The 61,630-nt window shown below is 44.4% G+C and overlaps 5 protein-coding genes across 6 annotated transcripts; 2 read left to right on the top strand and 3 right to left on the bottom strand.

Moving 5' to 3' along the window:
- Positions 1-4,073: 4,073 nt before the first annotated feature.
- LOC120700989 (putative cyclin-dependent kinase F-2) lies at positions 4,074-7,016 on the bottom strand. The gene is made up of 2 exons (XM_039985167.1): positions 6,567-7,016; positions 4,074-5,000 (listed from the first exon to the last, which is right to left on the bottom strand). Exons 1-2 carry the CDS (start codon positions 7,014-7,016, stop codon positions 4,074-4,076), a joined length of 1,377 nt encoding a protein of 458 aa, XP_039841101.1.
- A 5,290-nt stretch (positions 7,017-12,306) lies between these two features.
- On the bottom strand, positions 12,307-13,328 carry LOC120700987 (extensin-like). The gene is made up of 2 exons (XM_039985166.1): positions 12,892-13,328; positions 12,307-12,331 (listed from the first exon to the last, which is right to left on the bottom strand). Exons 1-2 carry the CDS (start codon positions 13,326-13,328, stop codon positions 12,307-12,309), a joined length of 462 nt encoding a protein of 153 aa, XP_039841100.1.
- Positions 13,329-15,320: 1,992 nt separating this feature from the next.
- Positions 15,321-22,695, bottom strand: LOC120699407 (nuclear pore complex protein NUP1-like). Of its 2 annotated transcripts, XM_039983393.1 has the most exons (9): positions 22,254-22,695; positions 21,859-21,908; positions 21,340-21,464; positions 20,326-20,494; positions 19,780-20,049; positions 19,314-19,397; positions 17,556-18,307; positions 17,066-17,166; positions 15,321-16,894 (listed from the first exon to the last, which is right to left on the bottom strand). In XM_039983393.1, the coding sequence occupies exons 1-9, from the start codon at positions 22,591-22,593 to the stop codon at positions 15,687-15,689; spliced, it is 3,099 nt and encodes a 1,032-aa protein (XP_039839327.1). In that variant the 5' UTR covers positions 22,594-22,695; the 3' UTR covers positions 15,321-15,686. The 2 variants fall into 2 exon arrangements, with proteins under 2 accessions (XP_039839327.1, XP_039839326.1); XM_039983392.1 differs by having other exon boundaries at positions 15,356-17,166; positions 22,254-22,694.
- Positions 22,696-39,925: 17,230 nt separating this feature from the next.
- On the top strand, positions 39,926-41,381 carry LOC120700986. Its single transcript, XM_039985165.1, has 2 exons — positions 39,926-41,102; positions 41,335-41,381. The coding sequence occupies exons 1-2, from the start codon at positions 39,926-39,928 to the stop codon at positions 41,379-41,381; spliced, it is 1,224 nt and encodes a 407-aa protein (XP_039841099.1).
- Positions 41,382-42,434: 1,053 nt separating this feature from the next.
- On the top strand, positions 42,435-43,803 carry LOC120700985. Its single transcript, XM_039985164.1, has 4 exons — positions 42,435-42,444; positions 42,531-42,618; positions 42,730-43,541; positions 43,725-43,803. The coding sequence occupies exons 3-4, from the start codon at positions 42,898-42,900 to the stop codon at positions 43,801-43,803; spliced, it is 723 nt and encodes a 240-aa protein (XP_039841098.1). The 5' UTR covers positions 42,435-42,444; positions 42,531-42,618; positions 42,730-42,897.
- The last annotated feature ends 17,827 nt before the right edge of the window (positions 43,804-61,630 follow it).

The following is a 61,630-nucleotide window of genomic DNA, read 5'->3' as shown; positions in this document are numbered from 1 at the left end:
ATTGTTGGGCATTATTTTTTCGTCTTCATAACTTTCTAAAAGCTTAATCATCAACTCTGGTTGTCTGTCCTCTTTTAACACATTATCTATAATATTACCTTTATGAGTGTCTGGATCCCTTTTGGCTTTATGATTCTGCACATATTTTGGGTATGACTCATCTTCCCACTTCTTTATCACAACTGACGCTTTATATTTCTTATCATATAGCTCTCTTTCTTTAGATATCTTTTTTAAATAGGCTATCTTTCTAATGAAATAAATTTCTTTTTCTCTAATAGCAGACCACTCACATAACATAGAAGTATTATATTCATCAGGAATTTTACTTAGTTTAAACTCATACTGCTTAATTTCATTTTCTAAAGCTTCCATTTTAAACGCAACTGAGATATTCTACTGATTCTTGTACTCTAAAATATATCACAAATTCCCTTAAATTCAAATTTTAATAACCTCGGCTCTGATACCAGTACAAGGGAAAACGAACGCGGAGCAAGCGGGAAAATTTCGAAAATTCAAATTGCAAATTCAAAATCTCGAGTTACTATTCACGACACTATTCAAATTCAGCAGTTACTATTTAAATTCGTGGCACTATTCAAAATGTCAGGTACTATTCAAATTCCGAATATGAATAGCGCTCGAGCACTTCAACTGAGTGGCTCAGGCACCCAAATTCACTCACTATTCGATGCACTATGCGGAGCACTTCTTGTGATTATGCAAATTATATGGCACTTGATTATGATGAGTGGATGCAGTATGGGTGTGCGATGCTATTCAACGATAGCGACCTTCGTGGATGGTGGATGAGTGCGTGATTCTTATGCAGGTGATTAGCAGAGTAAAAATTCAAGGCTATTGAGGCAGCAGCTATTGGGTGATAGCGACGTATGCGGATAGTGCGTGATTAGTGATTGCAGAGTATGGGTAATGCGTGATTCTCAGGATCTTGGCAGGTTGACGAAACCAAAATTTCAGCCGGTGGAGTGTGTTATGCTTGTGTAAATCCTACTCGGTACTCACCGCATGCATCGCTGGCTTGCTTCAGAACCAGGCCTACCCGGTCTTCTCCCGAACTAACCCCGGCCACGCTTACACAGGACTCAGGCCCTACCGTCTCCCCAGGCAGTTCCACCCGAAGGGAACACTTCTCTGCGGACACAGGCTCTCTCAGACGTCTCTCCATGGGCTAAACAAGAGCAACTCAACGCAGAGGTTTCTCCTCTAGGGTCCCTAGCGTAAAGACATCACCCCGTGTGCACGAGCTCAAAGGAAAGCAGGGAAATTCACAGGAAAGCTTAATCCATTTCCACAAAGCAAACTTACATACGGCTTTCCCTTTCGGGAAACCCCAAGCACTTACACAACCGTGGATTACCTTACAGGCGAAGGGCGATTACAGCAGCTCCCTTATTTCTATATTACAATGGGAGTGAGATGGCTACTAATTAGGTGGAGTGGAGTGGCGGATGCGCTCTGAGTATTAGGCTCGGTGTCTTCTCTCCTCTTCTTCGTCCGGCGATGAATGCGTGCGTCTGGCTTCTCCTTTTATAGACGGGAGGAGCCTTCAGGCTTCAGGAAGCGCTCGACACCCGGCGTCTTCAATTATCCTTCTTTACTGTTGCCTGGACAGCTGGACGATAACGCTGCCTTCAATAATTGTACTGGCTACAATAGAACTTACTGTTGATATTACTGTTTATTCCTTTTGCCTTGTCCACTTCCTTCACGTGATATTCTCTGGATATATTCGAGAATATATTCGGTGTATAGTCTTCCACGCCCGAATGATTGATGTCGCAGACATCAAGCAAACACTTCTGGCATGCTTATCCTTTATATATATATATATATATATATATATATATATATATATATATATATATATATATATATATAGCTCTGCTGCATCAATTGGCCTAGCAGTCAACTGGCAATGCGTCTCGTCGACGCCCCCCCCCCCCCCCCCCCCCCCCGTTTCTCCAAACTTTTTTCTCGGTTCATCCACAATTGTTTCGAGTGGGTATGGAAGGCATCGGAAAAGGAAAAAAATTGGTGGAGACGGTACGCAAACCTTCTTCTCATGTGCATATTCGCGCTCGAATGAGGACACCTACGTGTTCCTCCAAGCAATCTGACGCCCGCTCTGAACTGATAATGTTTTGCTAGGCTCCGAGGTGGACAGCCGCAGCAAGGCTCCCAAGCGTGGTCCGTCGCGCAAGTGGGTTTGCAGCGTGGCGTCCCTACCCTCGATCTCACCGGCGCATGCGACGACGGTTCATCGCGGCCTTTGCCCAGCAGGCTAACAGCCCACGCGCCGCCGTCACCTGCGGTCTTCTTCCTCTTGTTCATCGTGGGCGGCGTCCAGACCCACATCAACAGTACATCTGCTGCTTTGCAATATGCAGATTGGAGATTGGCAGCCTGAATTGTCTCACTCTAAAACTTACTTATCTCTTAGAGCTCAATGGGTCGACGAAACAAACTGGTTTGTTTCCCTGGGTACTAGGATTGATTTGATTAAGGGAGGAAATTAAACGAGATGTGAAGAGGAATAAGTCCCGATCCACCAGGCAGCATCTCTAGCTTTGTAGAGGGCTCGAGGCCTTCGATGTCCATGACAGAGCAACCTTCTGCACCAGCTAGAACGGGTGCAGTTGCTGCTGCAGCTCCGGCAGCACTTCCGAAGCAGTAATCGCACCATCAAATGACAAGGTTTTTGCATGTCGAGCAGAGGAGTACTGGACACTAAGTGAGCTGCAGCTGTTCTTATGTCACAGGTTTAAATTCAGCAATGTGATATCTCCTCAATGTGAAAAAGATTGTACAGTTGCAGATACTCTGTTTCTCCCTAGAACAGAGTATACAGCACATGGTTTCCGTTCCCCATAACAATGTATAGAGATAAGGTTATAAATAAAAACAAAATTGGCAAGTGATAGGCTAGGGATCCCAAATTGAATCCAAGCAAACTATAAATCAATGGAAGCACTGAATCATACTATAAATCAATTGGACAAAAAAAAATTTAATCCAACATTTTAAAATCACAGTGAGGTCGTGGTCTTCAGAGACCTACGCTGCTCCACTCATTGAGTTAATCAGTTTGGGCGCGTGTGCGGGGCAGCTTGCCCTGTGGACTTGTGGTAGCAAGGCGGCGCTGGTGGGAGCCCGAGCTGGATGCGATAGCGGGTCGCCGCGAGGGCGCACCGGATTCCCTTGTGAGAGGAGCCGCTTGCTAAACTAGAAGAGCGGGTCGATCTGGCCCTGGACAGGGAACGGCAGCAGGAGGATGTGGAGGCTCTTGGGGTCGGAGCTCACCATGGCGTTTGAAATGCGATAGTATTGGTAACCTGATCGATGTTCTGAAGAAGATGAGAGTGAGGTACCCGGACCGTACCAAATTGTACAAGCTCGCGTGCTGCCTTTCATGCAGTTTGCAGAAAAATGTATTGCCGTTATGAAGCTCCCCTTTCTTCAGTGCTCGACGCCATTGCCCTATTCGGTTTCCAATTTTATCAGGAACGTACGAAAAGCAGCTAGCCATCTTTACACCTTCAGCAGAGGAAATTATTTCGACCTGCCGAATGCATGGTTAGGTGTAACTAGGAAAAAGTTTCTTTCTATCTACACAATTAGTTAAACTCTACAAAACAGATGGACGTTTTTCTTGAACGGGATAAGCTAAATTTCTGTTCGCCATGCTTTTCCTTATAAAAATGAGGGATGTCCTCCATACAAAAAATTGAATCTGAGGTTTCCAAAACCCCGCCTAAATTTGCAAGAAGCTCACTGAGATTCCCACATGCAAGAGGTTGGCACAACAAATGTAAATATAACCTGAAATTTAAAACATAGCCTTGCCTGAAACATTGGGGCATTGGGCTTGGTAGTTTCATGCCATTAAAAGAAAGTTATATACAAAGTTTCACACAAGTTTTCAGCCAAAAGTACAGCATGATATAGTTTAACTATCATAGTAGCAGTTTAGGGCATAGTATTAGTTTGTACATGCATGCATCATGCTATAGCTTGCAACAAGGGTCATGCCGTACGCTGTCTAGCATTTACATGGTCAGGTTCAACAAAGCCTTCGGCCTAAGCAATCCTAGCGCACGTCCAACACATGCCACGACCTGCGACCACACCGTCGTGGCCATGGCGGTGCCGGCCTTCCAAACACCAGGAGCAGCACCAGGGATGATAAGAGGACCATCGTCCACGTTGTCGGTGAACCACCGGCACCGGAGTGCGGCTGCCGCAGTCAGTCGCTTCTTGGGATCACAGGTCAGGAGCCCTCTCAGCACCTCGAATCCGTCCTTGGAAAGAACCTCCTCCGGGAAAAGGTCGCGGAGCCGGTTGCGGTGCCCCACCCGCCGCTGCCGCGCCCTCCACTGCTGCACCTTGTCGGCCAGCTCCGGGCTGGGCTTCAGCGACTGCCACGCCCTCTTGCCCGGCACGCCGAGCACGTCGAAGATCTGGTAGAGCTGGCCCGTCATGTCCATGTCCTCCCCTACCTCTAGGAACAGCTTGTCGTCGGCGAGGAGGTCCGCCATCACGCACCCAAGCGACCACGAGTCCACGAGCGTGTCGTGGTCCGGGTTCTCCAGCAGCGCCTCCAGCGCCATGTAAGTCATCGTCCCGATCACCAGGTACGGCGGGTCCTGCTCGCCCACGTACTTGGCCGCCCCGAAATCGCAGATCTTCAGGGCGCCGCCGTCGCCGACGAGGGTGTTCTCGGGCTTGATGTCCCGGTGCACGATCCCGCGCCGGTGCATCGCCTCGGCTCCGGCGAGCAGCTGCCGCATCACGCGGTGCACGTCGGCCTCCGGGAACGGCCCGTCCTGGCGCGGCCGCCGCCCGATGACATCGAGGAGGGTCGTCGGCCCGACGAAGTCCATGACGAGGGAGTAGTCCCCCGTGCCCGGTGCGCGCGCGATGCCGTGGAGGCCGACGTGCGAGGGCTCGCCCCGGCAGGCCGCCATGAAGCAGGCCTCCCGTGTTAGGTGGACTACGTGCTGCGCGCAAGAGTTTGTGCAGAGCATCGCCGGAGGTGGGACTTCATCGACGACCCCCCGCCGGTCCCCTGTTTTCGCGTCGCGGCGGTGAGCGGTGGATCTCCAACAATTGGTATCAAAGCCAGCGAGGTCCAGGCACCATGTCGTTGCCACCGGAGCGCTCGCTGTCGCCGCCCCATCGTCGCGGTCGCTCTCCGCCGCAGAGGGTGCGGACCCGTGACGTCGTGTTGGAGCGCGTCGTGGAGCGGGTCGCGACGTCGAGCTCCGTCAGCTATCCGGTGTTGGCGCCGTCGAGCTATACTGCATGGGCGATCATGGTGGAGGCGATCCTTGATGCGCAGGGGCTCTGGGAGGCGGTGGCACTGGCGGACGGCGAGGAGGTGGACGTGCACAAGAACAAGGCAGCACGGGCCCATCTCCTCTAAGCTCTGCCAGAGGATATTTTGATGCAGGTGTCGACCAAGCCGACGGCGAGAGAAGTGTGGGAGGCGCTCAAGACACAGTTCGTTGGTGCGGATCGCGTGCGGATGGCGCGCCTTGCCACGTTCAAGGGGGAGTTCGACTCCCTGATCATGGCGGACGGCGATGCGTTGGATGAGTTCGCGGGGAAGATCAGCGCCATGGCTGCGCGGTTCGCCAGCTTCGGGTCCACGCTGAACGATACGGGCATGGTCAAGAAGTTGCTCGACTCGGTGCCCGACCGGCTATACCCGGCGGTCGCGGGCATCGAGCAGTTCTGCGATGTCGCGGTCATGCCGTTCGAGGAGGCGCTTGGGCGGCTCAAGGCGTTCGACGAGCGGTCAAGGCGGCGCGCTCAGCTCTCCGGCGGACAAGGCTCGTCAGGCGGCCAAGTCGACGGCGGGCGGCTCCTGCTCACGTAGGAGGAGTGGAGTGCGCGGCACAAGGCAAAGTCGGGCATCGGCAAGTGCTTCAATTGCGGTGTTCGTGGGCATTTCGCCCGTGATTGCCGCAAGCCAAAGAAGGAGGTCGTCATGGCGGCCACGGCGGAGATCGACGACGAGCCGGCGTTGCTCTGAAATTCCCGGCGTCGGGGCGCTGGGTTTAGGGGGTGATTGTTAGGAATAAACCCATCGCCGTGACATGATCATGGCGACGGGGTGTGCGTGTGTTCGTGACTTGCAGCGTGTGTGCGCGCCAGGGCGTGGTGTGTGTGCGCCGAGCGCGTGGATTGTGCGCGCGGGCATCGTGTGTGTGCACGCAGTATGCGAAGGTGATCGTGAGCGCGATCAAAGCCATGATCGATCAGGAGGCGGAAGTCGTGGTGTGATCCGCGTTGGTCGCGCGAACGTTGAAGCCGTTGAAGCTCCGCATTGGGCGCGGCATCTCCGGGTGCGTGGCGAGTGCGCGTCAGAGCGCGTCCGCGCCCGTGGCGGAGCTCCGCCGGCCAAAATTCATCGTCTGCGTGAGCGATCCCGCGAGCTAGTCTAGCGTGTGAGTTTGCTAGCCTGATAGGGGGTTGCATCCTCACCATATAAACCATGCTTGCCCACCCACAACTCTCAATGTGGGACTATTTCCAACATCCCGCAGGAGGTCGCAGACGCCTTCGTCTTGGTCGTCATCGTCGCCGTCGCTGCTCTTTATTAGAGACTTCGCTGCGACGACCTGGCCTGTGGCGTGGTGGCGCGCCTTGGCGACGACGCTGAACTCGCCCTCGCCGAGCCGGCAGACCTCCTCGTACCGGCAGGCGCTGCCCATGCTGCGCTGTTTCCGCTGGCCTGTCCTCGTCGGCCTCCCGTCGGCACCCTCGGCAGCCGTCGCTGCGACGTCGTCGATCATTGCGGAGATGGCGGCAGCGTGCCTGGCGCTGATGGGTGTCCCCGCGTAGGGATGCTCCTCGGTCATGTCGCAGACGGCCGCGAGTCGGGCGCCGACGGTGCTCGTCTCCCTTGTTGCGGCGACACGCTCGGCGCCGGCGGCGCCGACTTCTTCCGCGGTGGCGGTGGACTTAGCGGGCACAACGGCGTACATGTTCGCAGCAGATGCTGGAGAACTGGAGCGCGTACGTCTTGGAGAAGATGGATCGATTGGAGAGGGATCTCGGACGTTTTATCGAAGGAAGACATAAGCTGGGTACTTGTTCAGTTCGGAGTCGGAAAACGCATAGGACTTCACCTCGGATGGCCTGCACGTGGATACTGTTAGAGAATGAAAATTGTAGGGACAAGAATGTAGTGAATGGAGCCAATTTTCTCATTGATCTCAAGGTCCCTTTATATAGGGAGATTACAACCTAGTTAAGACTAGGCATTTAGAACATCGGTTTCTCTTTCTAATGGCAGTCATAAAACTCATTCATAGCATAGCAATAAACCCAATTTATATCCTTAACCATGGCTGTTACCATGGTCTTGATAGCTGCTTTGATGAGATCAAATAAAGAGCTTTTGTAACACTCCCCCTTTTGATCGAGTCCACCTTTAAGATCAATGTTTTATCTTGAATCCTCCAAAAACCCTGTAGGGAAAAAAAAAGGAAGAAATATGTGTAGATATGCCATTAAAACTCCTTAAAACCCAGTGGGAAAAATAAGGATAAAATTGGTATGGCATATGTTGATTATTGTCTCATTGTAAACTCATATGGGAAAAAACCTTGGAAGGAAAACCCATGACAAAGTTTAGAGAACAATAAATATGATCTGAGGATCATAATTGTAATTATATGTCTTTGGTACCTCCTCAAAAACCCCTGTGGGGGGGAACAGGAGATATGACATAGGCTATGTCTTTAATATCCCAAACAAAAACCCCTGTGGGGAAAACAAGAGATATGACATATGAACTTGTATTGATATTGCCTCATTAAAAACCTTCTATGAGAAACCTATGTGAGGAAAAACTCATAGAGGAAAAGAGTGCAATATAATGTTTTGAACAGGTTATAGTCAGTGTTACATGGACACGGGTGTGAGTGCCAGTGTCTGACTCGGGTGCGGGTGTCCGAGTAACATAGGTTATAGTTTCAAGAGGAGTCTCCCCCTGAACCTTGCAAATCTCAAAGTCATCGCATACCAATCTCAACAACATATTGTGATATGTGGAAATTGGTAGGGGCTTTTGTGAATAAATCTCATGGAGTTATCACTTGATTTAGTTCGCAAGGTGTTTGTCTCCTCACTTTTGTGGGAATAAACATTTCTAGAAGTCAATATAGTGATATTGCTCTTATGTAACCTATTGACATCCAAGCAACACAAGTTGCATTATCTTAAATGTAATGGCTAGGGATTCGATGGAATCAAATGTGACCATTCGATGAAGTTATACATGTTCATGTAATACTTTAGAATGAGGAGTGGAAGTAGGCATTAGAGCCAAGTTTGATGACTCCTATGAGAACTTTACCACCATAACATCAGTATGTGATATGGCAATATAGGGGATTAAATAGCCAATATCTTGATACCCCACATGATCATATCTTAATTTAGATAATAATAAATCAAGATCCTTTGTGCCTATAGATATCTGTGGATATCTACTTTGACTGCCACCTTTCTGTGGTGTAGAAGTAGCACTATTTTGAGCTATAGTAAGTATCTGCAAATGCAATATCAGGCCTGTTGCGATATGCAAGATACATGCGCACATTGATGGCACTAAGGTTGCAATCCCAAGGGTCATCATGGATAGTGATCCATATTTAGGGATTGAATGGCCATATTGTTGGTAGTATGATTGTCCAATATCATTTGGATATTGGTATACAATATCAATGGAATATTGGAAGACTGATGTGTGCTTAAGTTATGGACTCAAGCATAATTTGGTTTTTCCTAAATATTTCATCTCAAATCCGTCTTATATGATGACTACCTGTTTTGATGTGTCATATGAGATGTATAAAATCCATGTGATTCTATTATGAGTACACAGGTGGAATCATCAATATGGGAGACATCCTTCTGTGGAAGGAACTCGCCTAGTCAGTTGTACCACAATCAACTTGACTATTTCAAGTCTTGGCGTGACTTGATTATACACAACGTATGTTGCGATTTATATTTTGATTCAGAATACAAAGTGCATTGGGACCTGTAATCCAAATCTATCCAAATCAAATTTGATCTGCCAATTATTGATATAGGAACATAACTTCCACACATACCAACGGATATGTTATGCTTGGTCTCTGCGTGAAACCATTTGCTACAAGCTTTCACGTCTTCACCACCTTATGGATTTAGGAATCCATAATGCTTCCATTGGGGAGCATTGTGAGGAGAAATCATTACGAAGTAAAGACTTTCCACTTTTTAGTGAAAGCAATTCTCCTTAATTGCCACCTTTGTTTGACCCAATGTGAGTGTTAAGACACTCTGCCTAGGACTTGTGGTCTGGATCCAGATAAGGTGCAAGGCATTTTGAGGAGTATGCCGGCAATTTGTAGTCTTTGTGTGATTGATTCATTAAGCATGTGGAAATGTTTACCCTTTGAACTCTATGTTATTTCCCACAATAACAGACTTAGGGTGTTCCAATGACCCAGCGTCTAAATTTGTGCACATTGTGCTGGGTTTTTGAATGTTGAACATCCATAGGCTTTGGATAGTAAATATCCATAGTGTCTATCAACTTGATGTTGATATGCATGTATTGACTTGGAGGATTTCTCCCCCTAATCCAAGAATGCTTGCAAAAAGCTGTCTCCCCATGTGGCCATACTTCTCCCCCTCTTGTTCAGATTCGGGAGATGAGTGGTTTTGTTAGGTACCTCCACTCTTTCTGGCACATTAAACGGGAATAGGATTTGGTGACAAGTAAATGCATTTGGCAGACAATTTGCAATATATTGCAAATATTAGATGGTCTGAACTGTTGGTTCAGAATCTTTGGTACGTGGGTATGAGGATCGAACATCAATGATGACATTCTCCTTTTCTGATTCCTGGCATTCGATGTGTGGTAAGTATCTCCCCCTAATGCCTGGAATCTTCCTCAAAGTTGTGTTCAACATACGGGCAATGAATGAATCCCCTATTTGCGATCTGAGATATTATTGAATGACGGATAATGATACCTCATGTCGATCTCAAAAATGCTCTTGGATGTATGTTGCGGTGGTGATATTGGTACGTGCAAAACATTACCAATTCGCAGATGGGAAATGATTTGGTTGTAACCAAATTTCCACGTACTGACTGCAACGGAGGGAGTCGTATGATTGTAGTTTGATAGATTTGGATCTATGTTGCGTTGTGTAAATTCGCATACAACCAACTGAATGTTGGTAAATTGCAATTCTATTTTGATCATCAAACAATTTGATTCTCTCGACAAGAGATATAGTTTTGCCATTGTGTGTGTGCACACAAGATACTTTATGATGAAGTCCAAAAAGCCAAACAGTTCCATGTTAATGGATTTAATCTCGTGTCCAGGATCATTTGCTCTAAATTGAAAATTTGAGCAACGAGTTTAGCAAATTTGTGATACTTTATGAGTAAAGCACACATTTAGGACAGCAATGAATATGCATTGAATAGTATCTTTATGTTCCATAAAGTAGCAAATAGAGTCACATAAATGTTCTTGAATTTCTTCTAGAAATTTAATGACTCATATTTATGTAGTGACTTAATAGAATTGATAATAATTTTCTCATCATTCTAGATGTAAAATGGTCAAGGCAGATATGCCCAATCTTGATGCGATCAAGAGAGAAAATTATTTGTATGCTACATGTAAAGGGATTGATGTATGTATAATACACCCCAGATGATGGAAGGATTTTGCACAATTATGTAGTTTTCAAATGTGTTGCACTAATGTGAGTGAGATTTTCATCATCACTCCATAGTATTCGGTTTCCATGAAAAACCATGCAACTTGATAACATGAAAACATCATATGGTTTTTCTAGAATCAGGATACTTGATGCATCCATGATTTATTGAATACCATAGAGAGCATGATCTCTCACAATTGTGTTAGTAGTATAGTGGTACACTATACATGTTTAATTTCCATCTGGTTGAATCCCATATATAAGCAAGGCAAAAGAATATGTATATCATGTCTGAGGTACATGATATTTTTGTAATGGACAACATACCACATGTGGTAGTATGAATTTAGGCTAATATTATTTCTGATGGAAATATGGACTTTTTCAAGCGTTGCTTGTTGAAGTGAACTTCAAAATATTCCAAAGAACTCGCTTGTCTCCAATGAATTGGAGGTATAGTTGAGCCAAATGTTTGATTTGGCGTTTCTGTGTTCATGAATTTGTACAATCACACTTTTGTTAAAATGTGATATTTGTCACACTTGATCATTTTCCGATGGAAAATGATAGCCACATTCAAGAGCATCCATTCTGATATAAATTGCCATAGAACGAAGATCCTTGATAAATGAATGAGTGAACAATCATTTATGATTTTGGCAATATCACATCCTTTGTTGAAATCCTGATGAGGGACTTGCAAAAGGTAGATGGATGTCTTTTCCTCAGATTTGTAAAATCCAAGTGTTGGAGTTGCATAAAAGACGCAAAGCACAAGTGTGGCAATATCCAGAATGGAGTGAGCATTTTTTTTTGGCATTGAGCAATAATAGCAGTGATGCCATATGCCTGAATGATATCGTTGGTATCTTAATGCTCATGATAGGAAAATAAATTTCATTCAACGCGACTTTGGAAAAATTCAAAAATAGAAATATTAGCCATGTCCTACATAATTTGATCATGTATGAATTTACTTGTTAGTAAATTATATAGCAATGAAGGCAAAATTTTGGGTTCAAGTTGATACTTGATTAGTGTTACCAATATGTTGGATCCATTCCTGTGGGAATAGGTGATGTAAAATCGTTGCCAAAACATAGGCTATGTGTAACCTCCAAAATAATGTACCATGTATTGCTATTTATTTAAGCAAATGATACTTAAATAACTTCATATTCAAGATGTGTCTTGAATTGGAATATGCAAATATTGTAAAAATCAAGATGAGTCTTGAATCACATATAGTGTTTACCTCATATTGGATAAGTGATTGAAAATCACCATGAATAGTAAATATTACCAAGACCAATCCGAAGGATGGATTATGATAATCATCCGAAGGTGTAGACCATTTTACTATTCAATTCAAATTGGATATGCACACTGAGGATGAAATCCCATGGTATAATGTGGTACACCTTGTGTATGACCAATTTTGTGTATGAATAATTTAAATTTGCATAATACTTGTAAAATAAATATCATGGAAATGCATAAAGTGCTGAAAATAAATGAAAAATAGAGAAATTTACATGATGGTGAAAGCATAAAGTCTGATTATTTGCGGAATTTAAATAGTTCGTAGTACAAAACTCGAATTTAAATTCATGCTGAAATTGAAATACTGAAAATAGTAAATCTTATTGGGCGGTGGGCCGAGACAATCTCGATTTCGGCCCACCGCCGATTTGGGTCCAGGGGAGGGCAGGGCCAGCGCGCAGGCCGGCACGGCCTATCGGGCCGATCAGGCCGGCCCAGCAGCCAGTGGCCTAAAGGCCGGCTTGGGCTAGGGTTGGGGGAAACCCCCACCCCCGCCACCGCAGCTGCCAGGCGGCCGCCGCCGCTGTGCCTATCGCCCGCCACCGCCGCGCCTGGAGGCCGCCGTCGCCGTGCCTGGAGGGCGCCGCTGCCGCGCCTGGGAGGCGCGCTGATGCGTCGCCGCCAGGGCAGGCCGCCTCGCCGTCGCGCTGATGCGCCGCCGCCCCGTCGCGCCGTCCTCCGCCTCCCGCCCTTTTCTTGCTCGGGTCTTGCCGGCCTAGGCCTCCCCCTCGCCGGAGCGAGGTGGGCGCCCCTCGAGGTCGCCCCGGCTGGGACATGGCTGGTCGGGATGAACCTGCGCAGCCCTGGGCGGCGGTTCGCCGCCGCTGTCGCGTTGCGACATGCCGGGACAGGGGGTGGAGGCGGGATTGGGAGCGGAGGCGCCATGGCCGGCTCGACGATGCCGAGCTCGTCGACAGCCGCCGGCGCCTGAGGTGGGGGTGGAGGGGCGAGCTCTGGCTCATCGAAGACGACCTCGTCGGCGACGTAGGAGCTCTCCCCCTCGTCGTAGAACGGGAGGGCGCCCCGGCGCGCGGCCCTGGTGCGCGGGAGCTCGAAGCCTGGCTGCTCCAGGGGCGTTGGGGTGTACTGCGGCGTCGCCGGCGAGTGCGTGGGTGAAGCCGAGCGGACCGGCGTGTGGATCGGCGAGTACACCGGCGTGGCGAGGCGACGCCATGAGTGGCTGACGCTGCCGGCGACCCTCCGTGCTCCACCCGTACCCTGGCTGTCCATCCATGGGACAGACAGTGGCGCGGGGAGCTCACGAGGATGCGCCCCTCGGCGGTGCAGTGATCAGGCGGCACCTGGGGGGCCTGGCAAGCCGCGAGGTCGTCGACGCGGCGAGCTCCATCGGCAGGAGCTATGCCACGGCGACCACGACGGCGAGAACGGCGCATTGGAGCAAGCAGAGCCTCAACGAGCTACTCACGGAGAAGACGACGGAGTTGAAGCATTTTCGGTGAGCGCTTCGGCATCTTACACTTGCTAATGTCGTCGATCTCCTCCTTCTCTCAGTTTGCTCAGTGTAGAGCAGGGTGCTGATAACGTGTTAGAGAATGAAAATTGTAGGGACAAGAATGTAGTGAATGGAGCCAATTTTCTCATTGATCTCAAGGTCCCTTTATATAGGGAGATTACAACCTAGTTAAGACTAGGCATTTAGAACATCGGTTTCTCTTTCTAATGGCAGTCATAAAACTCATTCATAGCATAGCAATAAACCCAATTTATATCCTTAACTATGGCTGTTACCATGGTCTTGATAGCTGCTTTGATGAGATCAAATAAAGAGCTTTTGTAACAGATACCACACGCATAAAGGGACGTCGGGGCGCGGCTCCAGGCTTGAGAGCGAGGGCGGCTGGGTGCCTCAGTGGGCTTGTCTTCCAGGCTCAGCCTCCATCATTTGTCGCTTTTCTTAAATGTTGATCCGATGATTCATATTTAAGTTTTCATATTTGGGCAGCTTGCATGAGTGCATGATAAAAATACCAATCCTAGTTTTATATCGAAGGAAGATCCTCCCTGCTGCTGACATAAGCTGCATACTTGTTCAGTTCGGAGTCGGAAAACCGTATCGGACTTGGCGTCAATTTCCGTTTGACATCGCCGACTTTTTTATTTAGAAATAGAGATAGGGAAAAATTTCAATTGCTCCCTATCAAATTTGACATCCCACCACTTTCGATAGCTCAAATTTAAGCCTATCATAAATTTATAGGGTGGGAGATGAAAATTGATTCTACGCACCATCGCATCAAGATGTATTTTTACTCCGCTACTTATAACATGCTCTTTAGCTTACTTCTCTATAGTAGAAATATAACACATTAGTATGTCCCTCATATGGCTAACAATAGCGTACAACTATATCATATTGTAAGTCATCTTGCAAAATCTAATGTTAAAAATCCACTTGTACGCATAGAAATAAAAAAGAGAAATTTCAGTAGGGGTAGATTAGACCAGTTGAAATAGTTCGGGAAAGTGAATGGAGCCAAAATTTTATCCAGGGAGTTGAGCGGACAAAGTGAATTGGTGAGGGGAGTGAAATAGATCTTTTCTTTTTCCTTTTAGGACCTGTTTGGAACAGATGAATGCAAAATACAGGAATGGGGAAAAAAAGGCAGGAAAGGAATATAATTGTGAAGGTAAAAAAGGCAGGAAAGGAATATAATTGTGAAGGTAAAACGGAGGAACGGAGGATAGGAAAAACGCAGGAAATATGGACAAGAAGGTGTTTGGAATGCATGAAATGATGATAACAAACACTTGTTTGCACTTCCTTGCCTCTGTTTTCCAATTCCTTTATTTTCTTTAAAAATTCCTCCGATCCAAGCAGACCCTTAACTTACACCTCAATTTATGCGTAAAGAAACAAAAATGATAAATCTTATGATGGGAACAAACAAAATGCCCCTAGAGAGAGATGCCCTGAGTCGCACACAAGTATCTTCTCATGACACCATAGTCAAGAACAAATGAATGATGCAGATCACTGCATTGACATCCTGAGCTGGCATGAGCAACACGAAATATGTCCATTTTCTAAGGTCTCAATAATCTTTGAAACACAGCTATATTTGAACCACCAAATTCAGGACCATACCTGATCCGCTGAGGTAACGGAGCTATAAAGAGCAGGGCACACTGGGCAAAAAATAAATAAAAAAAAACAAAAAGGAAAGAAAACAAAACTATACACAGGCCAAATAGGGAGAGTGAGAACTTAGAAGGAAATGGCGACTTTGCAGAGCATATGAATCATGTTCTGCAAAAAAAAAAATGGATGAATTGATAGCTGAACAGATCTAATACAAGTTTTACATCGACAAATGAATTTCACCATAGTGATGAAGGGTACAACAATATCAGTTCAGTGACCTCCACTGTTGTTACTGTGCCAAAATTGCGATCAACAAAGGAAAGCAGTGGCTCTCATTGGCTCATGCTATCTCAACAAAACAAAGAGAATCAGAAAAAGCCTTCCATGCCAACGCCTCAGCCCTGAAAACCAGCACAATTTGCAATGCAGGATGGGTGGCCACAGCCAAAGTTGCAAGTTCTCATGCACTTATAAGTATTGCCATCTCATTTCCTTTTCTTAACTCTGATAATTCTTCTGCCAGATTTGTCATTGCCACCACCCATGCCCATTGAGAAACCACCTGAAGAAGCTTCACTCTGCTGACCAAATCCGAAAATTCCAGGAGAGGACGATGTATTGGAAGCGAACTGGGTTGCAGGAGTACTGAAAGCTGGAGTTAACGGCGAGGTGCTTGGCGAGCCAAAAGGCGAAGTTGTCAGGAAAGGGGACCCACTCCTGTCCGCAGCTATGTTCCCTCCATTAATCTGTAAAGTAGGGCCACCAAATGGTGTGGTGGGTGATGGATTTGGTATTGAAGGAGTTGATGAAGTGAATGAGAATACGGCGCTTGGGGTTGGGCTGAAAAGTGAAGTAGCAGGGCCAGTATTTGGCAAGCCAAATGAAGATGGAACAGATGTAGTCAATTGGCTGCCAAATATTGGTGATGTTGACGATGCTGAACTGGACACAAAACCTGAGCTTGTAGCAGAATATGGCAGAGCAGTCGCAGCCACAGAAGTAAAACCAGAACCAGGGGCCCAAGGAAACACAGAGCTTGCATTGAAAGGACTAGAACACAAAGGTGCCGAATCAATCTGTGAATCTGCAAAACTTTGCGAGCTACCATTGTTTGACATCTGTGAAGACTTGAAGCTCAAATTATTCACTGAACTCTGCATGAACAGTGAACTACTATTTCCCGAATGGCCATTCTGATTCCCAAAATGAACTGTTGGTACAGCAGAGACAGACTTGGATATATCCTGAGCAGTTGAAGAACTCGCCATGCCATACTGCTGGGAGAAGCCAAAAGGGGTACTGCTGTCTACTGCTTTGGATTTGTCCTGAGCTGTAGAACTTGCAATGCCAAACTGCTGGGAGGAACTAAAGGGGGTACTACTGCTTACTGTCTTGGATTTGTCCTGGGTTGATGGAGAACTCGCAGTTTCAAACTTCTGGGAGAAATTAAAAGGGGTGCTGCTGCTTACTGCTTTAGATTTGTCCAGAGCATCTGATGAACTAGCAGTCCCAAAGAGTGGAGAGAAACAAAAAGGGGCACTGGAGTTTCCTGTACCAGATGATGCCAATGATGGTGGCACAACAGATTGAGACGTTGTGCTCACAGAGACATTTGAGGCAGCCGAACTACCCACACCAGTATTAGAGAAAGTAAAACAGCCTCCACTTGAACTACTCTGTGTAGACTTCGAAGCTGTGGTGGAGATGGTAGAACCAGCAAATTGAAACGAAGCTGAGTTAGTTGATCCATTAGAAGCTTGTATAGCTGAGACATTAGAGTTCGACATACACCCAGGGACATTGCTTAAGGATGTAGGCTTCGAATTGACAACATTAAATATAGGGTTACTTGTGAAAGATGCACATTGCCTAGAATTCTTAGAAGGCACTGGTTTATTATCTGCATTTAGTTTGTCATCAACTTTATGCAACATTGATCCTTCTTCTTTAAGAGATTGCGAAATCCTGAAAAGACAGACATCAGTGTTAGAAATCTACTGCTTCATTATGCTTAAATATATTACTAGACAAGCAGCCAAAAGTAGCATACTCCAACCTAGTCCCTCTGTCCCAAAAAAACAAGTCATTCTAGGATTCAAAGTCTCCCAAAAAACAAGTTGGTTTACCCCATTTAGTATGTGGATGTGCATGCAACAATCAATCGGTGCCAAATATGGCTCATAAATAGGGGCAAGCGAGGTCATTTTACCTCCTTATAAATCTGTCAGAATTTCTAGAATACAATTTTTTTTGGGTACATGATAACAAGGGTGGGTCATTGCTAGAAAGTAACGCTGAGTGTGATATAAAGCTTTCGAACTGTAAACATTGCACAAACCATGTGAGAATCTAACCTGGGATGACTTTCCATGGAAGTAGTAGCACTTAATACTGCTGAAAATTGCTGCTTCTCAACAGGTAGTATAGGTGGAGATGCCAGTGTAGGTGTTGGAGGGGCCAGAGAGTGGGCACCAAGGCCAGCCTGAATGGGGAAGGTAAAGCCATTTGATGGAATTGACATTTTGTTTCGGTTATTTTCACTCAATACCAGATTAGGAGGATGGTTTCTCAGTGAAGATGTTGGAGCCTTTTCACACCCAGACTTGTTTGATGTAGCATCAGCAGTCTTTTCAGTCACTGCAGCCGGTGTATCCATAACAGATGGAGGTCCCAACTGAATGTCCTGTTCTGATGCTTCTTTTTCTGGAGAAATATGATTCCCGAAATCTATAGCATTCCCACGTTTCTGCATCAGTTCTGACACGTTTTCCTTCTGTGTAGGAACTAATGTGTCAATCTGCTTCAGTATCTTAGCAGCCATCTCAGCTGACTGCACTGGAGCCTCACCAAAACTGTTCGCATGAGCTTTGTTGTCTAAGCTGCCAAGAGTTGCATCACCAACTTTATCCAGGCAACGACGCTTCTGAGTTCGTGCCAATTGCTCAGAACCTTCATCAAGTTTGTTTCCATGGCCCCCAAGAATTCTACGGTAACCTGGCCGTGTTTCCAACAGTGGTGATGTTCTATTAAATCTTTGATGCACTCTGCGCACGGGATCAGCTGATACAATCTCATTTTGGATAGCACTACTCTTTCTCTTCAAGACCTGCCAAGTAAAAATGCAAGACTCCTTCAGAAAAAAAAAATAGGCAGGATTGCAGGACGTAAGATTCATCATTACTTCAAAAGGTCCCACAAAGTACAGTTGCATAACATTGGAAAAATCACAGGGAGGTTAAAAATTGTCCGTCTAGTTGCCCTGCTTAGGCCTCTAAAACCTAAGACTGCTTCAGTTGAATGATGTCATCATTCGTGCCAGCCATCTCACAGTATCTGGTTGGCAGTGCATATCTTTTTATACAAAAGTGCAGGATGTAAATATGGTAAACTTATTCAGTTCTGTTTCTTTTTACAGGAACTTTCTGCTAAAGTAATACAAATATAACTGTATGAATTCTACCATTTATACAAGTCAAAGTTAAGAGGAACCTACTACCATTTCTACCTACAACCATGAACATTTAACCATATAAATGAACCCTAAGTGCAAAACCATCTATGTAACCCTCCTAATGAGCAGTACTAAACCATAGGTGGCCCTAAACTCTTACTAACATGGAGCAGTATTACAGTGATTGTTTCAAAAACCATTTTAGAAGTGGAAAACAATTTTGTCCAAATACTAGCAATAATTTAGCCACTTTATTAAAGTCTACAAAATGGAAATTTGTGTCTGTTTATCCAAGCACTAAAAACTGAAAAATTAGTTCACAAAATCAAGATCAAAATCAGCTGTAGGAGCATTAGATATAAATGCTCCTGAAAGTTGCTAGTGCTGGCACAATGGTCCCAAATAAAAGGGGTTGAGTATCCACACTGGATTTCAATGAATTAAAAACTTATTTTCAAGAACAAAAAACACATAGTATTTTGACTCAAGAACTAGCTTCCAAGGTTCCATATGCAAATGATAGTGCAGTACTACAACATAGAAAAATAGAAGCCTACATAAAAAAGTTACATTTGCAAATCATCACTACAATCCTGAGACTTGTAAGAATCAACAAATGAAAATGCTATAAATCCACAGACTGTGCTTCAATAATAAGTACCTGCCTGCCAAAAGTATGAACACTACTCGGGGTCTGATAAGGTGAAGATACAGTGGTAAATAAATCCTTCGATGAAACACCACTCTGAAACAATAATGATTAATTTAAATTAGAAAAAAACTGTGCACAAGCTGGTATAAAAGAAGAAAAAGATATTATTTATCTAAAGTGAAAATAGATATGATGATAAAATTATTGAAAGTAACATAAAAGTTCTTGGTATAGTAGTTGCTATAATGCTCAGGCTGAGCAATTAAGGTACAACCGTACAATACAGTCCTTGGATGCTTCTTCAATTTTTTGTATTTATCTGAACTGGTCTATGGCAGCGTATTCAAGTTGTTAAAGAAATGAGTGAAAAGATGGATACTCTAGAGAATCTACTGTCTGCATATGTTCACATGCTGATACTAAAAAAAACTTGAGCTATCAACAATCTATTTAATAAAACAAATAGGATAAGTACCTTAAAATAAGGAGATGATGACATTTTGTAGATTGCCGATCTATTCGGAGTTGTATAGCTGCTTTCAAGACGATCAGACGTTTTATATGTTTGCAATCTTGAGCTTTGGAGAAGTGGGATTGTGGGAGGTTTAACTTTTTGTATCATACTAGCTTCCATTGATTTGATAGGCATAGAGGGGTCATGCAATCTAAGGCGTAGAGGAGACCCTTTAGAAGATTTTGAACACATATATGCTTTCGCAATTTCTGCTGGCGAGGCAACTTGATCCTGTTGCAAGACATAACAGAAGTACATGAAGCACATAGTCACACAGCAACTTATATGTACTCTATAGAAATGCTTGATCAAATTTCCTATACATATAAAACACATGCTAGAAAAGAACATTAGATCATACAGGCTAAGATCATAAGTCTGAATTAAAAATATTACATTCAAGATCAGATCAGAATATCAAATAAACATAATGTTTCATTAACAGAATCCAAATAATTTAAGATTCAATTGAATTATATACTAGTTGCCACAGTTATATGTGCTTACAGCAACACTGGATATCCTAATTGAGAAATCAACAGGTAAGCTGGAGCATCCGGATCCATTTTCCTGCTCAGAAAGAGGCATTTTCCTAATGCTACCATCTTCTGGCTTCAATGAACTTGATCCAATAGTTCTAGACCATAACAACTTGGACAAATGTTCAAATTCGCTCCTACATAAATGCAGATAATCATTTGAGAGACAAAACATACAGTTAAAATAAGGAAACAACATGCAATAGGTAGACCAATGCAGATGTTAGTTCCCATACAATAAAATGGCAATGAACTAGCACGGAAGGTTGAAGTTAGCAAAGAGAAAAAAAAATACCTTGAATATTATTCTATTCTATATGAGTAAATTTCACAACAAACCAACCAATATCCTAGTTAAGCTGCAAACCTACCACATTTCATTCCCATTTCACAACATGGGATGTCTCTTCTCTTTTCACAAAACTACAACATTGTGACTATTCCCCTTTCATGGCCAATCAGGCCCACATGTCAGAGACGGTTCATCAAATTTGACATTTGGGCCAGCTGGACATGAACACGGTGCTTATACGTGGTCCTTGCTGATCACAAGGATGTAGTTTCGTGAGAATGTAGCCCAAAATAGTGGTTGTGAAATGGGCACAACATGTTTAGGTTTCTGATTACTAGCTCAAAATATTGGTAGGTTTCTAAAATTTCTTAAATATTAATGCAATCAGATTACTAAGAGGTAGGATGCATATAGAGTAAAAAATGTGAGCAAAATCAGAGTAACCAAGAAGGCATGTGGTTCAGAAAAAACATCTAGGACAAAGTACCAACATGGTATAAATGGAAACACAAATTAGGATCTGGTAAGGGCTCAAACATGTAAAAAGCATTTGGCAATTTGTAACCTAAATGCAACTAGACTATAAGACTATATGTACCATGTCCTTCTCCCATCAGCAAAAATCAAGAAAAATGATAGAACCATAGTCACTTAAGACTTCGATCCTGGAGTGAAATACCAGATACTTGCCTTGTGAAAGTTTTGTGCTTCAATAATTCTTCAAGATCCACACCAGTACCACGATGGTTATCAGAATTTCTCAGCATGTCTTCTTTTTCCTTGGCAGAAATTTGAGGACCTTGAGTGCATAGATTCTGCATTCAAGCAAGCACATACATGGAAGTATGTTACAGAAGAAATAAATTGAAACTAAAATAATCATCACTCAAACTAGTCAGGATGTTACTAAAAAGAAAATCTTGAGAACTTTTTCCTTGTTTAGACAAGTAAATATCTGTCGAAGTGCTAAAAATCAATAAAGTTTTCAAGAATCTCAAGAAATAAGTTATCCATGAAGCAAGGATAAAAATTCCTGGCTTGAGATAGATTAATGAGGTGATCCTGGATGAAATGTTTTGGATTAAATTAAATGAATGAAGTTAAGATTGTTTATGGCAAACTCAGCATCTAGTTGTGATAACATATGAAACGTTTCGCTCAAATATAGTAACATAACAAGTACAGGATGTATTTACTAAATCAGCTTACATCATTGGCGATGGCTTCAATGTTTTCTTCACCTTCTGGAAGATCATCCTCTGTACATTGCAGGAGGGAAACTTCTGTAAGTTTGTCAGCAATCAATCGAACTGAGGTATGGTAAACAGTCCTTAGAGAAAACTAGATCACAATAGCATTGCAAATCTACACCAAACAGTACAACTTAATTCAGCTGCACAACAACAGAGTAAACATTCTAATTCCCAGTTTCCCAACAGCCAGTAGCCCACATGCACCAGCGTGATTAAGATCTAGTGTTGATTAGAGCTAAACCAGCTATTATCCCCGGTACTAATTGCTAGGCTACAACGGCATGGAAACCGATTGAGCAGCAAAGCAAGAGCAATCGCAAGCAAGCAAAAGAAGAAGATGAAGACACAAACCTAACGGCGGAGGCAGCGACGAGGGCGGCGCGTCGAGCGCCTCCGGGCGCGTCTCGGGCAACCAGACGCGCGACAGCGGCTCCTCGAGGGGCTCCGAAGGCGGCGGAGGGGCCGGCGCGGTGAGCTGGGGCGGCGGCTTGCGGAATAAGGAAGGGAGGAGGCGCGAGGCGCCTGCGGTGATGATCCGGGATAACCACCCGCCGCCCTGCGAAGCCGCCGGCGCCGGAGCGGGGGCGGGGCGCGCGTAGGGAGAGGCGGCGGCAGCGCGGGAGGGAGGGCGGCGGCAGATTTTGCCGCCGGCGCCCAGGCCGCCGCCGTAGTCGTAGCCCCGGGGCTCCATGCGACGGCGATGTGGGGCTAGGGTTCCGCCGGATCGCGGGACGGCGGCTAGGGTTTAGGTGGGGGAAGAAGCGGCGAGAAGACCACTGATAAATGCAGGGGTTCAAAGCGCAAACAATTTTCGTGAATACTTCGCGGGGAGGCGCGTGCGCGCTGGACCCTCCGTTCCAGGGTCCAAATCCAAATCCAAACTTCAGCAGAACATCACCATTTTAGGTAATGACCAGCCGTAATTTTATACTCCATCCGCTCCAAATTATAAGACATTCCAACAATTTTAGACGGTCGAAATTTTTTATATTTGACCAAATTTATATAATAGAATAATAATATTTATTATATAAACTAAGTACCATTAGATTCTTTATTAGTTATATTTTCATAGTACATCGATTTGATATCATAAATTTTTATATTTCTCTATAATTTTAGTCAAACTTGAGATTGCTTTGACTCTCCAAGATTCTTGGGGTGTCTTATAATTTGGAACAGAGGGAGTAGAAACAATTCCCTGTATGGTCCTAAAACAAATGTCAATCTTTTCTATGGCCCTAAAAAAAATTAAACTTCCTTGTATGGCCCTGATTTTATTTCCCATCCCTTTCTTGACCCTGTCGTTATCTCTCCATTGTCTCTCAATTAAGTTGGTGTGAAAAGACCAAAATACGCCTGGCACAAACAGTGGCGGTTTTAGAATTTGAACTCAGGGTATGCCAAACTATTACTCCGATACATAATTTCGTAAACAAGCAAAAAAATAGCTAAAAGCTTTATAATATTACTTAAAAGATCTCTTGATATCTTAAAGTCGCACAACAAAAAAACAGAGGGATGCTCACAGTAGAGCACAGGAACCAGTGATGCGATCAAGCAATTGAGAAAAACTCGACCAGAGGGGCTATGACAGCCCCTGCCCTTTTTCTTTAAGAGGAAGCGACTTTAGTTTCTTAGTCAAGAAAATTTTTCGAACCCTGACTTATTTGGCCAGTAAGGGAGATGTTTTAACTTCAGTCTAAAATTCGCTCAGTCAAATCTAGGATACGAGGAATGCTACTGGAGTCATCTAACCAGGGGCGGAGCCAGGAATTCCAAATGAGAGGGGCCAAGCAGTCATTTGGAGGGGGCCAAAAGCTAATTAGAGGAATCATATAGTGTAATTTTGTATTTGATTAGAGGTTCTAAGTGGAATTAATGGAGCATTAGGGGGGCCAGGCCCCTGCCCGCCCCCCATGTGGCTCCGCCCCTGCATCTAACCAAGTCAGCCAAAGACCCTTTCACATCAAGCAATTAAGCAGATCGAGTATTGTGATTATTTTGGACAATTCATCATGGGCAGGGCAGCGATGCTTGTGAGTTTTGAGCGGAAGCCTGTAGACCAACAGACGTGTCCTCATGTTCATGTTTCACTGGTGGTTTAGGTAGCTTGAAGGCTCCTAATCTGGCTGTCATCGGAGGGCCGAGGCGGTGACTAGGGGAACTGCATAAGAAGGAATGTGATACTCACATCGGGGCTCGGGTTTTTTCGTCGGAAGCTCGGGTGAGCGTCAGTACGCACGGACCTAGAGTCCTGGACTAGATGTCTATCAGACGGAAAGTTTTGATCTTTTATTACACAAGGGCTGTCTAGACAAGGCCAGATTTACAGGGTATGCCATGGCCCAAGCGGCATACCCTATAGATCCGCCACTGGGCACAAACAACAGGTATTGGGATCTCACAGAGAACAGATAATCTGACCCAATATACAATCATATCTAACATATATGATGTTGGTAACAGCATGATGTTATGAAACAAATCAATCTCCAGATTTTGAACACATTAGAAAAGAGCAATCATCATTCACATCAATATAATAGATTCACATTGAGTTGGTTCAACACAAAAAGTTAAAATATCTAATAAGTTCAACAGTACGTTATATGAGGTTCAGACACTTCACTTGGATTGCATGATATATATGTTCATATGCAGCTCCACAAAACGACATAATACATAAGCACAGCTAGTCCAGACCAGGGTAAATCACAAACTGAGCTCTCTTTTGCTTCTTGTGCTCATTGCAGGGCTGCAAGTATCACAAATGAGCATATGGATTTTTTTTTCACCTACAAAAGTGAGATGTAGTCAAATAAATACCATAGGCAAATAAAAAAATAAGGCATGCACAAAGGAAAAAAAATACCACAACAGTGGAGCTCTTGTTCCTAGTTGAAGCATGAAGCCTCCAGGGACATTTATCTTCCACTTTCCTTGTACAATATACTGTGCATCTATTTGGTGCACTCTTCATAATATTATTGTCAAATTCATGTTTGATTGCATGCTGAGATAGTGCCACCTTGAATTCATATATGTTCGAATAAGTGGAGCCTATTGTCATTGGAGGGTCTTCTTTGTTATAGGTAATAGGTTCCTCATACTCATCCTGTTCTTTGTTACAAGCAACAATGATATCAGCTACGGGTTCAATGTTTATGTACAGACCCTCCTCATCAACACCAACATGTTCATTCTCATTAAATGGATTTTGTAGAGAAGTATCCAAATCTGGTTGTGCGCTTCTAGGTATGGTTGGCTCAAGCTCATAATTCTGATTCCCATTGCTAGTATAACCCTCCCACTCAATGATAGGCTCATAGTATCATGAGGGATCATTGTATGCAATGAATACGTGCAGAATCTTGGCGCTCCTATGTTTCTCAAACATTGACATCAACCCCAGGCCTGCCACCTCCCGCTCCGACTCGTGCGCGTCAGAAGCTGCCGCTGCCGTCCCCTGTGCTCAACACCATGGGCCTGCCGCCTCCCGCGCCAACCCGCGGGCATCAGGGCTGTTGTCGCCTGTGCGCGGCACCCCTGGCCGAATCCGAGCGGTGTGTATAGGGGGTGGGGCGCGGGGGGGGGGATGTGGGCGACCGGGGGGGGGGGCGGAGGATGAGGGGTGCTGCTAGATCGAGTGGGTGGGGGCTGAGCTAGGAGTTCCAAGGTATTTTAATCCCAAACTTTCTTCCAAGGGACCGAGCCATAAACCCTAACTGAATTCATGTAACAGAGGTGACGGTAGGGTCATAGAAGGGACGCAAAATAAAATCAGCGTCATACAAGGGAGTCTAAATTTTTTAGGGCCATGGAAAGGATTGGCATTTGTTTTGGGGCCATACAGGAAATTTTCTCAATTGTGTACTATCAGTTATCTTAAGTATTAAGTAGACACACCACGTGGAATAATATGGTCTTCTCTTTTTCTATAGTATAAATAATATGATCTCTTTTTTGTGTAATATACATTTCGTATTAAACTGTTATTCAACGATAGCTGCTCAACTACAGTGGAGGGTTTTTATCCCCACGGCAGCATGTGCAAGAATTTTCAAACTTCAAAATAGTTCTTAAACTCATCATCAAATTATAATTCTAATTAAACAACTATATTTCTTTCAAAAATACCTTCAAAACAAGGTCACTTGCATATGTTTTAACAATATTTCTTAAAGACACATAAATTGCATACGTAGATTAAAAAAATACCAACATCATTTGACTTGCTAAAGTTGCCTATCACTGATCATGCAATATGTATCCACATGCCCAACAGAATTGTTTGCCATCATCCTCTAGTCACACCGTCTAATTATGTTCTAAATATCAACATCAATATCCACTTAACTAAACTCAGACGAGTCAAGCAAAATTTTATAAAGGGATAAAGCAACTTTTACAAATATTTATAAGCAAATTAGAATACACTAAAATGTATTGCCATATAAAAAAATATCTTTGAAACATAGTGGTGTGGAGTTTTGTTTCAAAGCTTTTATTAAAACGAGCGCAACTATGCCACCTGTTTTTAATTTGAACGCTCAATTGTTTGAAATTGTGTCCATGTGTTCAACTAATTAAGAGTCGCACTGATATCTAAATAAATAAGGAAAATAAATTGAAGGCCATTCTCACTTCGCGTGCTATAATTACTTCCAACTTCAGCTCCGTTTCCACACTTCAAACTCCTGCATGCAATCACTACTTGCAGGTACTGCTCACTGCAGATAATACTCCCTCCTTCCCCGTTTATAAGGCATGGTAGAACATGACACGGTCTTCTAAACAACACTTTGACTATTTATTTATCATATATTATATCACTTTTGATTATAAACTTATAATCATTGTAAACTATGTTTGATTATGAATCCAATCATATGAAATTTGCATTATAAAAATAAAAATTTAATAGTCAAATTATTGGTCAAAGATGAGAAGGTTTGAATCTTGATATACGTGTATGCCTTATAAACGGGGAAGGAGGGAGTAGATGCCGATGTGGTTGTCTTGTGAAGTATGAACCCGCATCTCTCTTGGGAATGATAGGCATCGGGAAAAATTTGCCAATGGACCAACTCGTGTGATGAATTTGACACCATAATTAGTGCTCCACCTCGCAGTCAAGTACAACAGGATAAAATTCTCGTGCTACTGCCATGATTGATTTTTGGTAAAGAGTAATAAGAAATAGTTGTTGTCATGATACATGTGGTGGTGATTTGGTTGCTTTAGAAGTGGTCAGCTCAGTTTGATGATGATTTATTTTATTGAAGCAAATGTAGATAAGAAAACATGGGGTGGAGCTTGAAGTACCTTAACTTATCTTTGTGAAAACATTTGAACTTTAGCATTGGCAATACTGTTACTTGGAGTCTTGGGGCCAATAACAGAAGGGAATATGTTCTTTCATAGAGACACTCAAGACTCCTAAATTTTATTTGTAGTCTAGACGCAGTAGAAAATTTGGGCTGCCGACTCCATCACGAACAAGACGAAACTCAAGTGCAGTTTGCTTTGCAATAGTTTGCCGCAAGGAGATTCGTGGAAGAAGGAAGGTGCATTTTCGGTGTCGGAGGTAAGGAGCTGCCCTGCAGCCTGATCTGAGGGAGGATGCAGGGGAGGGAGGAGGAGCATAACTGATGAAGGAAGCAGAAGCAATCGTACGAGTAGCCTTACGAAGGAGCACGAGTCGCTTCTGTTATCACAAAAAAGCACGGGAAAGCACAGAGTGCTTTTTTTCTTCTTATGTTGAACATATTATAGGTGTCTTCTAATTGGAACACGTATTTTGTTAAACAGAGTGCTTTGATGGTCGAGTCTGGCCACCATACATATGCGCAGAGCAAGTTTTATGTTGTATTTCAAGTACGACATGCGCTGATCTCTACACAAAAATAAAGAAAATAAATTGAATGGTCATGCTCACTTTGTGTGCTATAACTGCTTCCAACCTCAGCTCAGTTTCCACACGTCTAGCTCCTACAGTCACTCGTGCTGTGTGCCCTTTCCCCATTCTTCGGATCCCACCTATTGTTCACTACAGATAATTAATCGACATCGACGTCGTATGTGAATCCGCGTCTCTCTTAGGAATGACCGGCATTAGGAAAACATTAATACATTATCGACGGAGCTATTGATGTTGTTAATGTGGCGCCATAATTGGTGCTCCACCTGGTCAAGTATACCAGGATAGAAATTCCCAGCAACTTCCATTATTATTTCTTTTTGCAGAGTAATGAGGCAAATCGTTGTCTTCAAGATACATCTGGTGGTGGTTCGGTTGCGTTAGAGGTGATTGGCACAATTTTCACTGATAGGGTTGATGATTTGTTTTAGTGAAGCATATGTAGACAAGAAACATGGCAAGAAACTTGAAGTACAGTGTGCGAATGTAACCATGTTAGTATCTTAATTTATCTTTATGAAAACATTTGGATTTTGGTACTGATAATAGTGTTACTTGAAGTCCAGGGGACAACAACCGAAAGGAATATGTTCTTTTTTTAGAAAAACTCAACTCCTAAATTTTATTTAAAGTCTAGACGCAGTAGAAAATTGAATTTGATTCAACTCCTAAATTTTATTTGAAGTCTAGATGCAGTAGAAAATTGAATTTGGGTTGCCGAGTCAACCAGCAACAGCAAGAATCTTAAGCGCAGTTTGCTTGGCTATAGTTTGGCAGTTTGCTGCTCTCTTCGAGCTACCCGTCGCCAAACTATTAACTGCAATCTTACTATTACTTATTGGAGATTCCTTTTGAAGCCTAACATGAAACCACTTTGGATTTTAGGTGGACACTCTAAAAAATAGATAAATCATAGAAATTCTCACAAAACTTAAAAATATCTGGCCATCAATCCGACAATTCTAATCTTGGATCCCTTATCCTTTCTAATAAATTAACCACCTCTGTTATTATGAAAATAGACTAAAGTAACCTCCTAAACATGTATCTAAATTACTCACATGTGCTATTATAAAAAAAATTAAAATAACTCCGTAATCTTCGTGTGCATTACCCACCTATACCATTATAAAAATAATGCATATAACCCCTAAATTTACATATAAATTATCCAACTATATCATTATTAAAATTTAAAGTAACCCTAAATCTGAACTTAAATTATATAATTATAGAAAATTATTAAACTGCTCCAATATAAAATTTTAAATTACTATTCCTATTGTTATTAATATATTGTATTATTGTTTATATAAAATACTACCCACAATATGTGTTACCGTATCATGTAGATGAAAGAGATAAGAATACCAATTCACAAATAAATAGTTCAATTAAATACATATCAAACACATATAGAGGTGTGATGCAAAATAAAATCTATTGCAACTAGATAATGATAAATATATATTTTAGAGTATGTTTTAGAATATTTAATAGATGACTAGGCAATTATGCCTTAGTGTTGCCATGGGCAAAGTTGGTAAAAGTATCGGATACATATTGGTGCCCGTGCGTTAATTTGTAGGGATTTACGTGATCGAGTCGTAGACAGAGTGGGTTGGTCCAACTCGCATACGGGATGGAACTAAGACCCCACCTGTCAATAACATATGTGGACCAAACCAACGTATAAAATCAAAAATTTGGATGGAAAACTTACACGCTTTAGTAAGTATAGAAAGAGAGCGTGAGATAAATAATTATAATTATTAGCTATAAATTTTATTTTTATATTAATTGCGTGTGCCGCGAAAACAGGTTGATAGGCTAGTCTGTTTTAGTGCCCACACATGCATATACGGCGGCAGAACTAACATTTATTTAGATGAAAGGTAAACAAGCACTTCACTGGCCTTGGTTGTATAAAATGCTACCCTGCGCACCCAACCCTTTTTGAGTAAATCACAAGAGCTTTATTATATGGAAGGGTTACAATAGTTCTGAACTGCCTCCACCAGTGGCGGATCTAGAAAAATTATTAGAAGGGGCTTATTCACTTTATCTTCTACCTATAGGTATTATTTTCAAGCTTTAATGACTACAAATTCATAGGAGGGCTTAGGAGGGGCTCCATGCATCTAGCACGAGTAGGAGGGGCTCTAGCCCCGGCTGACCCGGTGCTAGATCCGCACCTGGCCTCCACTAACCTAGTCGGGGAAACAGTCCGACCAAAAAAGCTCAGGGGTCGAGTGAAAAAAAAATCAGAATATGCCCCGCTCTGCAAGATCCCATCCAACCACCCTCTTTAACCTAATTATATTGCTTCGTCTCTCTTCGGCTTTCAAACGGTGAATTGGCCTCTGATAGCGACACAGTACACATAACTTCATAAGTGTGTAATAACTAATCTTGGGAACGGGCGGCAACTAGAAAACTCGTGGTTCAAGAAATGGATGTGACATAAATCCACCCTGGTCAAAGCTGTTTTGCAAACCGCCTGTAGCCTCTTTTGAGATCAAAGTTGGGTACTTTTTCCATTTTCTAAAAAAAATAAATCCTCCCTGCACTACTAGAAAACGGGCCTTGGGCACCGGCTGAGAAAGGCTAAAGGCACCGGTTTCCCAACTAGTGCCCCGCAACCGCGACCATTGGCCTCTATTTAAGACACCGGGTTTTTCAACCGGTGCCTTAGGCTTCCATTGGTACCGGTTGGAAATACCAGCCGGTACCAAAGAGGCTTCCACGCTGACGTAAGGTGGCAGCCCCTTTGGTACCGGTTGGTATTTCCAACCGGTACCAATGACCTTTTTCTTTTTTTCTCAAATCCAGTTTTCTTTGTTATATTTATTACTGTTTATTCTTTTATAATTGCTAAACGCACTCAAGCTCTACAGTACTCTACGTTCATTGGTTGTTTGTGTTCGTTTTCAGAGAATATTTGAAACTAACTAAAAGTGAAATGCGAGCATATAATTAAGCTAATTAGATGAACTAATATATTTACAAATTTACAAACATCAAGGCATAATGTTTAAAAATATTTACAAATGTACAAGTCATGTTAGCCGTCCAACTAATAGTCCCCTCAGGATGTCGATGGAAGTCCTCTATAGATGTGACCGTCGTGGTAGAACTCGCCTCTAGGATCCAAGATCTCGTTCAAAATGAATCCGACGAGCTGCTCGCACACGGCGTTGATCCGATCAGTAGAGTAACATTCATCCCCCATTTGAGACATCTATCATTTAGGAAAAAAGCATTAACATTATGTGCTTTAGTACAATTATGAAAATATACTAGTGAACGGTTTGGACGTACTCTCGTTTCTTCATCAGTAGCCTTCTCGCATGGAGTCATGATGTGCAAGTAGTCGCATACGTAGTACCCGCACCAATCAGTTCCTTGTTGTTGTCTCGCACACTTAAGGAGAAACAAATAAATTACTCAATTTAGAACAATTTGAGATTATATACTTAACTAGACAAATCTTTATGAATGAACATACCAGATAATCCATGTTAACGTTCAGTTCGGGCCTCCATTGACCACGTCCTTTGTTATTTTTCACAAATTTTTTCCAAACCCTGCGCTCAAAGTTAAGTTTGATATTCAGGAATTGTTATTAACAGAAAAAAGATTTGATTGTGCAAACTGAACTTACCTGTTCAAGGGGTCTATGATATGTTGGATTGCGGACTTTGGATTTCTCATTGAGTCAAAGACTATAAGATTGCCGGTCTCTACGGAAAGTATGAGTAAAATCCAATGATAACTGCAGATATAGATAGGATATATACATAAATATATTAGACAACTTAGTATTTATTTAGTAATATAACAGAGGTTTGAGTCGATCAAGACTTACCCAAAGTTGTATGGTATGAATGTATAGGATTTGTAACTTTGCCTCGTCAACGAATCGTACATGTTTTCGCACGTTTCCTTGTAACTTTCGTTGATCAATTTCTGGTTGACTAGCAAAGGAGACATGAAGCCGATCTGATGGTGCCATCCATGTTTTCGGCTTCTTTGGATCTCCTGTCTAAACGATGCAATAGAAATTTTATAATGCACACATATAATTATATTCTTGTTAACAAAAAGTATTAATGTAGAGGTAAGTGATATTTACAAAACCCAAATGGTGATGATAGATGCGTCGAGGGCTTGTCGATGGTAAATGTGATATAAATTTTGGAAGTACACCCAGAAGTCGTCCTCCCCTCGGAAGAAATCATGGTCACGATACTTGACTCCAAACATTTTCCCTTCGTCTTTCGCCATTCGCAGGTACCATCTATGCAAATTGAACATCTGCGTGCCTAGACTTTTCTCCTCTTCCTCAGTGACAAACGGTTTTCCATGCTGGAATGGAGTAATAGTGCGAGCGACAGGGATTTTTGCCTCCACATGCCCCGTTGCCTCCTCTAGCGTTAATCCAGTTTCAGAAAGAAATATTGCGGCATGTAGGTCCGCCTGGAGTTGTACGTCCGTCGGGTGTAGGAGTGGCAACCCTGTCACCCGGAGGGGCTCGAGTTCTTTTTGTTGTGTGCCAAGCTGAGGAATGGTCTTGCCACATTTTTTCTTCAGATTTCTCACCTTGTGTGCCTTTGTTAGAGTACGATCATAGTGCGAGGGTAAGCTTTTCGGTTTTGGTGGGTTGTCTAGGTTTGCGAGAAGCTTTTTCCCTAGTTCTAGAGGTACCTTTTCCCTCGGCGGGGGGACTTTAGGCTTCAATTGTTCTTTTATATATCGAGCAGTCTCCTCTTCCAACTCAGCGGTTTTCTCGTAGGTTAATTGTCTTTCGACCATTTTCTGCTTCTTCTTTGAGGGTCCAGCCGCTGGGAGGGATGCTGTCTTTTTCTTTCCCTTTTCTAGTGTAGGAGGAGTTGGAGTACTCGTGGCCCTTTGCGCCGGCGGAGACGGTGGTGAAGGAGGTGGTAGTGGGGACGGCGGTGAGGTAGGCCGCGGAGACGGGCGATCGGTCTGCACGGGAGCCGTTGTGCTTGCAGTAAGTTTGATGTCGGCCTTGCGCCATAGAACGACCCCGTGTTGTGCATCTCCCAATATCTTCTCTCCATCCCCTCCAACGAAGTCGAGCTCAAGATCCTCATTGTTTCCAACTATCTGCTCGACTGTGATGGAGGTGTAGCCAGGAGGTATCGTCCTTCCATGAATTGTAGTAGAAGGATTCAGGGGCAGGGCTGACCCGTATGCGACATGAATGGATATATTTCTTGCTCGCACATGAAGCTCGCACGGTGTCGGCATGGTGACATCATCCACTGGATACCTCTGGTCATCTACCGCCGTTGGCTCAATCTGGGGTTGCTGTTCCGCTTGTACGTCGGGCGCCGCCGTGGATGCACAGCTGCTGCGTCGCCGAGAGGCCGGGCTTATCACAACATCCGAGTGCGACCCAGCAGTGCCCCTTTGGCTCAGAGCTAGCTGCACCGCCTCATTGACCCTGGCGTCCATCTGAGATTCCAAGGACGCAACCTTCTTGTTCATCTTTTCTTCTATGGCACGAAGTTTCTCTTCTTGTTCGGATTTGCTCTTTCGGTGAGTCTTGTAAGAGGGATCTCCGGCCCAAGCAACTTTCCATGGGACCACGCCGATGCCGCGGGCTCGTCCAGGGTGTTCCGGATTCTTTAATGCCCTTGTCAGCTCATCATTCTCCCTTTGAGGATGGAATGTTCCTTGTTGAGTCTCATCTATTGCAGCGACTAGATCGCGGGACACTTCTTGCATATGCTCGGGCACGACCAAGCTTCCATCCAACTGGTTTAGTGTCACGCCATTAGCAAATAATCACCACTTGGATCTATCCGGCCAATCCAAAGTCGTCGGCCTGATGCCTCTATCTATAAGGTCCTGCTCCATCTTCTGCCATTTTTTAACTGACTTCTTGTACCCGCCAGCCCTAAGGTGGTGGCTGTACTTCTTATTTGCTGCATTCACCTTGGCTTGTTCGGATTTTTTTTGGGCTTCCTCTGATAGTTTGTATTGTTTGAACTCCTCCCAGTATGGTTTAGCCTGAGGAAGATCGTCCCAGTTCGGCTCCTTATCCTTCTTGATGTAATTGGTGTACAACTTCTTCTTGAAAGTTGCAAAGGCAAGGGCCATCTTTCTCAAGGCACATTTCTTCACAAGTTCTTGGTCAACTCCTTCAGAAAGAGTGAACATATCCTTGAGTTCTGCCCATAACATTTCCTTATGATGTGCAGGCACGGCGTGTTGCTGTTCTTCGGATTTGGTCGTTTTCCATAGTCTTGTGGTGATCGGAATTCTTGCCCAAACAATAACCCCACATTGGTTGACAAATTTTGTGCTAGCATCCTCTGGAGCACTTGGACAGCCCTCTGCGTCCACTTCTCTGATGACCTGTCTTCCCTCCATTTTCTTGGTTGGCCGGCGTCTCCCTTTTGACTGGCTCAACGAAGTCGATGCGGAGGTCGACTAAATTACAGAAAAGATATGTTAATCGCAAAACTAATCTACCGAAGTCACCATGCATATAGTTTTTAGATTCATACTGGAACATGCTGCTGTTGATTGGGCGGCGGCGCAAAGTCATCATCTTCTTCATCGGCATCTCCAGACATATTCAGGAACGAAACAGCTGTCCGAGCATCTTCTTCAGCGATTGGCTGGGTGGTGTTAGCCCTCGTATCTTCGTTTATTGCGTCCAACACGTATTGCCCGGCAGCCTGCTCATCACCGAAGGGGTCCATCCTTAACTGAAACTGTAAAAATGTGTTAGAGTATGTGTCCATCCTTAAATGAAGCAGGAGAATTCAATTCTTTGAACGAATATGCGTGTTAGAGAGAGAGAGTGTGTGTGTATGTTAGAGGGACAAAGAAAGAGAGAGAGTTAGTGAGTGTGTGTGTGTGTCTGTGTGTGTTAGTGTGAGTGTGTGTGTGTTAGAGTGTATTAGACAGGTATGTGTGTGTGTGTGTGTCGTGGAACGGGGTTGCGAGTTAGAGAGCGAATACGAAATTACTCGTCGTCGTTACACGAGTTACATGATAAATACATGAGTTACAGAAATACATGATAAATACATAAATACAACCATTATTCACTCTCTATTTAAATACATGATTAAATAAAGTCTCTCTAATAACTAAATTCTATAACTAAATTATACACTATATATAAAGGATATAAAGTGGCTAGGAAAGTCCTTATAGGCGTACAGTAAATACATAAATACTTGCCTTCCTCAAACTGCTCTTGCTGCTCAAATTGCTCAGAAGATGGCTGCTCCGAGTACTGGTACTAGGGCTACTCAGATGGATCAATGTCTACTCACGAACACATGGCCAAAAACAATACACAACATAAACATACATGCAAACAATAGCAAAAACTAAGAAACAATACAACAATACATGAAAACAGCAACCAAAACTATGCTAGAACTATTCTACGCGTTACAACGATCGTGTGGACATAAAGAACGCCTAAAATGGAGCTAGAACGCGAAAACTAGGCTTAAAACAAGACCTAGGGGCTTAACTGTAAGAAAAACAGAGAATCTGGGGGTTTTTTGCAAAAACTGAGGACCTAAACGTAAATAACGCATAGATCTAGGGTCTAACTCGCAAAACTACAAGGGCTGGACGGTGGGTTCTATTACTGGAAAGTTCAGGGGGGTCCGTGCAAGATTTTGGGCTGAACTGCAAATACTTTTGAATAGGACAGGAGCGCGGGTTGATACTCAGAAAGTGCAGGGGCTCTTTAGCAAAATGTCTAGGCCGAAGGGGTACGCGCGGATCTGATCCGTTGGATCACGATCCCGCGGCTCAAATTAGATCCGGATGTGATCTAATCTCGTCCGTGGGCTGAGGATCGGGCGGCTGGGATCGACTGGGCGCGCGGGGCAGCGGCGGGGCTCGCCGGCGGCCTTGCTCCGCGGCGGAGCACGGCCGGAGTTGTTCGAACTCGGCGTTTCCGGGGTGAATCGAGCTGGGGTTTGGGTCGGGAAGGGACTACGCGACATGTGTAGTCCACTTGAGGCCTTTGCGGGCCTCGGGGAGGTCCGTGGCGGCGTGTGCTACGATGGCGACGGCCCTGCGCGGCGGGGTTCGCCGGCCCGTGGCGTGCAGGCTGCTGGGGTGCGCTACGAGCTAAAGCAATATTGCGTAAAAGCATGGCGGGGACTAGAGGGTGCTCACCGAGGCTTGAAACAGCCGGGGCGTGACGCAGCAGGGTTGGCGGTGAGCTCCAGCGGCGAGGATGGTGCTGAGCTCGGGGAAGGGGCGCTGCAGGGCTTGCTCCGGGCCTCCGGTCTCCCCGAATCGATGCAGTGTGTTGCTGTGGATGTGTACAAGGGGTCAGCGTGGCCGGGGGATTGCCAGCGGCGAGTAATCGCGGCGGCGCATAGAACTCACCGGCGCGGAGTTCCGGGGAAAATCCCGTGCGTGGTGCTCGTGGACGGGTCGATGCAGGGGTCCTCCGGGCCTCTGGACTCCATGGGGAACTTCGGGATCGAGCTGCAAAGCCGGTGGAGGGGTCAGGGAGGTCGGCGGTGCACGCGCGGAGATGGAGGGTGGCGGCGGTCGACCGGAGGAATTGAGGAGTAGTGGAGAATTGGGAGGAAGAAGGCAACAGACTTATACCCCTGGCCAAGGGTATTGGGTCAAAAATTCAGCCGGTACCTATGTAGGCCTTAGGTACCGGTTGTATCTCCAACCGGTGCCTTAGGCGAGGCCTTAGGTACCGGTTCTCCGCACACCCGGTGCCTTAGGGCCCAACGGGCGGGAAATGAAAAGCCCCTATGGTACCGGGTGGATTAACAAAACCGGTACCTTAGGGCTTTTGAAGTTCACTTTTCACTCTTCTTTGACCCCCTTTGAACGGAATTTGTCAGTATCTCAATGGTAACTCGCGGCCACGGTTCAACTCCCGCGCGATGCCCCACTTTTTTTTTACCCAAATAAGACCCTAAGGTACCGGTTGGATTTTCCAACCGGTACCAAAGGTTATCTTTTCTTTTCCCATTTCTTTTTCTCTTGTAAATCTATTAATTGCCTCATAATTCGTAATAAATCTGATATTTGCATAATAAATCTGATAATTGCCTAGAAAATCTGATAATTATCTAATAATTTAAATAATTGTCTAATAGTTAAAATAATTGTCTAATAAATTTGTTATTTGCTCAATAAATTTATTAACTGACTAGTAAATCATTCAACTAAGAAAATATTAACTATGGTTTTAGGTGCACAATAATAAATCATTTAAATGTACAATAATTTTAATTACTACATAATAAATCATTTAGGTGCATAACTAATTATTTTAATTATATAATAAATCAAATAATTGCATAATAAATTATTTAAATGCAAAATAATTCTAAATACTACATGATAATTCATTTAGGTGCATAACTAATCATTTTAATTGCATAATAAATCAAATAATTACATAATAAATTATTTAATTGTCCAATAAATCAATTCATTGCATAAGAAATCTAATAATGTTCACAGAAAATATTACAAGACATAATCATTCAACTAAGGGAATATTAACGATGGTTCGCTTTACAATCGTCCCTTCATTATGATCATGACGTGCGTACGGAGCCTCCTCTTCGGCTAAAAGAATACTTGTGTCAACCTCCACTGCGAGCGGAGTCATATCTTCAACCTTATTGTATCCTTCTTCATCTGTGACATCGTCGACTCCCACAAATTTTCTTTTTCCTGCCAGAACAATATGGCGCTTTGCCTCATCTCCGGCACCTACAAAACTTGATTTATTCCTGGACTTGTCCTTTCTCGTTTTGCTAGACATGTCCTGCACATAGAAAACTTGAGTGACATCTTTAGCTAGGACGAATGGTTTGTCTCGATAGCCAAGCTCTTTGAGGTCTACTGTTGTCATTCCGTACTCGTCGATATCGACACCTTTTCCTGTGAGTTTAACCCATTGACAACGAAATAGAGGTATCTTCAACGGCCCATAGTCGAGTTCCCAGATCTCTTCAATGTAACCAAAATATGAGTTCGTTTGGCCACTAGAGTCGGTGGCATCTATACGGACACCACTATTTTGATTGGTGCTCTTGTTATCTTGGGTTCTTGTATAAAATGTGTAACCATTAATTTCATATCCTTGGTACATCAGGATTGAATTTACTGGAACCCTGGCCAGCCAAGCTAGCTGCTCATGAATTTGATCGTTGGCCATGACTTCCTTCTGCAACCAGGTGGCGAATGTATCGTTATAATGTTTTGTAATCCATGTCTCAGACTTCAAAGGGTATATACTTCGCACAATTTGCATGTGCTCCTCCATGTATGGAGCCACCAAGGCTGATTGTTGCAGAACTGTAAGAAGTGCTTTGCTCAACGTGGCATGATCTGTGGCATTTACTGATTTTCTTCCATGTGTGCCCTTTCCAATCAGCCGCCCCTCATGACGTGATACTGGAATCCCAATTGGGAAGAGTTCTTCCACATAGTCAACACAAAATTCAATGACCTCCTCTGTGACGTAACCCTTCGCAATGCTTCCTTCTGGACGAGCCCGATTACGAACGTATTTCTTTAGTACTGCAAAGTATCATTCAAAAGGGAAAATATTATGAAGGAAAACAGGACCGAGAATACCAATCTCTTTGACCAGGTGAACTAGAAGATGCGTCATAATATTGAAGAATGATGGAGGAAATATCATTTCAAGACTGACTAAACTTTAGACAACATCCTCTTGTAGCATGCTTAAACTCAATAGATCGATTGCCTTCTGAGAAATTGTGTTGAGAAATGTGCATAGCTTTATGATTGTTGCTCGAACATTAGCTAGTAGAATACATCTAAGTGCAATTGGAATCAATTGCGTCATCAACACGTGACAATCACTAGTACAAATGTGATTTTCTATGACGATTTGATAGTGACGTTTCTGCAATTCGTCATTGAACATTATTTTTAGTGACGAAATTTATTACTTCGTCGCAGATGACGAGTGACACAGCCAACCCGCTTGAAAATAATGACGAAATGAAGACGAGCGTCATAGAAGGCACAAACGATTCGTCATAGATGCACCGTGGTCCCGCCTGACAGAACCGGCGGGTCCCATCTTGTCCACGTGGCGACGTGGGTCCCACTTGACAGAACCGGTGGGTCCCATGTCCATGCGGGCCCTCTACTCCGGCACGGTCCCACGACCAGGTGGCTCTCCACGTCAACGTCGGCCCCTACGATCCCTCTGGGCCTTTGCGTATCTATTGGGCCGGCTGTCTTCGGATCTCCGGCAATCATCTTTTTTTCCTTCGCGGCCTAGCAACAACAGCGGGCCATGGAACGGTCTCAGGTTTAATCGGCAAAAAACATGCACCTGTGTTTCCCAAGATTCGAACCGCATACCAGACGGAAGCCAAGAGAAAGCGTTACCACTGCGCCATTGAACGTTCTTGTGAAAGGAGACTTATATTTTTTATTTGTTTAATTAGCGAATGGTTTCCATATGTTCTCCACTGCGCCATCGAACCCTACAGACACAAATCAAATCTTGCGGCGCCGGCGTGTCAAGTCGGGCGCACAGCGGCGGCGTCCACGGCGCACGGCGGCGGATCCGCGGCGTTTTCCCCGGTGCACGGGCGTTGTCCCCAGCGAACAGCAGCGGGACCGCGGTAGTGCCACCGGCGCACGGCGTAGGGAGCACAGCGGCATCCCCGGCGGGCGCACAACGGCGGCAGCGCGGCAGTGTCCCCGCGGCGGCTTCCCCGGTTGACGGCGGCGGCAAGGTGACTTCTTTGACCAAATATCTCTAGCTTTTTCCTTTTCTCCTTGTGCTAGTAGTGTATGCTGTTACTGTGCTGTTTCAAGATTCTAGGGTTCGGTAGATTGGACTAGTGTCACTTCTGGTAATGATGTGCATTCATCCAGTAAGGATTTAGGGGCCCAAATGATATGACCAGTTACTACTTTTTCAGTATGTTAATTAGTAAATCATTTTCTGTTAAGTTGTATTTGAGGTTCCGTTATAGTATTTTGCCTCTAATTTTGCACATGTATGCTAAAACAGATGGATCGAAGTTGGATTCATGGGAGACGTTTCACACCTGCCTACATGGACGGAGTGGAACAGTTCATGGAATTTGTTAGAGGGCAGTTCCCTGCAGATAGCGAGATACATTGTCCCTGCCGCAGATGTCTTAATCAAACTTTACGGCCTCAGCATGAAGTGAATGACCATATACACATCTTTGGAATGTCACTTTTGTACACTCGTTGGGTTCATCATGGAGAGTCTCCAGATGGCCAGGTTGCTGAGTTCAGAGAGGAGGAGGTGCAGCCTGATGAATATGATGATGGTGGAGGGATACATTTGGGTGAGGATGAGCAAGATCATGACCAAGATGATGATCACGGAGTCACGGAGATGATATCAGATTTGTACATAGCAGTAGAGGAAGATGGAGGGACTCCAAGTTTTGCCAAAGTTCTTGCCGATGGCAAGCGGTCACTTTGCCCGGGATCAGCGCATTCTAGATTCTCCTTTCTAGTGAGACTTCTCTATATGAAGTCTCGCTATCGACTTGGCAATAACTTTTTTACTGCATTGTTGAAGTTATTGTCCGATGCATTCCCTCAGTGTCAGTTTCCAAAGTCGTATGATGAGGCGAAGAAGTATCTTCGTGAATTGGGCATTGCATATGAATCAATCCATGTGTGCAAGAACAATTGTGTTTTGTTTCGTAAGTCTGAGGTGTTTGACACGGATTATGTCAACCTAGAAGCATGCCCAGTTTGTGATGAATCTAGATGGGAAGGTGGTGAGAGTGGCAGGCGGGTTCCTCATAAGGTCTTGAGGCACTTTCCACTTATACCAAGGCTGAAGAGGATGTTTGCCATGAAACGAACTGCTGAGGAGGCCCAATGGCACAAGGTGGGTAGGAAGCCAGTCGCCAATGAAATGAGCCATCCAGCTGATGGGGAGGCATGGAAGGACTTTGATAGGAAGTATCAATCTTTTGCAGCGGATGCAAGGAACTTGAGGCTTTCCCTAGCTACAGATGGTTTCAACCCTTTTGGCAACATGAGCACTCAATATAGCATGTGGCCTGTGCTTGTGACACCTCTGAACCTACCACCATGGGAATGTGTCAATTCAGCCAACTATTTTATGTCTTTGCTCATCCCGGGTCCATCATCTCTTGGAAAAGATTTTGACTTGTTTCTCGAGCCTCTAATTGAAGAATTGCTTGCTCTTTGGAAAGGAGTGTCCACTTATGATGCTGTTAGCGGTAAAAAGTTTGATCTTCGTGCCGCTGTGTTGTGGTGCATACATGATTATCTAGCCTTGAGCACCTTGTCGGGGCGAACCACAAAAGGTTATTATGAATGTATCCACTGTGACAAAAATCCTTTGTCACGGGCACTGAGGGGTAAGATTGCTTACATTGGCCATCGTCGTTTTCTTCCAAAGGATCATGAGTGGCGGAAAAGCTTGGCTTTTGATGGCTGCCGTGAAACCAGGGATGCGCCGGGCAAATTCAGTAGTAAAGAGGTTCAAGCGGAACTAGAGAAGGTGAAAGATGTGAGGCCAGGAAAGCATCCCGCACCCGCACCCAGGAAAAGGAAGCATGGGGAGAAAAGCAGCCCCAAAATTTGGAGTCGCAAAGTTGGGTTGTGGAAGCTACCATATTGGAAGGACTTGTTGCTGCCACACAATCTCGATGTTATGCACATAGAGAAGAACATTTGTGATGCCCTCCTAGGCATATTACTCAAAATTGAGGGCAAGAACAAGGACACCGAAAATGCAAGGTTGGATTTGTATGATATGGGCATTAGACACAAATTTCACTTGCGAGAGGATGGAGATGGGTGTAGGATGCCAGAGGCTTTCTATGTATTGAACAAGGAAAATAGAACTAGATTCTACAAGTTCCTCAAAGGTGTGAAGTTTCCACATGGTTATGCCGCCAACCTAGGCAGATTCATAAGTGCAGATGGTACCAAGTTGCAGGGGCGGCTGAAAACTCATTGTTGCCATGTACTACTGCAAAAGATCATGCCTGCTGGATTAAGAGGATTGGTGAGGCAAGATGTGTATGAAGCAATTGCGGAGCTTGGGGACTTTTTCAGAGAATTGTGTAGTAGAAATCTGAAGATAGATGTTGTGAAAGGACTAAAGGAGAAAATCCAAGTTATCCTTTGCAAGCTTGAGAAAATTTTCCCTCCAGCCTTTTTTGATGTCATGGTGCACCTAGCTGTGCATCTACCTGATGAGGCATTGCTTAGAGGCCCTGTTCAGTATGGATGGATGCACCCAATAGAGAGGAGATTGGGTACTTTGAAGAATTTTGTGAGTAACAGGGCGAGGCCTGAAGGATCAATTGCGGAGGCCTATGGCGCAAGTGACACCTTGACATTTTGTTCGAGGTATATGGCGGATGTCGACACCAAATTCAACAGTAATGATGCCATCAATGTAGATGAACCATTAGATAGTGACCCTGAAATTTTTAAGCATGGTGTCAAACTCGTAGGAGCCGACAGGAGGACATACATCGATGATAAGATGTATTTCAGACTAGTTTGGTATGTTCTAAACAATTGTACAAAAGCTGAGCCATATGTGGAGTAAGTATCGTTTTTATTTATTTGCAAAATTGTCTTATCCTGAATTGCATGTGAAGCTTTGCTGATGGTTATGCTTTTTCGGACAGCATCTACAGGGCAGAGTTATTGCAAGAAGGGCCACATGATGTTGAAAAAAGGCTTGAAAATGGTTTTCCTAACTGGTTTAGGAGCCATGTAAGTGTCCTGCAGTACTAGTATTCTTTGTTTCAGCATCTCACTGCTAGTATTCTTTGTTTGAGCATCAATTTCCGCATCTCACTCCTTGTATTCTTTGTTTGAACCCAGATCGCCAAGAAGCGTACAGATCGTCCAGAAGAGGTTACTGATGGATTGTATACTTTGTCTTGTTTTCCTGATCTTCGAGTGGGGTTTTGGTCTGCTTGCATTGTCAATGGAGTCAGGTATAACACAGTGCACCGTGAGAAATACTTGCAGACTCAGAACAGTGGTGTAATGACTCTAGGTACTCATGGTGATGCTGAAATTGATTTTTATGGTGTCCTTAATGAGATTATTGAGCTGCAGTATAACGCCACTGCACCAGCCACTCGGTCTGTGGTTCTCTTTGGATGTGATTGGTACAATCAAGTAGTAGGCAAGACAACAGGCATCAGAGATGATGGACATTTCAAATCCATTAACATTCAGTCATTGTGGTACAAGTCTGACCCTTACATTTTGGCAACTCAATCCAAAAAGGTATTCTACATGGAAGACACGGCTTTGGGAAAGAATTGGCGAGTAGTGCAGAAATTTGAGCATAGGGACGTGTATAATGTGGCTGAAAAAAGTGACCTCGTTTACCAAGAAGACTGCTGTTCTTATACAGTGCAGCAAGGTGAGGGTGATGGCGAAGTGCAGCAAGGTGAGGGTGATGAGGTTGAGGTCAATAATCAGGATGGCAAATATACTAGAATTGATGGTCGTTTACATGAACTTATAAGAAACAAGAAGCGAGCCAACATTTCTATAGATGCAGAGGAGGAGGAAGATGACACTGTGATGGAATATTTTAGTGATAATGGCAATGAAAACGCTGAAGATGAAGATGAGGAGGTAGATGGAGATGACCCTGAAATTGCTAGAACTAACAAAAGGTGAGGAACACTTCACAGCTGTGTTGTGCCTAGCTGCTTAGTATGTAAATGTTTGCACTGAACATGCTATTTCTATGTAAATGCTCTGATATGATTTTTTTCCCCATACAGTTCAAGCACTTGCCATAACTTTAGGTATAATTACTGATTCACAATCCTATCGTTGTTTTGGAATATGTGCAGTTTGCTAGTTATAAGCATATTTACTTACATCTGCACTACTGATTTAGTTACATCAGATTTTACTGAAAGAAATGCTTGAATAACTTAATGTGCAGTTTGGCCAATTGTATCAGTTGGGTTTACTGAAAGAAATGCTTGAATAACTTAGTATCTGAATAAATACAAAAATCTGTAGACTTGGATAGGGCATCGTCCTAGATGTTCATTAACACAAGTTTAAGGATCCGAGATTTTTGGAATTTCAAACTCAAGTATGCATCTTGTTTTTTTTTAAAAAATCAGATATTTAATCCTTACATATTAACAGTACAACTGAGAACCATCAATATATAAAGGTTTTAACTATTTGACTCATGTTTAGGTTGAGAAGCCTGAAGTGTGCTCTGCTAAGCCTGTGACCGCTACTGAGATAGAGGGGCAACAACCATATGGTGTGCGTGCTGAAAATGCTGTGTACACAATCTCAGCAGCTGAAAGGAAGCTTGATCGCAGCAAAACAAGGGTAGTCACCCCTGAAGATGTTGTTGTTGGCCGATCAACAGAAAAACAAAAATTTATTGATTTAGTTGGTCACCCAAACGACAGGCACAGCTTCAAGGTGATATCTGTTTGGGGGATGGGTGGTATTGGGAAAACTACGCTTGTCAAAAGCGTCTACTGAAGCCAACAGCTTGGTGGCTGGAAGCGTGCTTGGGCCACTGCCCTGCGCCCGTTCAACCGGGAGGCACTTCTTCGAAATCTGGCCTTGCAGCTTCAAATAAATAGTCAAGAAGATTCAGCTGGTGCTGGAGACACACAAAATATTGAACAGCGGAAGAAGAATATTGGAGGAATGAAATATGACGAGGTGGCTAGTGAATTATCTAGATAGGCATCTGGGGTTCAATACTGGAAGGTGGAAGAGTCACCATTCCTGGAGGAGGGAGAGCTGAGTGATAGCGGCTAATGTGCCTCGGTTTGTCTTAGGTGTGAGCTAGTTTGGTAGAGTGAGTTCTGACGCTGTCATTGTCACATTGCATTTTTTTTTAAACTGTGGCCTTCATGTCCTGATTTTTCTTTGGACAGTTTCGTGTCCTGGTTGCTTGAGCTGGCGAGTGGTAACTGTGTATGAGAAAACATTTTACCATGGACATGATTGCTGTGAACCCGAGACAGCAAAAATGAGAAAATTAGTTCTTTTGGACAGTTTTATCTTTACTGAGAATCCCTGATGGCTGTTTCCATGTGATTAGTAGTATAATAATGCATTTTTGGTTCCCTGCTAACTGCTAGTCAAATGAGGAAGAATAGGAGCCACCATCAGCCTGTAACAAAAACATTTTACTGCAACAACCTTTATTTGGTAATAATTAACCATGCCCCAAACCTGCATGCCACAAAACGACAAGACCTTTGTTTGAAGCTATGTAGTTCTAATTTCAAAACTGGGGCCACCTGCCAGTGAGCCATCTCCCTCTCGGCGGCAAGCCAAATATCCTCCCACCCTCTCCCGCTGCTAACCTCCCGCTCTAATTTCATTTTTTTTCTCTCTCCCGCTCTAATTTCATTACTGGGGCCAGCTGCCAGTCGCACGACGCACACTATGAGAATCTAACGGTCACTGATTGGCACTGTCTTCCTAAGAAAAAAAAACTGATTATACCAATTTTGGGGGACTAAGTAATTTCAAACGAAAAAGTGATGAATAACAAGATTGTATAACTCATCGAGACCGACAAACTTTATTTAGGTCATTTGTTCATTTGAATTAGTTTCGACGGGTTGACTTTTGAATTTTTGAATGTTACATATTCAAACAAAATTTTGGGGGACTAAGTAATTTCAAATGAAAAGGTCATGAATAACAATATTGTATAACTCATCGAGACCGACAAACTTTATTTAGGTCATTTGTTCATCCGACGAAGTAATACTAAAGTTGTTCACAAATCCTACACATCACCCTCATAGTGTAAGGAGCTATTTTAGGGGTTTGTCATATTTGTACTGCATATTGTAACCACTTTCTCAAATGAAAAAATGATCTAAATAAAGTTTGTAGAGCTTGTTGAGTTACAAAACTTTGGTATTCATTCCTTTTTTATTTGACATCATTTAGTGTAAAAAAAACTTGAATCTACTTGTCATTTTTTGAAATTCAAATTTCAATTTGTTCAAACAAAGTCGGATGGAGAATTAACCAAAATAAAATTTGTACATCTTGACTAGTTATGCAAGTTTTGTTTTATTGACTTTTCCATTTGAATTCATTTACTCACTCAAATTGTTGTTACAAATTGTCAAATTTTGAATTTCAAATTTTGAATCATTAAAAAAGACTCAGACGGTGAAATGCCAAAAATGAAACTTGTACATTTTGATGAGTTATACAATTGTCTAGTTGATGACTTTTTAATTTGAAATCGTTTAGTATTTGAAAATGCTGTTTGAAGCTATCTAGTTCTAATTTCAAAACTGGGGCCACCTGCCAGTGAGCCATCTCCCTCTCGGCGGCAAGCCAAATATCCTCCCACACTCTCCCGCTGCTAACCTCCCGCTCTAATTTCATTTTTTTTATCTCTCCCGCTCTAATTTCATTACTGGGGCCACCTGCCAGTCGCGCAACGCCGGCTCCAGATAAATCTCCCTCTCGAAACCTCTCTCCCTCATTTCGTCCCTCCCTCTCTCCCTCTCCCCCTCTAAACCCTAGCCGCCGCCGCGGCTGTCTCTTCCTCGACGCCCACCGCGCCGGCCGGATCCGCACTCGACGACGCCCGACGCGCCGGCCGGGTCCGCACCTCGCCGACGTGCGACGCCCCGGCCAGTCCGCACCTCGATGACGACGACACACGACGCCCACCGGAAGCGGCTCTGCTTCCTCGCCGTCGCCGACTTGGTCTGCTACCTCACCTCGCCACCGGAAGCGGCTCTGCTTCCTCGCCTTCGCCGACCTGGTCTGCTACCTCACCTCGCCACCGGAACCTTGCGGATCTACTATGTCGCCGCCGCCGCCGACCGGATCCCATTAGCTCTTCGACGAAGTATGGTAAAGACTAGACGCGGTACAGTAGCAGGTAAGCCAAATACCTACACCCTCGAAGATGGTTCCAGTTCTTAGGGTTTGGAGCTCGAGTTGGATTAGGGTTCGGAGATCGAGCTGGACGAGAATTAGTTGGATTAGGATTTGGATCTCGCACGGGATTAGGATTTGGACCAATTCGTGAATGATGTTTCTGGGATTAGGTTTCTATGAATGCAACATCCTCACCTGTTGTCATGTTAAGTTCTCAGAATGCAAGTGGTCTGTAGGTTTGTTTTGTGTTTTGGTTATACACTTGTACCATAGCTTTTGTAGGAGATACTGATTGGTTTTTGTTTGGTTACAAGTACAAACTGAAGGCGGTAAAGGCTAACTCTATCTGCTAGAAAATTATGCATATGCTTGTATGATTTGCAAAAACTGATGTTACTGCCACTATGTACAGTTTGTCCTCAGAATTTTGCTTGCCATGCTATGTTTACATAACTATCCATTTGCAACATAACAATAACTCAAATCTTCTGTCCCGCATATGCAAAAGTAGGTGGGAGTGACTAAAACCAAATGTGGTGTTTCAGAATATTATTAGGCTAGCATGAACTGCCTGCGCATGGATAAATAGGGAGTTGATTCATTATCATGTTGCAACATTTATGATCGTACTTGTTGGATCTGATTATATTCTGTAAGTTACTAGCATTAGTTCTGCTGGAGATACTTATTGGACTCTGATACATGATTAATCACTGTACTTGCTGTAGAAAGCTAGAAACCAAGCATTAGGCAATTAGAATTGAGGTAGTCTATGTTATGAATAATTAGAATTTCTATGAATGCAACATCCTCACCTGTCGTATTATGTGTTTACGCGTGTAAGAAACTGCACAAACTGATTACGAGAGGCTGCGGGACAAGAACATAGCAGAGAATAATGCAAGATTTGAAGCACTTGGCCTCAACAAATTTTCAGCAACTGTAAATTCATTTGCAAATGCATCTGCAAGTTCAACGGGAATAAGGGAAGGGGAACAGGGTAGTCGTCCTGGAGAGACATATGATTCGGATTATCTCCCTGAAACTGCGGAGCAGGTTCAGGGAGACACCGATGATGATACGTCATTAGACGAGGAGCTAGTCGACCAGCCTGTTCCTCTAATGATTATTGAGGTACCTGGGGTTGTGATGGACACTTGCATTTCTTACTTCTGGCAGCAGTTCATTACTTGACTTGTTTTTCTAATTCATTCACATGCTAACAAGATCTTTTTCTCTCCTACTATAGCCTCCTAAACGTTTTCGAAAGAAAATCAGTGCAAGGCGCCGAAAAGGAACTGTAGAAATGCCACCTGGAGGTGCAAGAAAGAGTAAGCGAGTGATGTCTCAAGCTCCAGATGAGCGACCTGCTGAAGCTGAAGATGTAGCTGTTCAAGGAGGAACCCAGGGTAAGAGAATCAGGCCAAGTCCTTCCAATGAGAGGCCTCCAGGTGTGACAACAAGGTCCTCCTCCACAAGGCAACAACCAACTCAACCAAGGGATGAAGATCAGCAAGGGCGCCAACAGCCAACACAACCAAGTGATGAAGATCAGCAAGGGTTACCTCCAATGTCAGAAGATCACAGTGTTGACTGGTCCTACCATGGGGCTTATGAGAATGATGGTTTTGGTGGTGAAGGAGAGCAGCCTGAGGGAGAAGAAGAGGTGCACCCTGAAGAAACGACGCAAGCAGGAGCTGAAGGCAAGTAGCATTTGCTAACACTGCCTCTTTTTTTACTATTGCTGCTATGTCACATGTTGCTGATGCTGCTATGTTACTGCTGCTACCTCTTTTGTTGCTGCTGCTGCTATATTACATGTTACATGTTGCTGATGGCTCTTTTTTGTGAATGATGATGTTTGTGGAAGGGAAATAGAGATAATAATGTAGATGGTTTACGTCCTGGGCATAAACTTGTTGGATTAGATGTTGTATTAACTTGTGCATTACAAGATCTGTGTTAACTACTGTTGTTTATCATTTATGTGTCACATGTTGCTGCTGCTGCTATGTTACATCTTGTCATTTTATTAGTACTAACATTCTCAATTGATTGGTCTTTTGTAGAGCCTGCCCCAAGAAAGGCTAGGACACGAACAAAAGGGATATTGCTTGACAAGATGACACGATCGATGAAGAGCAAGTTGCCTATAACTGTTGCAGATGGATTCAAAAGACCCCATGACCCGGTTCAAGCAGCGAAATTTGCTTCCGAAGCTGGTGTCGTTGTTAGAGATCATGTTCCTGTCTTCACCCATTGGAAACATTACAAGGAAAAGGAGAGTAAACCCATTTTTGATAACTTCATAGGAAAGCTAGGAGTAAGTTTCTTTATACTCAGTACATGTTGCATTTGACTATAACAGTGTTCATCTTTTGCTACTAATGACAAATCTCTCTCAAAATGTTTCAGTTAAGGCTGCGTGTGGACACCAGAGAAAAGGCAGTTGAGGAGGCTTGCACCAGTGTGTTCCAATCTACTATAAGACAGAAGCGCTACAGGCTGAAGAAAAAATACTTCACTGGGATTCCAATTGATCAGATCAGAAGAACATCACCTGTCTCCTACATGACTGATGAAATGTGGAACAAACTGGTTGAAAAGTGGATGAATCCCAAAAACTTGGTATGTTATCTTAGTGCAATTCTTTAGTTCTCGTGTACATGTTCTTGCAGCTATATTGGATGAATTATAAATTTATTCTTTCATATGTGACATGTTGCAGCAAACAGCAGAGAAGAACACGCAAAACCGTGGCGAAGTCAAGTTCCACCAGACAACGGGTTCTCGCTCCTATGTTGCACAGCTGCATGAATATGTATGAGGACGGTCACTTTTTTTACTGCTGCTGCTATGTTAGATGTTGTTGCTGCTGTTATGTTATTACTGCTTCATTTCCATTCATGTGTCACACATGTTGTTGCTGGTACTATGTTACATGTTGCTGCTGCTTCTATGTTACTGCTGATACTTTCTTGTGTTGCTGCTGCTGGTGCTATGTTACTTCTTAACTCCACTGCCTCTGTGCTACTCATTTTAACTACTCCGTGCATTCCATGCCGAACAGACACAAAAGAAAATGGCTGCGGCACGTGCAAATCAAGAAGATGCTATTGGAGAACTTGAAGACCCTGCTGATGGGGACCAAGAAGATGCCGCTGATCAAGAACTTGATGTAGTGGAGGTCTTCAAAGAATGCCATACCAGCCGCAAGAAAGGACTGAGTGAAACTGCAAAAGAAGCAGTAGTAAGTATAATATGACTATATACTCATAAGGCTACTTGGCTTATCAGTCCGGGCTTGTATTGCATTTAGCCAACTTGGTATGGTTGTTTTCCTTGTGTTCATCTAAGTTTGGCCAGATGCAGTAATGTTTATCTAAATTCCTTGTTATTAATGAAAACATAAGTTGACTGTCCATTTGTGGAATCAGTGGTCACTTTGAGGTGCATGACTCTGCATGCACATATGCATATGCTGTTAGTAGGCATGAATTCTTCATCTTCAACTGTTAACACATAAATTTGCAGCAGGCCAGTGTAGTTGAGGCTCTGCCATGCTTGTAGATTGCATTTTCTGACTGTTTGCAAGAACACAGGGGAGAAATATCTCATAGTGCTACATTTGGTAAATCTGTGAGTCTTTTTAGGCTAGCACAGTCGTTTGCTAGGTAAATGGACTATTTTAGGGTTGTAGCATAATCTGATTTGTTGTTACTATTTCCTTCAGTTCTGTATGCCATTGCTCCTGCTGCTACGTTACTTATGATTTGTTGGCCTTGGTGCATTTTAACTATTCATTCCTGCATTGAATAGCAGCCAGCTAATTGACATTTGGTTTTGGATTATGTCAGGCTGACATGGAAGCCCTTAAGGCCATGCCTCCTGCCGAAGGCAATGCAGTAGTCTCAAGTGCAGAGGTCGTCTCCAATGTGCTCCCCAAGAATAGCAGCAACATCTTCCTGAAGAACATTGGTGTGCAGCCCATAAGCCCGACAAAAACACCCACAGCCAAAGAAAGGGTGCTCGAGGCACAGCTATCAGCTGAAAGACAAGGTTATGCACTTCTCCAAGAGGAAGTGATTGTGCTGAAGCAAAAATCTCAGAGCACGGACGAAGCGCTTGAGAAGACCCGAAGAGAGTTGGAAGAATACAAGCGGCAAGTGGAAGAGAACAAGAAGGCGACGGAGGAAACTAATGCGCTGATGCGCCGGTTTTTTATGATCAACAGTGGTGCCAACAGTGGTCCTTCAGTTTGATGAGCTGCAACCTGGTGGGTTGGATTTTGTTTGGTGAACTTCTCTGGTGATGGGTGTATGGTGAACTTGTGTCTGGTGGGTGCTGGGTCACGTTCGGTGGGTTCTGGGTGAAGCACTTGGTGCTGGTTAAACACTTTGATGCCTGTGTGAACTTTATGATGAATAGTGTTTGAACTCTGTGATGAATAGTGTCTGTGTGATGAACCAGACATGATCATCTGTTATTCTGTGCTATATTTTAGTGTCTGTTATTCTGTACATCTTTATGAATTGCCTCTGTGTGGTGCGTGTGGTGCGATCAGAAGTACACACGTGTCACAACAGGAAGCGTCCACATGGAGCAACCAAAAGTAGACAAGTGGCTAGACCAGAATAGAACACGTGGCTCGACCTGAAGTAGACACATGGCGCCACCGGAACCCGACATGTGGCGCGACCAAAAGACGACATGTGGCGCTGCTGGAAGCAGGCACATGGCATCCTGGGCAGGCGACACGTGGCTCTGCCAGCGTGGCAGCTCGTGACGTCAGCTGCCAGCGTGGCACGGCGCCACGTCAGCTGCCCGCATGGCACGACGCCACGTCAGCTACCAGCATGGCGCGTGCCACGTGGCTGCGTCTTCCATGACAAAATTAATGACGATTTGCTTTAGTCATAGAAGGAAAGAAGTTTCATGACGAATAACCTGTTCGTCACTGGAAAAAACAGTTCTATGACGCATTTGGTTGATTCGTCACGGAAAATCAAATGTGACGCTCCCACAGTGACGATTTCAAATTCGTCATTAATTCGTCACAAAACACTTCCTGTGACGAAAACAGTGTAATCCATGATGAAAACTGTTTGTCATAGAAAAGAGGTTCTGTACTAGTGAGTCATGGGACTTTACGTGTGCGAATTTCTTCTCTTTCAAGTTCAGTAGCCTCTTCCTCTTTATATTCGAAGAGTAGCCTGATGGGACCTTGATACTATTCAAATAGTCGAACATACTTTGCTTCTCTTCCTTACTAAGAGTGTAACACACAGGACCTAGATAATGACGTCCTTTATCCCTTTTTTCTGGATGTAGGGTGGCCCGTTGTTTCATACGTTGAAGATCTTGCCGCGCTTCCAATGTATCCTTTGCCTTACCGTAGACACCAACGAAACCTAGAAGGTTCACACAAAGATTTTTTGTTAGGTGCATCACATCAATTGGGTGGCGGACGTCTAAGACTTCCCAATAAGGTAACTCCCAAAAAATACTCTTCTTCTTCCACATAGGTGCATGTCCGTCATTACTCTGCACTGATTTGCTGTTGGGTCCTTTTCCGAATACTACTTTTATATCTTTGACCATTTCAAACACCATTTTCCCACAACGGTGCCTAGGCTTGGTACGATGATCTGCCTTTCCATCGTAGTGAGCATGCCTCCTCCTTAATGGGTGCTTGATCGGAAGAAATCGACGATGACCCATATACACGATCTTCCTACAGTGCTTGAGGTACATGCTGTCGGTTTCTTCTAAACAATGGGTGCATGCCCTATAACCCTTATTGGATTGTCCGGAGAGGTTACTTAGTGCTGGCCAATCGTTGGTGGTTACGAAAAGCAATGCACGAAGGTTAAAATGATCCTCTGCGTGCGCATCCCACATACGAACACCCTTATCTTTCCACAACAATAGAAGATCCTCAATCAGTGGTTTCAGATACACATCTATATCGTTACCGGGTTGCTTCGGGCCGGGGATAAGCACCGGCATCATAATGAATTTCCGCTTCATACACAACCAGGGAGGAAGGTTGTATATACAGAGTGTTACAGGCCAGGTACTATGACCACTGCTCTGCTCACCGAAAGGATTCATGCCATCCGTACTTAAGCCGAACCTTATATTCCTTGCTTCATTTGCAAATGTTGGGAATGTTCTGTCCACTTTTCTCCACTGCGACCCATCAGCGGGGTGTCTCAACATATTGTCTTGCTTACGTTCTTCTTTGTGCCATCGCATCAATTTAGCATTCATTTTGTTCATGAACAAACGTTTCAGACGTGGTATTAGAGGAAAATATCACATCACCTTGGCAGGCACCCTCTTCTTGACACGCATCCCCTCAATGTCGCCCGGATCATCTCGAGGGATCTTATACCGGCATGCGTTGCATACAGGGCATGGATCCAAATTTTCATATTCACCTCGATATAGGATGCAGTCATTAGGACAAGCATGTATCTTCTGTGCCTCTAATCCTAAAGGACAAACAACTTTTTTTGCCTCGTATGTTGTCTCCGGCAAGGTGTTACCCTCAGGGAGTAAGTTTTTTATAAGTTTCAGCAACTCCTCGAATCCCTTGTCAGACAAACCATTTGATGCCTTCCATTGCAATAATTCCAATGTGGTACCCAACTTCTTTTGGTCTTGTTTGCAATCAGGGTACAACAATGTTCTGTAGTCCTCCAACATACACTTCAGATCTCTCGATTCCTTTTCTGTTTCGCAACCTTCCTTAGCTTCGCGCAGCATCTGACCAAGATCATCTTCTACAACGTATCCTTCAGTATCTTCTTCAGGCTCACCCATTGCAGTGTCGTTGAAAAAGGAATTATAATTGGCTGCAAAGTCAGGAATCCTGTCCTCTTCTTCTACATTATTATCTAGCACAATTCCTCTTTCGCCATGCTTGGTCCAAACATAGTAGTTCGGCATGAAACCACTATTGAACAAGTGACTATGGATGGTTCTTGATGATGAGTAATCCTTCTCATTCTTACAGAATTTGCATGGACAACGAACGAAACCGCCATACTTGTGTTTCTCGGCCGCTTCTATGAATTCATGCACGCCATCAATGAACTCCTTTGAACGCCGATCGGCCATGTACATCCATTGCCGACTCATCTAGGTCCACAATACATTTATATATATCATTGTAGTGTACAAATAGTTCATTCATACTATAATAAATTTGAATTCAAATATATAATTGATAATGCATATAACTATAATAAATAGATACTATTCACTTATCAAATAAATTAAATGATAACTGCTTCTAAAAACCAATTGCTAAGTTATGGAGAAAAATAACTAACCTTTTTTTAAAAAAAACAAAAATTCGCCTCCCCTCCCCTCACTCAGCTGCCATGAACAGTGAGTTCACGGCAGCTTGGAGGGGGTAGGGGTTGGGGTATTTATAGGCGTGGCTCAAAGGCACCGGTTGGTGCTCAACAACCGGTGCCAAACAAAAGGCATAGACACCGGTTGATGTTACCAACCGGTGTCTTTATTGTGGGCACGTGGCGGCACCGGGCCATGGCAAAACCCGGTGCCATTGTCCACCCTTTAGGCACCGGTTGGTTCCACCAACCGGTACCTATTCCTCGTGCTTTTGGTACCGGTTGGTGGCACTAACCGGTTCCTATATTGAAGTTTTGGTACCGGGTGATGCTTTAACCCGGTACTAAACCCCTTACCTTTGATTGCCGCTGGCCAAAGGTACCAGCTGCTTTTGCAGCCGGTACTGATGCGTGGCATTAGTACCGGTTGCAACAGTAGCTGATACCTTTGGCCAGGACCTTTGGCCTGTTTTCTAGTAGTGCTGGTGCGCTGGTTTGCCCTTATTTGGTACATGGAGTGTGTTGGGAACGTTGAATGATAGTGACAGTACTCTCTTAATTAATCCTTTAATCAAGTGAATTATATGAGCGCTGTATCTGATGCCTCCATGGAGACATGTTGTAAATCAGGTGTGCACATGGTGAAGCAACATGCGGTAATAATATTAATCATATGCATGTTTTGATTCGTGCTTTTGGAATGGGATCATCTTATTAATGAATACTGATGGGCCGGTGAGGTGATAGATACTGTAAAATATTCCGTAACAATGTGAAGATTCCATCGCATCTCTAGCTTTTCAGTTTACTCTGAGATCCTGCAAATAACTTGAAACTAGTTATGTGCATGTGTATATTATATTATTATTGTCCTATGTGTATAAATTATGCACATCGTATATATATAAATGAGTATGAAAACATACACACGGTGATATACTGATGATGGGAGTAGTTACACGAGTGTAGAAATAACTCGTCATATATATATACTAGGTGGACCGCGCGCTACGCCGTGCCGGCCAGGATTGAGGACGAAGAGCTCCACCCCGCGAGGCCGAGGAGAGTAGGGGCGCCTCCGCCCTGCAGGCCTGCCCCGCGTCCGCCGCGCCTTCACCCCGCGGACGCTGCGCCTCCACCCCGCCGGCCCGCCGCGCGTTCGCCGCGGCCAGCTCCGCGCGTCTATCTCCGCCCCGCCGCGCGGACGTGGCGGGAGGTGGCGCCGCCGGATCGGGCCCGCCGCCGCTTCTGGACGCCGTCGTGGTCGACGGCCTCCTCGCCCATGGGGATGACGCCTTGAGCCGCAAGGAGAGGCGCGAGGGGGGGGGCAAAGCTAGGCGCGGCCGAGCTCCGCCTAGGGGAGCCATGGCCGAGCTCCGCCAGCCACGCTCGAGGAGGAGCCGCGCCAAAGGAGAGAGGAGCTCGCGCCGTCACCGCTCCGGCCCGCCATGGCCACGCCGCCACTCCGGTGGAGGCCTCCTGCGCGGGTGGCCGGGCGGGGTGGGAAGTGGAGACTGGGCGAGGGGACCGCGGCGGGACCCAGGTGCCGTGAGGAGGACGGAAGAGGGAGGAGGGAGGCAGGGGAAGCTCGGCGTCGCTGTCGAGCCGCCGCGGAGCTAGAGCTCCCGATCCGCCGCGGAGCTAGAGCTCCCGATCCGCCGCCGGAGAGGGCCAGCATGCGCGAACGCCGAGGGAAGGGAGAGGGCGGCCGCGCCGCTGCAGCGGTGCTCGCGGCCGTGCGCCGCGCCGCCGCGTGCTCGGCCGCCACCATGGCCGCTTCCCCGCTGGAGAGAGGAGGGGCGTGCACCGGGGTCCTCCGCCGCGCCATGGCCGCCTCCCCGCCGGAGAAGCCGAGCTCGAGCTCGCCGGAGAGGAGGAGGAGGAGGGAGCCGGGGGTCGCTCCGCCGCGGCGCGCCGGATTTGGCCGGCGGGGCAGAGCCCCTCCACGCACGCCCTCGAATCCTCCCCGTTGGCTTGCGCCCTCGAATCCTCCCCGCCGCGCACGCCCTCGAATCCTCCCCGAGGCGGTGGAGGCTTTCCCAGTGGAGCCCAGCGACCCCGCACGGAAGCGAGGCGTTGGCTGCAGCGCGCGAAGGCAGGAAGCGCCGAATCCACGGCTCGCGTCGGCCTTCACCTGCCAGGGCACCTGTCGATCAGGGAAAGCTCAATCCCTCCCAGGGCATCCACTCCACGGTGTGCCCCTAGTGCACAGTGCACTGTATATACTGGTATATATTGCTATTAACATTCACCTTGCTTTCTACACACCATCCTCTGCATGATTGTTTAATTTGTAAACACGCTCTATATGCCTCAGCTCTATGGTTCGTTAAAAAGTTCTCTCCACCAAGAAATTAATGGACAATACTTTCAGATCAATTTGATTAGGAATGAGAGGTATAGAGAATGTTCAAGAAAATAGTCATTGTTGGCAGTTAACCATATGCTGAAGATTGTGTGCTGTTACAAAATGCTATGGATTCTTCTTTTTCTGTAGAATGTAGTTTATATATGCATGATAGCTTGCACGAGGAAAGGGAATATTGTCAACAAAGAAAATTAAAGAATAATGTCGTCACGTGCACTATTCATTTGAAGATGGCAACTGGGAACTAATTCCGGAGGGTGAATACATTCGAAGAAAGAAGCTAATGTAATTGTTTCTGGCAGCCAGCTTGAAGATTTTAAATACTTGAGTTCTTTCATTTAACAAAGGTGCTCCGAGCCTCCGATCCATGGCCATTCACTGTTGATCTTTGGATCAAATAACGGACCGTCTAAACAACTATATAGGGGCAACCAATGTAAATAAATTCATATGTGCTTCTGATAACAAGCAACAAGTCACTCATCAGTAATCACAAACACAAGCCATGCATTCTGTGAGGTTCAATTTTTTGCTGTGGCTGCCAGTTTTACTGGAAGCAGAGGCATGTGGTGTTACTGCTAACCTGGGAGACTAGCCATGACAGCTCAATCTGCTATATAAAGGTTCATGGCACGATAGGCACACGATCCAGAGTAATTTTTGATGGATTCATTGTCATTTTCATGTGTACACTTCAGCTGGGTGGATAAAATTCCTACATTCAAAGAAAGAAGCTAATTAATATAATCGTCGCAGGCATTCAGACTGAAGGTTTTATCAACTTGTGTTCTTTCATTTAACGAAGGTGCTCCATTGCCATTCATTCTTGACCTATGGGTCAAATAATGGATCCTTTTAACTAATATAAGGGAGCAACCAAATAAAATCATAAATGTGCTTATGATAACATGCAATTCACTCAGTACATAATCCCAAACGCCAACCATGCATTCTGGGAGGTTCATATTCTTGTTGTGGCTGCCAGTTTTACTTCAAGCAAAGGCATGTGTTGCTGTTGTTAACCTGTCACAAGTCACATGAAAGCTCAATCCGCTATTTAAAGGTTTATGGCACGGCAGGCACTCATGATCCAGAGTAATTTTGATATATTCAGCAATTCAGGCACTTATGATACGATCCATCGTCATCGATGGTGACTCGTCATTTTCACATTCAGGCTCCAACTGAGTCAATAAATTAATATCCCTCAATGACTTTAAATAGTTACCCAGTCTTTTATGGTTCACAATAACACGACTTAGTGGTGTATAGTATAGAGAAGATCTAATACTTAATAGTTAGGGTAATTTGTAAATATTTTTCAGTTATAAATGACAATGAAGATATGGAATTAGAAAGATAGTCCAAATAAAATGGATCGTGATGTCATTAATATTTTCCCACAATACCATTATACTTATTATACTATTACTAAACTTTTCAGTAGTATGCAACTAAGGCCAGCTCCAGCGTCTGGAGAAAGCGAATCGTGGCTGCAAATGTCGAACAGAAGACACTGTGACGATCGACCTTTGGATGTTAGAAACAAAATCGACCTTCAGACAACAGTCGAATCGAGCCGATTAAAAAACTCAGCAAACACATATGTCCGCTGCCAGCACGCGTTCAGGAGAGCCAAGCGGCCGGGCAACCGGATTGGTGGGGAGATAAATGTGCGGGCTCCACAAATGGATGCACACGTTGGGGCTATCGAATCAAAATTTGGTTCGTCTGGCGTGGACTCATCAGTCGGATTGAGGACTGGACCTGCCCTAACCTGAACCGTTGGTATTTCTATACTAGTCATTTCCGAACACAAGTATAAACAAGTATTGTGCACCGTAAAAGATCTTAGAGGATAGTTACCTGCCCGGTCCAAAAAATGGTACAGGTAATTAATTAAGGACCACAACACCATTCCAACCAGTCAAGAATTCGTGCACTTCACTCCTTGTTGTAATAAAGGACATAGTTGTCGCACTGAATATACCTGTGCTTTATCCTCACAATTTGAAATCCTACAGTCATGAACAAGTGTATGCCTGTAAGTCTGATCTTTGTCATCCAACTCATCTTGTTTTTTTTTTTGAGGATTGATCCTTATGTAATGATGAATCACCACATAATATTAATGTTTGTGAATGAGTGACATCAGGAAGACGTGTTGTACATCAGATGGCCTGATTTATGCAAAAACCAGTCTGACCTTGCTCCCTACATCTTCCACCGAACACGTGTAAAGATTCAATTACACTCATAATGGGATCTATAGGCATCTAGCAGCACTATTTCTTGTTCATGTTTGTTAGGGATTAACCGTGGAAAGGGCAACCTCTCTCAGTTGTGGTCGTTACTACCAGCCAGTATGGATTTCTTATCAACATTTGCCATTCCACCACGCTATCAATGGATGGCTGCTTTGATTTTCAAACTAGCAATGACATGATAGTGTGATATGGTACCTGCATGGGAATGAGTGGTGTCAGGACAGGGAGGCACCATGTGCTTATGAGCAATATAGCCAATGTTCATCTTTTCTGGTACTCTTCCGTGAGAAACCTGAGGCATGTGCTTGTTCCAAGAAATTGCACACCAGGTGGGACGTGAGTCAGAGTTCATCGTGTAACTGCCAACTATAGAATTTACTAACCAAACACCGGTGCAAAAACTTGCCTCACTACTGTTTTTTCTTTCTTTTTCTGGCATCCCCTGGAACTGTTATCTCATCCCCACAGACCACTACAGTGTGATACATCAATCTTCGTTCTCTCCTTGGGCATCATTCATGCAAACATTGTGGAGGGCCTAAGCGGCTGTGAACAACACCATAAAGTGTAAGCCAGGGGCGAAGCCAGCCTCCTGATTCACCGATGTCATACCCTTATTTTACTGATGTCATTAATCTTGGATCCAGAATTTAAACAGTATTTACACTAAGTTTTCTAAATTCCATTGTTGTCAACTGACAACCATAATAAGCTGTAGCTCCGCCCCTGGTGTAAGCTAATATACGGAGTTGATAATGCTTAGAGTAGTAGTTGTATACTTGATTTGTAGAGGAAATAATTTTGCTGATAAGCATCAACTCTAATGGCTAGTAAACATATGTATATTTTGCAACGTACCTTATGCACCAACAAGTCGATCGGCTCCTTTATAATCAGACAGCAAAGGGGTCAGCGTGTGCCAAATAACTATCAAAGACCAGCAAGTTTTATGATCTATTTCACAAAACTACAACATTCCGCATGGACTTACATGTCATCCACATAAATGTCGTGTCCACACATAACATTGCCAAAGTTATGTGTGGACCCATGACAAATGTTGTAGGTCTGTGAAATGGATGCCTCATGTAGTCATGTAGTTATAGTTTGTGACACTGATGGTAAAAGTTGTAGTTCCTTGATATAGTAAGGCAAAAATTGTTATAATTTTGTGAAATTAACTCTAATGATTTTGAAACACACAAATTAAATGAAAAAAGCCAAATGGTAACAATCCTCTTGTTTACCTATACTGTTGCACAAAACTTTGAGCTGCGGAATTGCAGTGTCTGAGGAATGTTGAGTACTCTATCCTGGCTGTGATGAGTGAATTGTCAACCGTGCGGTGTGATCGTGCGCTTGGTCTTTGGATTGCAGGTACATGGGCATTGAGTGTCGACGGAGAGTTGCCGTGGAGGAGCTCAGGCCGGGCGGCAGCTGTGGCGTCCATTCCTGGATCGAGGGTGCAAGCGGCGACGGAAGGCGGGTTTCTTGGTTTGTGCCACAAGACCAAGCAGGCGGACGGTGGTTGAAGACGCCAAGTCGTGGAGGCACGGGCATCGGTCTCGGGACTAGCGGAGGCGACGGGCATCGACGGCGTCTAGGGCCTCGCTGCTGGCGAGGAGGTGACGGGCATCGGGCGGCGTCTAGGGCCGTCAGAAGGCCGAGGTGGGAACGACATCTAGGGCCACGGCGTGGAGGCGGGAATCTTCCCGCGCGAGGAGTTTTGGCGGTTTTCTCAAAACCGGCCATCTACCCGGGTTTCACGGACCCTCCAAAACCGTGGACCAGATCTTCATCAAGATGGAGGCATCGTGGAGAAGACTTCGTTCCGAAGAAAGAACCTCAGTCGTCAGATGAGATCGTGTACAGGGGGATTCTGCAGACCAACCGGTCTGACCGGTCCCTGGAACCGGTCTGACCGGTCTAACCAACCGGTCTAACCGGTCCATGGAACCGGTCTGACCGGTCTCCGCGGGTATAAATACCCCTTCACTTGTATTAGGTTTGTGTGGCTTTTGTATCTCGTCTGTGGATTGCTTGTTCCTCCAGGCCTCCGCCCCTGTGTCTCTCTCCCCCCGTTCTTCTCTTTAGAATAGGATTTGCTTATGGATTCATGAGACTTTGTATTGGACTTGGTTGGGAAAGGGGGCCCTATCCTCCTTGTGCCCTCTGGGCTTTTCAATCAATCCAATCCCGTCCCTCTTGTGCTCTTTTGTGATGGATTTTCATTTCGTTTTTGATGCACATGATCGTGACGGTTCGTAGAGCTCTTTGTAGTGATTCTCGTGCCACTAGCTTCGTGCCAAACCCTCTGAAATCACGAGTTCCTACGAATTGAAGTTTTTGAGTTCTTGAGAAAACCCCAATCCTTCTTGATCTTCCCTCAAATTCTCAAGTTTCATTGATCTTTTGGGAAAGATCTCTTGGGGATATGTTCGCAGGTTAGTTGGGAGATCACCAAGAACCAGGCTTACGAGGTGCTTGCCGTTCGGACCACACCTCTTCAGGTGTCCGAGCACGAGGCTAACGCCAAGGCTGTCAATGCCTTGTTCGCTGGCGTTTCTCGTGCGGAGTTCTCACGTGTCCAGGGTTTTCAGGAAGCCCACAAAGTTTGGACGTGCCTTGAGAACTACCACGAGGGCACACCTCAGGTGAAGGCCAGACTGTTCGAGACTCACCAGCGTGAATACGAGAACTTCACACAGGGGCCGGGTGAGAGCATTGGCGACATGTTCAGTCGGTTTCAATCGATTGTGAACAAAGTCAATGCGAACCGATCTGCTGATGCCCTTGAGTACACAGAGCATGAGAAGGCCCTCAAGCTGCTCTACGCACTTGACCGCTCTGTGTGG

Source organism: Panicum virgatum, chromosome 3K (genome assembly GCF_016808335.1).
Source record: "Panicum virgatum strain AP13 chromosome 3K, P.virgatum_v5, whole genome shotgun sequence".
Taxonomy (NCBI): Eukaryota; Viridiplantae; Streptophyta; class Magnoliopsida; order Poales; family Poaceae; genus Panicum; species Panicum virgatum.
The sequence above is the reverse complement of the archived record's forward strand: the minus strand, read 5'-3'. Positions and strand labels throughout refer to the sequence as shown.

Coding starts and splice junctions, on each gene's coding strand:
- LOC120699407 (XM_039983392.1), bottom strand. CDS start 22,593: ATGGAGCCCCGGGGCTACGACTACGGCGGCGGCCTGGGCGCCGGCGGC. Junction 21,909..22,253: donor GTCGCTGCCTCCGCCGTTAG/GTTTGTGTCTTC, acceptor TGCAATGTACAG/AGGATGATCTTCCAGAAGGT. Junction 21,465..21,858: donor TTGAAGCCATCGCCAATGAT/GTAAGCTGATTT, acceptor GCTTGAATGCAG/AATCTATGCACTCAAGGTCC.
- LOC120700987 (XM_039985166.1), bottom strand. CDS start 13,328: ATGGACAGCCAGGGTACGGGTGGAGCACGGAGGGTCGCCGGCAGCGTC. Junction 12,332..12,891: donor CGCCGCCCAGGGCTGCGCAG/GTTCATCCCGAC, acceptor GCAAATAATCAG/ACTTTATGCTTTCACCATCA.
- LOC120700989 (XM_039985167.1), bottom strand. CDS start 7,016: ATGTACGCCGTTGTGCCCGCTAAGTCCACCGCCACCGCGGAAGAAGTC. Junction 5,001..6,566: donor TCTGCGACCTCCTGCGGGAT/GTTGGAAATAGT, acceptor CTAACACGGGAG/GCCTGCTTCATGGCGGCCTG.
- LOC120700985 (XM_039985164.1), top strand. CDS start 42,898: ATGACTCTAGGTACTCATGGTGATGCTGAAATTGATTTTTATGGTGTC. Junction 43,542..43,724: donor ATTGCTAGAACTAACAAAAG/GTGAGGAACACT, acceptor GAATATGTGCAG/TTTGCTAGTTATAAGCATAT.
- LOC120700986 (XM_039985165.1), top strand. CDS start 39,926: ATGGACGGAGTGGAACAGTTCATGGAATTTGTTAGAGGGCAGTTCCCT. Junction 41,103..41,334: donor CACTTATGATGCTGTTAGCG/GTAAAAAGTTTG, acceptor CCGTGAAACCAG/GGATGCGCCGGGCAAATTCA.